This window comes from Rattus norvegicus, chromosome 8 (assembly GCF_036323735.1).
Source record: "Rattus norvegicus strain BN/NHsdMcwi chromosome 8, GRCr8, whole genome shotgun sequence".
Taxonomy (NCBI): Eukaryota; Metazoa; Chordata; class Mammalia; order Rodentia; family Muridae; genus Rattus; species Rattus norvegicus.
The window spans coordinates 3,124,650-3,196,738 of NC_086026.1; positions in this window are offsets into that span (position 1 = coordinate 3,124,650).

Below are 72,089 nucleotides of genomic sequence, written 5' to 3' on the forward strand. Positions count from 1 at the left end.
GATAGTTCCCAGTAGCAGGCTCTTGTAATATGTGAACTTTTAAAGATTTATCAAATTATCCTGAGCCGAATCTAAGTAAGTTGGTGAATTCAGTTAGTTCCCAATAGGCAGCAGTAGTAATAAGTGGACTGTTCGGGATATAGAAAAATTTTCACAAATGGAATCAAAATTTCTAGGCGAATTCAGTGAGTTCCCAAAGGGACACGCTTGCATGAGTGTGCTTTTAAATATAGAGCAACATTTTAAGCAAAGGAATCTAAGTATCATGGTGAAATCAGTAGGTTCTCACTAGGATTCCCCTGTAATAAGCTTGTTTTTCAAGATAGAGAAACGTTTTAATGAACTGAAACACTGTTTCTCTGTGAATTCAGTTAGATCCCAGTAGCAGGCTCTTGTAGTATGTGGACTCTAAAGATTTATCAAAATTTCCTCAGCCGAATCTCAGTAACATGGTGAATATGGTTAGCTCCCAATAGGCCGCAGTAGTAATAAGTGGACAGTTAGGGATATACTAAAATTTTCATGAATGGTTTCAAAATTTCTAGGCGAATTCAGTGAGTTCCCAATGGGACATGCTTGTATGAGTGTGCAGTTCAATATAAAGCAACATTTTCAGGAACGGAATCAAATTATCATGGTGAATTCAGTATGTTCCCAATAGGATTCGCAAGTAATAAGCATGTTATTAAAGATAGAGGAACGTTTTAACGAACTGAATCACTGTTTCTTTGTGAATTAGTTAGTTCCCAGTAGCAGGCTCTTGTAATATGTGTACTTCTAAAGATTTATAAAAATTTGGAGAGCCGAATCTCAGTAAGATGGTGAATATGTTTAGCTCCCAATAGGCCGCAGTAGTAATAAGTGGAGTATTCGTGATATAGAAAAATTTTCACAATGGAATCAAAATTTCTAGGCGATTTCAGTGAGTTCCCAATGGGACATGCTTGTTTGAGTGTGCTTTTCAATATATAGCAACATTTTAAGGAACGGAATCAAAGTATCATGGTGAATTCAGTAGGTTCCCAATAGGATTCGCATGTAATAAGATTGTTATTCAAGATACAGCAACGATTTAACGAACTGAAACACTGTTTCTTTGTGAATTCAGTTAGTTCCCAGTAGTAGGGTCTTGTAATATGTGTACTTTTAAAGATTTATCAAAATTTGTTGAGTCGAATCTCAGAAACTTGGTGAATTCGGTTAGTTCCCAAAGGGCCGGAGTAGTAATAAGTGGATTGTTCGGGATATAGAAAATTATTAAGAATGGAATCAAAATTTCTAGGCGAATTCAGTGAGTCCCATGGGACATGCTTGTATGAGTGTGCTTTTCAATATATAGCAATATTTTAAGGAACGGAATCTAAGTATCATGGTGAATTCAGTAGGTTCCCAATAGGATTCTCATGTAATAAGCTTGTTATACAAGAATGAGCAACGTTTCAATGAAGTGAAACACGTTTTCTTTGTGAATTCAGTTAGTTCCCAATAGCAGGCTCTTGTGATATGTGTACTTTTAAAGATTATCAAAATTTGGTGAGCCGAATCTCAGTAACTTGTTGAATTCTGTTAGTTTCCATAGACCGCAGAGGTAATAAGTGGACTGTTCGGCATATTGAAAAATTTACACGAATGGAATCAAAATTTCTAGGCGAATTGGGTGAGTTCCCAATGGAACATTCTTGTTTGAGTGTGCTTTTCAATATATAGCAACATTTTAGGAACGGAATCTAAGTATCATGGTGAATTCAGAAGGTTCCCGTAGGATTCGCATTTATAAGCTTGTTATTCACGATAGAGCAACGTTTTCACGAACTGAAACACTGTTTCTTTGTGAATTCAGTTAGTTCCCAGTACCAGGCACTTGTTATATTTGTACTTTTAAAGATTTATCAAAATTTGGTCAGCCGAATCTCAGTAACTTTGTGAAATCGATTAGTTCCCTATAGGCCGCAGTAGTAATAAGTGGACTGTTCAGGATATAGAAAAATTTGCACGAAGGGAATCAAAATTTCTAGGCGAATTCAGTGAGTTCCCAATGGGACATGCTTGTATGAGTGTGCTTTTCTGTATATAGCAACATTTGAAGGAACAGAATCTAAGTATCATTGTGAATTCAGTAGATTCCCAATAGGATTCGCATGTAATGAGCTTGTTATTCAAGATAGAGCAACGTTTTAACGAACTGAAACACTGTTTCTTTGTGAATTCCGTTAGTTCCCAGTTCCAGGCTCTTGTAATACGTGTACTTTTAAAGATTTATCAAAATTTGGTTAGCCGAATCTCAGTAACTTGGTGAAATCGGTTAGTTCCAATAGGCCACAGTAGTAATAAGTGTACTGTTCGTGATATAGAAAAATTTTCACGAATGGAATCAAAATTTCTAGGCGAATTCAGTGAGTTCCCAATGGGACATGCTTATATGAGTGTGCTTTTCCGTATATAGCAACATTTGAAGGAACAGAATCTAAGTATCATTGTGCATTCAGTAAGTTCCCAGTAGGATTCGCATGTCATAAGCTTGTTATTCAAGAATGAGCAACGTTTTAATGAACTCAAACACTGTTTCTTTGTGAATTCAGTTAGTTCCCTGTAACAAGCTCTTGTAATATGTGTACTTTTAAAGATTTATCAAAATTTGTTGAGACGAATCTCAGAAACTTCTTGAATTGGGTAGTTCCCAAAGGGCCACAGTAGTAATAAGTTTACTTTTCGGGATATAGAAAAATATTTATGAATGGAATCAAAATTTCTAGGCGAATTCAGTGAGTTCCCAATGGGACATGCTTTTATGAGTGTGCTTTTCCGTATATAGCAACATTTGAAGGAACAGAATCTAAGTATCATGGTGAATTCAGTAGATTCCCAATAGGTTCGCAAGTAATAAGCTTGTTATTCAAGATAGAGCAACGTTTTAACGAACTGAAACACTATTTCTTTGTGAATTCAGTTAGTTCCCAGTAGCAGGCTGTTGTAATATGTGTACTTTTAAAGATTTATCAAAACTTTGAGGCGAATCTAAGTAAGTTGGTGAATTCGGTTAGTTCCCTATAGGCCGCAGTAGTAATAAGTGGACTGTTCGGGATATAGAAAATTTTCAAGAATGGAATCAAAATTTCTAGGCGAATTCAGTGAGTTCCCAATGGGACATGCTTGTATGAGTGGGCTTTTCAATATATAGCAATATTTTAAGGAACGGAATCGAAGTATTATGGTGAATTTAGTAGGTTCCCAGTAGTATTCGCATGTAATAAGCTTGTTATTCAAGATAGAGCAACGTTTTAACGAACTGAAGCACTGTTCTTTGTGAATTCAGTTAGTTCCCAGTAGCAGGCTCTTTTAATATGTGTACTTAAAGATTTATCAGAATTTTGTGAGCCGATTCTGAGTAACATGGTGAAATCGGTTTAATTCCCATAAGGCCGCAGTAATAATAAGTGGACTGTTCGGGATATAGAAAAATTTTCACGAATGGAATCAAAATTTCTGGGCGAATTCAGGGAGTTCCCAATGGGAAATGATAGTATGAGTTTGCTTTTCAATATAGAGCAAAATTTGAAGGAACGGAATCTAAGTATCAAGGTGAATTTAGTAGGTTCCCACTAGGATTCGCATGCAATAAGCTTGTTATTCAAGTTTGAGCACAGTTTTAACGAACTGAAACACTATTTCTTTGTGAATTCAGATAGTTCCCAATAGCAGGCTCTTGTAATATGTGAACTTTAAAGATTTATCAAATTATCCTGAGCCGAATCTAAGTAAGTTGGTGAATTCAGTTAGTTCCCAATAGGCAGCAGTAGTAATAAGTGGACTGTTCGGGATATAGAAAAATTTTCACAAATGGAATCAAAATTTCTAGGCGAATTCAGTGAGTTCCCAAAGGGACACGCTTGTATGAGTGTGCTTTTAAATATAGAGCAACATTTTAAGCAACGGAATCTAAGTATCATGGTGAAATCAGTAGGTTCTCACTAGGATTCCCCTGTAATAAGCTTGTTTTTCAAGATAGAGCAACGTTTTAATGAACTGAAACACTGTTTCTCTGTGAATTCAGTTAGATCCTAGTAGCTGGCTCTTTTAGTATGTGGACTCTAAAGATTTATCAAAATTTCCTCAGCCGAATCTCAGTAACATGGTGAATATGGTTAGCTCCCAATAGGCCGCAGTAGTAATAAGTGGACTGTTCGGGATATACTAAAATTTTCATGAATGGTTTCAAAATTTCTAGGCGAATTCAGTGAGTTCCCAGTGGGACATGCTTGTATGAGTGTGCACTTCAATATAAAGCAACATTTTCAGGAACGGAATTAATTATCATGGTGAATTCAGTATGTTCCCAATAGGATTCGCAAGTAATAAGCATGTTATTAAAGATAGAGGAACGTTTTAACGAACTGAATCACTGTTTCTTTGTGAATTAGTTAGTTCCCAGTAGCAGGCTCTTGTAATATGTGTACTTCTAAAGATTAATAAAAATTTGGAGAGCCGAATCTCAGTAAGATGGTGAATATGTTTAGCTCCCAATAGGCCGCAGTAGTAATAAGTGGAGTATTCGTGATATAGAAAAATTTTCACGAATGGAATCAAAATTTCTAGGCGAATTCAGTGAGTTCCCAATGGGACATGCTTGTTTGAGTGTGCTTTTCAATATATAGCAACATTTTAAGGAACGGAATCAAAGTATCATGGTGAATTCAGTAGGTTCCCAATAGGATTCGCATGTAATAAGCTTGTTATTCAAGATAGAGCAACGATTTAACGAACTGAAACACTTTTTTTTGTGAATTCTGTTAGTTCCCAGTAGTAGGGTCTTGTAATATGTGTCCTTTTAAAGATTTATCAAAATTTGTTGAGTCGAATCTCAGAAACTTGGTGAATTCGGTTAGTTCCCAAAGGGCCGCAGTAGTAATAAGTGGACTGTTCGGGATATAGAAAATTTTCACGAATGGAATCAAAATTTCTAGGCGAATTCAGTGAGTTCCCAATGGGACATGCTTGTTTGAGTGTGCTTTTCAATATATAGCAACATTTTAAGGAACGGAATCAAAGTATCATGGTGAATTCAGTAGGTTCCCAATAGGATTCGCATGTAATAAGCTTGTTATTCAAGAATGAGCAACGTTTTAATGAAGTGAAACACTTTTTCTTTGTGAATTCAGTTAGTTCCCAGTAGCAGGCTCTTGTGATATGTGTACTTTTAAAGATTTTCAAAATTTGGTGAGCCAAATCTCAGTAACTTGGTGAATTCTGTTAGTTCCCATAGACCGCAGTAGTAATAAGTGGACTGTTCGGCATATCGAAAAATTTCACGAATGGAATCAAAATTTCTGGGCGAATTCAGGGAGTTCCCAATGGGAAATGATAGTATGAGTTTGCTTTTCAATATAGAGCAAAATTTGAAGGAACGGAATCAAAGTACCCAGGTGAATTAAGTAGGTTCCCACTAGGATTCGCATGTAATAAGCTTGTTATTCAAGTTTGAGCAAAGTTTTAACGAACTGAAACACTATTTCTTTGTGAATTCAGATAGTTCCCAATAGCAGGCTCTTGTAATATGTGAACTTTAAAGATTTATCAAATTATCCTGAGCCGAATCTAAGTAAGTTGGTGAATTCAGTTAGTTCCCAATAGGCAGCAGTAGTAATAAGTGGACTGTTCGGGATATAGAAAAATTTTCACAAATGGAATCAAAATTTCTAGGCGAATTCAGTGAGTTCCCAAAGGGACACGCTTGTATGAGTGTGCTTTTAAATATAGAGCAACATTTTAAGCAACGGAATCTAAGTATCATGGTGAAATCAGTAGGTTCTCACTAGGATTCCCCTGTAATAAGCTTGTTTTTCAAGATAGAGCAACGTTTTAATGAACTGAAACACTGTTTCTCTGTGAATTCAGTTAGATCCTAGTAGCAGGCTCTTGTAGTATGTGGACTCTAAAGATTTATCAAAATTTCCTCAGCCGAATCTCAGTAACATGGTGAATATGGTTAGCTCCCAATAGGCCGCAGTAGTAATATGTGGACTCTTCGGGATATACTAAAATTTTCATGAATGGTTTCAAAATTTCTAGGCGACTTCAGTGGGTTCCCAATGGGACATGCTTGTATGAGTGTGCACTTCAATATAAAGCAACATTTTCAGGTACGGAATCAAATTATCATGGTGAATTCAGTATGTTCCCAATAGGATTCGCAAGTAATAAGCATGTTATTAAAGATAGAGGAACGTTTTAACGAACTGAATCACTGTTTCTTTGTGAATTAGTTAGTTCCCAGTAGCAGGCTCTTGTAATATGTGTACTTCTAAAGATTAATAAAAATTTGGAGAGCCGAATCTCAGTAAGATGGTGAATATGTTTAGCTCCCAATAGGCCGCAGTAGTAATAAGTGGAGTATTCGTGATATAGAAAAATTTTCACGAATGGAATCAAAATTTCTAGGCGAATTCAGTGAGTTCCCAATGGGACATGCTTGTTTGAGTGTGCTTTTCAATATATAGCAACATTTTAAGGAACGGAATCAAAGTATCATGGTGAATTCAGTAGGTTCCCAATAGGATTCGCATGTAATAAGTTGTTATTCAAGAATGAGCAACTTTTTAATGAAGTGAAACACTTTTTCTTTGTGAATTCAGTTAGTTCCCAGTAGCAGGCTCTTGTGATATGTGTACTTTTAAAGATTTTCAAAATTTGGTGAGCCAAATCTCAGTAACTTGGTGAATTCTGTTAGTTCCCATAGACCGCAGTAGTAATAAGTTGACTGTTCGGCATATCGAAAAATTTCACGAATGGAATCAAAATTTCTGGGCGAATTCAGGGAGTTCCCAATGGGAAATGATAGTATGAGTTTGCTTTTCAATATAGAGCAAAATTTGAAGGAACGGAATCAAAGTATCCAGGTGAATTTAGTAGGTTCCCACTAGATTCGCATGTAATAAGCTTGTTGTTCAAGTTTGAGCAAAGTTTTAACGAACTGAAACACTATTTCTTTGTGAATTCAGATAGTTCCCAATAGCAGGCTCTTGTAATATGTGAACTTTAAAGATTTATCAAATTATCCTGAGCCGAATCTAAGTAAGTTGGTGAATTCAGTTAGTTCCCAATAGGCAGCAGTAGTAATAAGTGGACTGTTCGGGATATAGAAAAATTTTCACAAATGGAATCAAAATTTCTAGGCGAATTCAGTGAGTTCCCAAAGGGACACGCTTGTATGAGTGTGCTTTTAAATATAGAGCAACATTTTAAGCAACGGAATCTAAGTATCATGGTGAAATCAGTAGGTTCTCACTAGGATTCCCCTGTAATAAGCTTGTTTTTCAAGATAGAGCAACGTTTTAATGAACTGAAACACTGTTTCTCTGTGAATTCAGTTAGATCCTAGTAGCAGGCTCTTGTAGTATGTGGACTCTAAAGATTTATCAAAATTTCCTCAGCCGAATCTCAGTAACATGGTGAATATGGTTAGCTCCCAATAGGCCGCAGTAGTAATATGTGGACTCTTCGGGATATACTAAAATTTTCATGAATGGTTTCAAAATTTCTAGGCGACTTCAGTGGGTTCCCAATGGGACATGCTTGTATGAGTGTGCACTTCAATATAAAGCAACATTTTCAGGAACGGAATCAAATTATCATGGTGAATTCAGTATGTTCCCAATAGGATTCGCAAGTAATAAGCATGTTATTAAAGATAGAGGAACGTTTTAACGAACTGAATCACTGTTTCTTTGTGAATTAGTTAGTTCCCAGTAGCAGGCTCTTGTAATATGTGTACTTCTAAAGATTAATAAAAATTTGGAGAGCCGAATCTCAGTAAGATGGTGAATATGTTTAGCTCCCAATAGGCCGCAGTAGTAATAAGTGGAGTATTCGTGATATAGAAAAATTTTCACGAATGGAATCAAAATTTCTAGGCGAATTCAGTGAGTTCCCAATGGGACATGCTTGTTTGAGTGTGCTTTTCAATATATAGCAACATTTTAAGGAACGGAATCAAAGTATCATGGTGAATTCAGTAGGTTCCCAATAGGATTCGCATGTAATAAGCTTGTTATTCAAGATAGAGCAACGATTTAACGAACTGAAACACTTTTTTTTGTGAATTCTGTTAGTTCCCAGTAGTAGGGTCTTGTAATATGTGTCCTTTTAAAGATTTATCAAAATTTGTTGAGTCGAATCTCAGAAACTTGGTGAATTCGGTTAGTTCCCAAAGGGCCGCAGTAGTAATAAGTGGACTGTTCGGGATATAGAAAATTTTCACGAATGGAATCAAAATTTCTAGGCGAATTCAGTGAGTTCCCAATGGGACATGCTTGTTTGAGTGTGCTTTTCAATATATAGCAACATTTTAAGGAACGGAATCAAAGTATCATGGTGAATTCAGTAGGTTCCCAATAGGATTCGCATGTAATAAGCTTGTTATTCAAGAATGAGCAACGTTTTAATGAGGTGAAACACTTTTTCTTTGTGAATTCAGTTAGTTCCCAGTAGCAGGCTCTTGTGATATGTGTACTTTTAAAGATTTTCAAAATTTGGTGAGCCAAATCTCAGTAACTTGGTGAATTCTGTTAGTTCCCATAGACCGCAGTAGTAATAAGTGGACTGTTCGGCATATCGAAAAATTTCACGAATGGAATCAAAATTTCTGGGCGAATTCAGGGAGTTCCCAATGGGAAATGATAGTATGAGTTTGCTTTTCAATATAGAGCAAAATTTGAAGGAACGGAATCAAAGTACCCAGGTGAATTAAGTAGGTTCCCACTAGGATTCGCATGTAATAAGCTTGTTATTCAAGTTTGAGCAAAGTTTTAACGAACTGAAACACTATTTCTTTGTGAATTCAGATAGTTCCCAATAGCAGGCTCTTGTAATATGTGAACTTTAAAGATTTATCAAATTATCCTGAGCCGAATCTAAGTAAGTTGGTGAATTCAGTTAGTTCCCAATAGGCAGCAGTAGTAATAAGTGGACTGTTCGGGATATAGAAAAATTTTCACAAATGGAATCAAAATTTCTAGGCGAATTCAGTGAGTTCCCAAAGGGACACGCTTGTATGAGTGTGCTTTTAAATATAGAGCAACATTTTAAGCAACGGAATCTAAGTATCATGGTGAAATCAGTAGGTTCTCACTAGGATTCCCCTGTAATAAGCTTGTTTTTCAAGATAGAGCAACGTTTTAATGAACTGAAACACTGTTTCTCTGTGAATTCAGTTAGATCCTAGTAGCAGGCTCTTGTAGTATGTGGACTCTAAAGATTTATCAAAATTTCCTCAGCCGAATCTCAGTAACATGGTGAATATGGTTAGCTCCCAATAGGCCGCAGTAGTAATATGTGGACTCTTCGGGATATACTAAAATTTTCATGAATGGTTTCAAAATTTCTAGGCGACTTCAGTGGGTTCCCAATGGGACATGCTTGTATGAGTGTGCACTTCAATATAAAGCAACATTTTCAGGTACGGAATCAAATTATCATGGTGAATTCAGTATGTTCCCAATAGGATTCGCAAGTAATAAGCATGTTATTAAAGATAGAGGAACGTTTTAACGAACTGAATCACTGTTTCTTTGTGAATTAGTTAGTTCCCAGTAGCAGGCTCTTGTAATATGTGTACTTCTAAAGATTAATAAAAATTTGGAGAGCCGAATCTCAGTAAGATGGTGAATATGTTTAGCTCCCAATAGGCCGCAGTAGTAATAAGTGGACTGTTCGGGACATACTAAAATTTTCATGAATGGTTTCAAAATTTCTAGGCGACTTCAGTGAGTTCCCAATGGGACATGCTTGTATGAGTGTGCACTTCAATATAAAGCAACATTTTCAGGAACGGAATCAAATTATCATGGTGAATTCAGTATGTTCCCAATAGGATTCGCAAGTAATAAGCATGTTATTAAAGATAGAGGAACGTTTTAACGAACTGAATCACTGTTTCTTTGTGAATTAGTTAGTTCCCAGTAGCAGGCTCTTGTAATATGTGTACTTCTAAAGATTAATAAAAATTTGGAGAGCCGAATCTCAGTAAGATTGTGAATATGTTTAGCTCCCAATAGGCCGCAGTAGTAATAAGTGGAGTATTCGTGATATAGAAAAATTTTCACGAATGGAATCAAAATTTCTAGGCGAATTCAGTGAGTTCCCAATGGGACATGCTTGTTTGAGTGTGCTTTTCAATATATAGCAACATTTTAAGGAACGGAATCAAAGTATCATGGTGAATTCAGTAGGTTCCCAATAGGATTCGCATGTAATAAGCTTGTTATTCAAGAATGAGCAACGTTTTAATGAAGTGAAACACTTTTTCTTTGTGAATTCAGTTAGTTCCCAGTAGCAGGCTCTTGTGATATGTGTACTTTTAAAGATTTTCAAAATTTGGTGAGCCAAATCTCAGTAACTTGGTGAATTCTGTTAGTTCCCATAGACCGCAGTAGTAATAAGTGGACTGTTCGGCATATCGAAAAATTTCACGAATGGAATCAAAATTTCTGGGCGAATTCAGGGAGTTCCCAATGGGAAATGATAGTATGAGTTTGCTTTTCAATATAGAGCAAAATTTGAAGGAACGGAATCAAAGTATCCAGGTGAATTTAGTAGGTTCCCACTAGGATTCGCATGTAATAAGCTTGTTATTCAAGTTTGAGCAAAGTTTTAACGAACTGAAACACTATTTCTTTGTGAATTCAGATAGTTCCCAATAGCAGGCTCTTGTAATATGTGAACTTTAAAGATTTATCAAATTATCCTGAGCCGAATCTAAGTAAGTTGGTGAATTCAGTTAGTTCCCAATAGGCAGCAGTAGTAATAAGTGGACTGTTCGGGATATAGAAAAATTTTCACAAATGGAATCAAAATTTCTAGGCGAATTCAGTGAGTTCCCAAAGGGACACGCTTGTATGAGTGTGCTTTTAAATATAGAGCAACATTTTAAGCAACGGAATCTAAGTATCATGGTGAAATCAGTAGGTTCTCACTAGGATTCCCCTGTAATAAGCTTGTTTTTCAAGATAGAGCAACGTTTTAATGAACTGAAACACTGTTTCTCTGTGAATTCAGTTAGATCCTAGTAGCAGGCTCTTGTAGTATGTGGACTCTAAAGATTTATCAAAATTTCCTCAGCCGAATCTCAGTAACATGGTGAATATGGTTAGCTCCCAATAGGCCGCAGTAGTAATATGTGGACTCTTCGGGACATACTAAAATTTTCATGAATGGTTTCAAAATTTCTAGGCGACTTCAGTGAGTTCCCAATGGGACATGCTTGTATGAGTGTGCACTTCAATATAAAGCAACATTTTCAGGAACGGAATCAAATTATCATGGTGAATTCAGTATGTTCCCAATAGGATTCGCAAGTAATAAGCATGTTATTAAAGATAGAGGACCGTTTTAACGAACTGAATCACTGTTTCTTTGTGAATTAGTTAGTTCCCAGTAGCAGGCTCTTGTAATATGTGTACTTCTAAAGATTAATAAAAATTTGGAGAGCCGAATCTCAGTAAGATGGTGAATATGTTTAGCTCCCAATAGGCCGCAGTAGTAATAAGTGGAGTATTCGTGATATAGAAAAATTTTCACGAATGGAATCAAAATTTCTAGGCGAATTCAGTGAGTTCCCAATGGGACATGCTTGTTTGAGTGTGCTTTTCAATATATAGCAACATTTTAAGGAACGGAATCAAAGTATCATGGTGAATTCAGTAGGTTCCCAATAGGATTCGCATGTAATAAGCTTGTTATTCAAGATAGAGCAACGATTTAACGAACTGAAACACTTTTTTTTGTGAATTCAGTTAGTTCCCCGTAGTAGGGTCTTGTAATATGTGTCCTTTTAAAGATTTAACAAAATTTGTTGAGTCGAATCTCAGAAACTTGGTGAATTCGGTTAGTTCCCAAAGGGCCGCAGTAGTAATAAGTGGACTGTTCAGGATATAGAAAATTTTTAAGAATGGAATCAAAATTTCTAGGCGAATTCAGTGAGTTCCCATGGGACATGCTTGTATGAGTGTGCTTTTCAATATATAGCAATATTTTAAGGAACGGAATCAAAGTATCATGGTGAATTTAGTAGGTTCCCAATAGGATTCGCATGTAATAAGCTTGTTATTCAAGAATGAGCAACGTTTTAATGAAGTGAAACACTTTTTCTTTGTGAATTCAGGTAGTTCCCAGTAGCAGGCTCTTGTGATATGTGTATTTTAAAGATTTTCAAAATTTGGTGAGCCAAATCTCAGTAACTTGGTGAATTCTGTTAGTTCCCATAGACCGCAGTAGTAATAAGTGGACTGTTCGGCATATCGAAAAATTTCACGAATGGAATCAAAATTTCTGGGCGAATTCAGGGAGTTCCCAATGGGAAATGATAGTATGAGTTTGCTTTTCAATATAGAGCAAAATTTGAAGGAACGGAATCAAAGTATCCAGGTGAATTAAGTAGGTTCCCACTAGGATTCGCATGTAATAAGCTTGTTATTCAAGTTTGAGCAAAGTTTTAACGAACTGAAACACTATTTCTTTGTGAATTCAGATAGTTCCCAATAGCAGGCTCTTGTAATATGTGAACTTTAAAGATTTATCAAATTATCCTGAGCCGAATCTAAGTAAGTTGGTGAATTCAGTTAGTTCCCAATAGGCAGCAGTAGTAATAAGTGGACTGTTCGGCATATCGAAAAATTTCACGAATGGAATCAAAATTTCTAGGCAAATAGGGTGAGTTCCCAAAGGAACATTCTTGGTTGAGTGTGCTTTTCAATATATAGCAACATTTTAGGAACGGAATCTAAGTATCATGGTGAATTCAGTAGGTTCCCGTAGGATTCGCATTTATAAGCTTGTTATTCAAGATAGAGCAACGTTTTCAGGAACTGAAACACTGTTTCTTTGTGAATTCAGTTAGTTCCCAGTACCAGGCTCTTGTAATATTTGTACTTTTAAAGATTTATCAAAATTTGGTCAGCCGAATCTCAGTAACTTTGTGAAATCAGTTAGTTCCCTATAGGCCACAGTAGTAATAAGTGGACTGTTCAGGATATAGAAAAATTTGCACGAAGGGAATCAAAATTTCTAGGCGAATTCAGTGAGTTCCCTATGGGAAATGCTTCTATGAGTGTGCTTTTCCGTATATAGCAACATTAAGGATCGGAATCTAAGTATCATGATGAATTCAGTAGGTTCCCAATAGGATTCGCATGTTATAAGCTTGTTATTCAAGATAGAGCAACGTTTTAACGAACGGAAACACTGTTTCTTTGTGAATTCAGTTAGTTCCCAAGCAGGCTCTTGTAATATGTGTACTTTTAAAGATTTATCAAAATTTCCAGGGCCGAATCTGAGTAACATGGTGAATTTGGTTAGTTCCCAATAGGCCGCAGTAGTAATAAGTGGACTGTTCGAGATATAGAAAAATTTTCACGAATGGAATCAAAATTTCTACGCGAATTCAGTGAGTTGCCAATGGGACACGCTTGTATGAGTTTGCTTTTCAATATAGAGCATCATTTTAAGGTACGGAAATTAAGAATCATGGTGAATTCAGTAGGTTCCCAATAGGATTCGCATGTAATAAGCTTTTTATTCACGAATGAGCAACGTTTTATAGAACTGAAACACTGTTTCTTTGTGAATTCAGTTAGGTCCTAGTAGCAGGCTCTTGTAATATGTGTACTTTTAAAGATTTATCAAAATTTCTTGAGCCGAATCTGAGTAACATGGTTAATTCTGTTAGTTCCAAATAGGCCGCAGTAGTAATAAGTGGACTGTTCGGGATATAGAAAAATTTTCACGAACGGAATCAAAATTTCTAGGCGAATTTAGTGAGTTCCCAATGGGACATGCTTGTATGAGTCTGCTTTTCAATAAAGAGCATCATTTTAAGGAACGGAATCTAAGTATCATGGTGAATTCAGTAGGTTCCCAATAGGATTCGCATGTAATAAGTTTGTTATTCATGATAGAGCAACGTTTTAACGAACGGAAACACTGTTTCTTTGTGAATTCAGTTAGTTCCCAGTAGCAGGCTCTTGTAATATGTGCAATTTTAAAGATTTATCAAAATTTGGTCAGCCGAATCTCAGTAACTTGGTGAATTCGGTTAGTTCCCAATAGGCCGCAGTAGTAATAAGTGGACTGTTCGGGATATCGAAAAATTTTCACGAATGGAATCAAAATTTCTAGGCGAATTCAGTGAGTTCCCAATGAGACATGCTTGTATGAGTGTGCTTTTCCGTATATAGCAACATTTGAAGGAACCGAATCTAAGTATCATGTTGAATTCAGTAGGTTCCCAATAGGATTCCTCTGTAATAAGTTTGTTATTCAAGATAGAGCAACGTTTTAACGAACTGAAAACTGTTTCTTTGTGAATTCAGTTAGTTCCCAGTAGCAGGCTTTTGTAATATGTGTACTTTTAAAGATTTATCAAAATTTCCTGAGCCGAATCTGAGTAACATGGTGAATTTGGTTAGTTCCAAATAGGCCGCAGTAGTAATAAGTGGACTGTTCGGGATATAGAAAAATTTTCATGAATGTAATCAAGATTTCCAGGCGAATTCAGTGAGTGTCCAATGGGACATGCTTGTATGAGCGTGTTTTTCAATATAGTCAACATTTTTAAGAACGGAATCTAAGTATCATGGTGAATTCAGTAGGTTCCCAATAGGATTCGCTTGTAATAAGCTTGTTATTCAAGATAGAGCAACGTTTTAACGAACTGAAACACTGTTTCTTTGTGAAATAGTTAGTTCCCAGTAGCAGGTTCTTGTAATATGTATACTTTTAAAGATTTATCAAAATTTGGTGAGCCGAATCAGAGTAACATGGTGCATTCGGTTAGTTCCCAATAGGCCGCAGTACTAATAAGTGGACTTCTCAGGATATAGAAAAAATTTCACGAATGGAATCAAAATTTCTAGACGAATTCATATAGTTCCCAATGGGACATGCTTGTATGAGTGTGTTTTTCAATATATATCAACATTTTAAAGAAAGGAATCTAAGTATCATGGTGAATTCAGTATGGTCCCAATAGGATTCACATGTAATAAGCTTGTTATTCAAGATAGAGCAACGTTTTAACGAACTGAAACACTGTTTCTTTGTGAATTAGTTAGTTCCCTGTAGCAGGCTCTAGTAATATGTGTACTTTTAAAGATTTATCAAAATTTCCTGAGCCGAATCTGAGTAACATGGTGAATTCGGTTAGTTCCCAATGGGCCACAGTAGTAAGAAGTGGACTGTTCGGGATATAGAAAAATTTTCAAGAATGGAATCCAAATTTCTAGGCGAATTCAGTGATATCCCAATGGGACATGCTTGTATGAGTTTGCTTTTCAATATAGAGGAACACTTTATGGAACGGACCTAAGTATCATGGTGAATTCAGTAGGTTCCCAATAGGATTCGCATGTAATAAGCTTGTTATTCAAGATAGAGCAACGTTTTAACGAACTGAACCACTGTTTCTTTGTGAATTCAGTTAGTTCCCAGTAGCCTGCTCTTGTAATATGTGTACTTTTAACGATTTATCAAAATATGTTGAGCCGAATCTGAATAAATTGTGAATTCGGTTAGTTCCCAATGGGCCGCAGTAGTAATAAGAGGACTGTTCCGGATATAGAAAAATTTTCACGAATGGAATCAAAATTTCTAGGCGAATTCAGTTAGTTCCGAATGGGACATGCTTGTATGAGTTTGCTTTTCAATATAGAACAACATTTTAAGGAACGGAATCTAAGTATCATCGTGAATTCAGTAGTTTCCCATTAGGATTCCCATGTTATAAGCTTGTTTTTCAAGATTGAGCAACGTTTTCACAAACTGAAACACTGTTTCTTTGTGAATTCAGTTAGTTCCCAGTAGCAGGCTCTTGTAATATGTGTAATTTAAAGATTTATCAAAATTTGGTGAGCCGATTCTGAGTAACATGGTGCATTCGGTTAGTTCCCAATAGGCCATAGTACTAATAAGTGGGCTGTACGGGTATAAAAATATTTCACGAATGGAATCAAAATTTCTATGCGAATTCAGATAGTACCCAATGGGATATGCTTGTATGAGTGTACTTTTCAATATAGAGCAACATTTTAAGTAACGGAATCTAAGTATCATGGTGAATTTTGTAGGCTCCCAATAGGAATCCCCTGTAATAAGCTTGTTATTCAAGATAGAGCAACGTTTTAACGAACTGAAACACTGTTTCTTTGTGAATTCAGTTAGTTCCCAGTAACAGGCTCTTGTAATATGTGTACTTTAAAGATTAATCAGAATTTAGTGAGCCGAATCTGAGTAACATGGTGAAATCGGTTACTAACCATAAATCCGCAGTAGTAATAAGAGGACTGTTCGGGATATAGAAAAATTTTCACGAATGGAATCAAAATTTCTAGGCGAATTCAGTGGGTTCCCAGTGGGAAATGCTTGTATGAGTGTGCTTTACAATATTTAGCAACATTAAGGATCGGAATCTAAGTACCATGATGAATTCAGTAGGTTCCCAATAGGATTCGCATGTTATAAGCTTGTTATTCAAGATAGAGCAACGTTTTAACGAACTGAAACACTGTTTCTTTGTGAATTCAGTTAGTTCCCAAGCAGGCTCTTGTAATATGTGTACTTTTAAAGATTTATCAAAATTTCCAGGGCCGAATCTGAGTAACATGGTGAATTCGGTTAGTTCCCAATAGGCCGCAGTAGTAATAAGTGGACTGTTCGGGATATAGAAAAATTTTCACGAATGGAATCAAAATTTCTACGCGAATTCAGTGAGTTGCCAATGGGACATGCTTGTATGAGTTTGCTTTTCAATATAGAGCATCATTTTAAGGTACGGAAATTAAGTATCATGGTGAATTCAGTAGGTTCCCAATAGGATTCGCATGTAATAAGCTTTTTATTCACGAATGAGCAACGTTTTATAGAACTGAAACACTGTTTCTTTGTGAATTCAGTTAGGTCCCAGTAGCAGGCTCTTGTAATATGTGTACTTTTAAAGATTTATCAAAATTTCTTGAGCCGAATCTGAGTAACATGGTTAATTCGGTTAGTTCCAAATAGGCCGCAGTAGTAATAAGTGGACTGTTCGGGATATAGAAAAATTTTCACGAACGGAATCAAAATTTTTTAGGCGAATTTAGTGAGTTCCCAATGGGACATGCTTGTATGAGTCTGCTTTTCAATAAAGAGCATCATTTTAAGGAACGGAATCTAAGTATCATGGTGAATTCAGTAGGTTCCCAATAGGATTCGCATGTAATAAGTTTGTTATTCATGATAGAGCAACGTTTTAACGAACGGAAACACTGTTTATTTGTGAATACAGTTTGTTCCCAGTAGCAGGCTCTTGTAATATGTGTACTTCTAAAGATTTATAAAAATTTGGAGAGCCGAATCTCAGTAACTTGGTGAATTCGGTTAGTTCCCAATAGGCCGCAGTACTAATAAGTGGACTGTTCGGGATATAGAAAAATTTTCACGAATGGTTTCAAAATTTCTAGGCGAATTCAGTGAGTTGCCAATGGGACATGCTTGTATGAGTGTGCTTTTCAATATAGAGCAACATTTTAAGGAACGAATCTAAGTATCATGGTGAATTCAGTAGGTTCCCAATAGGATTCGCATGTAATAAGCATGTTATTCAAGATAGAGCAACGTTATAACGAACTGAAACACTATTTCTTTGTGAATTCAGTTAGTTCCCAGTAGTAGGCTCTTGTAATATGTGTACTTTTAAAGATTTATCAAGACTTTGAGGCGAATCTCAGTAACTTGCTGAATTCGGTTAGTTCCCTATAGGCCGCAGTAGTAATAAGTGGACTGTTCGGGATATAGAAAATTTTCACAAATGGAATCAAAATTTCTAGGCGAATTCAGTGATTTCCCAATGGGACATGCTTGTATGAGTGTGCTTTTCAATATATAGCAACATTTTAAGGAACGGAATCGAAGTATCATGGTGAATTTAGTAGGTTCCCAATAGTATTCGCATGTAATAAGCTTGTTATTCAAGATAGAGCAACGTTTTAACGAACTGAAACAATGTTTCTCTGTGAATTCAGTTAGATCCCAGTAGCAGGCTCTTGTAGTATGTGGACTCTAAAGATTTATCAAAATTTCCTCAGCCGAATCTCAGTAACATGGTGAATATGGTAAGCTCCCAATAGGCCGCAGTAGTAATAAGTGGACTGTTCGGGATATACTAAAATTTTCATGAATGGTTTCAAAATTTCTAGGCGAATTCTGTGAGTTCCCAATGGGACATGCTTGTATGAGTGTGCATTTCAATGTAAAGCAACATTTTCAGGAACGGAATCAAATTATCATGGTGAATTCAGTATGTTCCCAAGAGGATTCGCAAGTAATAAGCATGTTATTCAAGATAGAGGAACGTTTTAACGAACTGAAACACTGTTTCTTTGTGAATTAGTTAGTTCCCAGTAGCAGGCTCTTGTAATATGTGTACTTTTAAAGATTTATCAAAATTTGGAGAGCCGAATCTCAGTAAGATGGTGAATATGTTTAGCTCCCAATAGGCCGCAGTAGTAATAAGTGGACTATCGGGATATAGAAAAATTTTCACGAATGGAATCAAAATTTCGAGGCGAATTCAGTGAGTACCCAATAGGACAAGCTTGTATGAGTGTGCTTTTCAATATATAGCAACATTTTAAGGAACAGAATCTACGTATAATGGTGAATTTAGTACGTTCCCAATAGGATTCGCATGTAATAAGCTTGTTTTTCAAGATAGAGAAACGTTCTAACGAACTGAAATACTGTTTCTTTGTGAATGCAGTTAGTTCCCAGTAGCAGGCTATTTTAATATGAGGATTTTAAAGGTTATTCCAAATATGGTGAGTCGAATCTCAGTAACTTGGTAATTCACTTAATTCCCAATAGACCACAGTATTAATAAGGGACAGTTCGGTATATAGAAAAATTTTCACGATGGAATCAAAAATTCTAGGCGAAATCAGTGAGTCCCCATGGGACAAGCTTGTATGAGTGTGCTTTTCAATATATAGCAATATTTTAAGGAACGGAATCTCAGTATCATGGTGAATTCAGTAGGTCCCCAATAGGATTCGCATGTAATAAGCTTGTTGTTCAAGATAGAGCAACGTTTTAATGAACTGAAACACTGTTTGCTTGTCAATTCAGTTACTTCCCAGTAGCAGGCTCTTGTAATATGTGTACTTTTAAAGATTTATCAAAATTTGGTCAGCCGAATCTCAGTAACTTGGTGAATTCGGTTAGTTCCCAAGGGCCTGCAGTAGTAATAAGTGGACTGTTTGGATATTGAAAACTTTTCACGAATGTAATCAAAATGTCTAGGCGAATTCAGTGAGTTTCCAATGGGACATGCTTGTATGAGTGTGCTTTTCACTATATACCAACATTTTAAGGAACAGAATCTAAGTATCATGGTGAATTCATTAGGTTCCCAATAGGATTCGCATGTAACAAGCTTGTTATTCAAGACCGAGAAACGTTTTAACGATTTGAAACACTGTTTCTTTGTGAATTCAGTTAGTTCCCAGTATCAGGCTCTTGTAATATGTGTACTTTGATAGATTGATCAAAATTTGGTGTGCCGAATCTCAGTAACTTTGTAAATTCCGTTATATCCCATAGGCAGCAGTAGTAATAGGTGGACTGTTCGGGATATAGAAAAAATTTTACCAAATGAATAAAAATTTCTAGGCGAATTCAGTGAGTTCACAATGGACATGCTTGTACGAGTGTGCTTTTCAATATATAGCAACATTTTAAGGAACGGAATCTAAGTATCATGGTGAACTCAGTAGGTTCCCAATAGGATTCGCATGTAATAAGCATGTTGTTCAAGATAGAGCAACGTTTTAACGAACTGAAACACTGTTTCTTTGTGAATTCAGTGAGTTCCCAGTAGCAGGCTCTTGTAATATGTGTACTTTTAAAGATTTATCAAAATTTGGTGAGCCGAATCTCAGTAACTTGTTGAATTTGGTTAGTTCCCAATAGGCCACAGAATTAATAATTGGACTGATCCGGATTTAGAAAATTTTTCACGAATGGAATCAATATTTCTAGGCGATTTCAGTGAGTTCCCAATGGTACTTGTTCGTTTGAGTGAGCTTTTCAGTATATAGCAACATTTTAAGGAACGGAATCTAAGTATCATGGTGAATTCAGTAGGTTCCCAATAGGAATCGCATGTAATGAGAATGTTGTTCAAGATAGAGCAACGTTTTAACGAACTGAAACACTGTTTCTTTGTGAATTCAGTGAGTTCCCAGTAGCAGGATCTTGTAATATGAGTACCCTTAAAGATTTATCAACATTTCGAGAGCCGAATCTCTGTACTTGGTGAATTATGTTAGTTCCCAATAGGCCGAGTAGTTATAAGTAGACTGTTTGGGATATCGAAAAATTTTCACGAATGGAATCAAAAATTCTAGGTGAAATCAGTGAGTTCCCATGGGACATGCTTGTATGAGTGTGCTTTTCAAAATATAGCAATATTTTAAGGAACTGAATCTAAGTATCATGGTGAATTCAGTATGTCCCCAATAGGATTCGCATGTAACAAGCTTGTTATTGAAGACAGAGCAACGTTTTAACGAACTGAAATACTGTTTCTTTGTGAATTCAGTTAGTTCCCAGTAGCAGGCTCTTGTAATATGTGTACTTTTATAGATTGATCAGAATTTGGTGAGCCGAATCTCAGTAACTTTGTGAATTCGGTTATTTCCTAATTGGCAGCAGTAGTAATAAGTGGACTGTTCGGGATATAGAAAAATTTTCACGAATGGAATCAAAATTTCGAGGCGATTGTGCTTAATTCCCAATGGAAAATGCTTGTATGAGTGTGCTTTTCAATATATAGCAACAATTTAAGGATCGGAATCTAAGTATCATGGTGAATTCAGTAGGTTCCCAATAGGATTCGCATGTAATAAGCTTGTTATTCAAGACAGAGAAACGTTTTAACGAACTGAAACACTGTTTCTTTGTGAATTCAGTTAGTTCCCAGTATCAGGCTCTTGTAATATGTGTACTTTTATAGATTGATCAAAGTTTGGTGTGCCGAATCTCAGTAACGTGGTGAATTCGGTTAGTTCCCAAGAGCCCGAAGTAGTAATAGGTGGACTGTTTGGATATTGAAAACTTTTCACGAATGTAATCAAAATGTCTAGGCGAATTCAGTGAGTTTCCAATGGGACATGCTTGTATGAGTGTGCTTTTCAATATATAGCAACATTTTAAGGAACAGAATCTAAGTATCATGGTGAATTCATTAGGTTCCCAATAGGATTCGCATGTAACAAGCTTGTTATTCAAGACAGAGAAACGTTTTAACGAACTGAAACACTGTTTCTTTGTGAATTCAGTTAGTTCCCAGTATCAGGCTCTTGTAATATGTGTACTTTTATAGATTGATCAAAGTTTGGTGTGCCGAATCTCAGTAACTTTGTGAATTCTGTTATTTCCAAATAGGCAGCAGTAGTAATAGGTGGACTGTTCGGGATATAGAAAAAATTTTACGAAATGAATAAAAATTTCTAGGCGTATTCAGTGAGTTCCCAATGGACATGCTTGGACGAGTGTGCTTTTCAAAATATAGCAACATTTTAAGGAACGGAATCTAAGTATCATGGTGAAATCAGTAGGTTCCCAATAGGAATCGCATGTAATAAGCATGTTGTTCAAGATTGAACAACGTTTTAACGAACTGAAACACTGTTTCTTTGTGAATTCAGTGAGTTCCCAGTAGCAGGCTCTTGTAGTATGTGTACTTTTAAAGATTTATCAATATTTGGTGAGCCGAATCTCAGTAACTTGCTGAATTCAGTTAGTTCCCAATAGGCAGCAGTAGTAATAAGTGGACTGTTCGGGATATAGAAAAATTTTCACGAATGGAATCAAAATTTCTAGGCGAATTTGCTTAATTCCCAATGGGAAATGCTTGTATGAGTGCGCTTTTCAATACAGAGCAACATTTTAAGGAACGGAATCTAAGTATAATGGTGAATTCAGAAGGTTCCCAATAGGATTCGCATGTAATAAGCTTGTATTTCAAGACAGAGCAACGTTTTAACGAAATGACACAGTTTCTCTGTGAATTCAGCTAGTTCATAGTAGCAGGCATTGTAATATGTGTACTTTTAAAGATTGATCAAAATTTGGTGAGCCGAATCTCAGTAACTTGGTGAATTCGGTTAGTTCCCAATAGGCTGCAGTAGTAATAATTTGACTGTTCTGGATATAGAAAAATTTTCACGAATGGTATCAAAATTTCTAGGCGAATTCGGTGAGTTCCCAAAGGGTCATGCTTGTATGAGTGTGATTTTCAATATAGAGCAACAGTTTATGGAACGGAAAATAAGTATCATGGTGAATTCAGAAGGTTCCCAATAGGATTCTCATGTAATAAGCATGTTATTCAAGATAGAGCAAAGTTTTAACGAACTGAAACACTGTTTCTTTGTGAATTAAGTTAGTTCCTAATACCAGGCTCTTGTAATATGTGTACTTTTAAAGATTTGTCAAAATTTGGTGAACCGAATCTGAGTAACATGGTGAATTCGGTTAGTCCAAGTAGGCCGCAGTAGTAATAAGTGGACTGTACGGTGTATAGAAAAATTTTAACGAATGGAATCAAAATTTCTACGCGAATTCAGTCAGTTCCCATTTGGACATGCTTGTATGAGTGAGCTTTTCAATATATAGCAACATTTTAAGGAACGGAATCTAAGTATCATGGTGAATTCAGTAGGTTCCCTATAGGATTCGCATGTAATAAGCTTGTTATTCAAGATAGAGCAACGTTTTAACGAAATGAAACCCTGTTTCTTTGTGAATTCAGTTAGTTCCCAGTAGCAGGCTCTTGTAATATGCGTACTTTTAAAGATTTATCAAAATTTGGTGAGGCGAATCTCAGTAACTTGTTGAATTCGGTTAGGTCCCAATAGGCCACAGAAGTAATAAGTGGACTGTTCCGGATATAGAAAAATTTTCACGAATGGAATCAAAATTTCTAGGCGAATTCAGTGAGTTCCCAATGGGACTTGTTTCTTTGAGTGTGCTTTTCAATATATAGCAACATTATATAGAACGGAATCTAACTATCATGGTGAATTCAGTAGGTTCCCAATAGGATTCGCATGTAATAATCATATTTTTCAAGATAGAGCAACGTTTTAACGATCTGAAACACTGTTTCTTTGTGAATTCAGCGAGTTCACAGTAGCAGGCTCTTGTAATATGTGTACTTTTAAAGATTGATCAAAATTTTGTGTGCCGAATCTCAGTAACTATGTGAATTCTTTTATTTCCCAATAAGTTGCAGTAGTAATAAGTGGACAGTTCGGGATATAGAAAATTTTTCACGAAATGAATAAAAATTTCTAGGCGAATTCAGTGAGTTCCCAATGGGACATGCTTGGACAAGTGTGCTTTTCAATATATTGCAACATTTTAAGGAACAGAATCTAAGTATCATGGTGAATTCAGTAGGTTCCCAATAGGATTCACATGTAATAAGCATGTTGTTCAAGATAGAGCAACGTTTTCACGAACTGAAACACTGTTTCTTTGTGAATTCAGTTAGTTCCCAGTAGCAGGCTCTTGTAATATGTGTACTTTTAAAGACTTATAAAAATTTTGTGAGCCGAATCTCAGTAACTTGGTGAATTCGGTTAGTTCCCAATAGGCCGCAGTAGTAATAAGGGGACTGTTCGTGATATAGAAAAATTTTCACGAATGGAAACAAAATTTCTAGGCTAATTCAGTGAGATCCCAATGGGACATGCTTGTATGAGTGTGCTTTTCAATATATAGCAACATTGTAAGAAACGGAATTTAAGTATCATGGTGATTTCAGTAGGATCCCAAAAGTATTTGCATGTAATAAGCTTGAATTCAAGATAGAGCAAAGTTTTAACGAACTGAAACACTGTTTCTTTGTGAATTAAGTTAGTTCCTAATATCAGGCTCTTGTAATATGTGTACTTTTAAAGATTTGTCAAAATTTGGTGAACCGAATCTGAGTAACATGGTGAATTCGGTTAGTCCAAATAGGCCGCAGTAGTAATAAGTGGACTGTACGGTGTATAGAAAAATTTTAACGAATGGAATCAAAATTTCAGGCGAATTCAGTCAGTTCCCATTTGGACATGCTTGTATGAGTGTGCTTTTCAATATATAGCAACATTTTAAGGAACGGAATCTAAGTATCATGGTGAAATCAGTAGGTTCCCTATAGGATTCGCATGTAATAAGCTTGTTATTCTAAACAGAGCAACGTTTAAAAGAACTGAAACACTGTCTTAGTGAATTCAGTGAGTTCCCAATAGCACGCTCTTGTAATATGTGTACTTTTAAAGATTTATCAAAATTTGGTGAGCCGAATCTCTGTAACGTGGTGAATTCGGTTAATTCCAAATAGGCCACAGAATTAATAAATGGACTTTTCCGGATATAGAAAAATTTTCACGAATGGAATCAAAATTTCTAGGCGATTTCAGTGAGTTCCCAATGGGACTTGTTTGTTTGAGTGTGCTTTTCAGTATATAGCAACATTTTAAGGAACGGAATCTAAGTATCATGGTGAAATCAGTAGGTTCCCAATAGGAATCGCATGTAATAAGAATGTTGTTCAAGATAGAGCAACGATTTAACGAACTGAAACACTGTTTCTTTGTGAATTCAGTTAGTTCCCAGTAGCAGGATCTTGTAATATGAGTACTTTTAAAGATTTATCAAAATTTGGTGAGCCGAATCTCAGTAACTTGGTGAATTCGGTTAGTTCCCAATAGGCCGAGCAGTTATAAGTAGACTGTTTGGGATATCTAAAAATTTTCACGAATGGAATCAAAAATTCTAGGCGAAATCAGTGAGTTCCCATGGGACATGCTTGTATGAGTGTGCTTTTCAATATATAGCAATATTTTAAGGAACTGAATCTAAGTATCATGGTGAATTCAGTAGGTCCCCAATAGAATTCGCATGTAATAAGCATGTTATTCAAGATAGAGCAACGTTTAACGAACTGAAACACTGTTTCTTTGTGAATTCAGTTAGTTCCCAGTAGCAGGCTCTCGTAATATGTGTACTTTTAAAGATTTATCAAAATTTGGTGAACAGAATCTCAGTAACTTGGTGAATTCGGTTAGTTACCAATAGGCCACAGTAGTAATAAGTGGACTTTTCGGATATAGAAACATTTTCACGAATGGAATCAAAATTTCTAGGCATATTCAGTGAGTTTCCAATGGGACATGCTTGTATGAGTGTGCTTTTCATTATATAGCAACATTTTAAGGAACAGAATCTAAGGATCATGGTGAATTCATTAAGTTCCCAATAGGATTCACATGTAACAAGCTTGTTATTCAAGACAGAGCAACGTTTTAACGAACTGAAACACTGTTTCTTTGTGAATTCAGTGAGTTCCCAGTAGCAAGGTCTTGTAATATGAGTACTTTTAAAGATTTTTCAAAATTTGGTGAGCCCAATTTCAGTTAGTTGGTGAATTCGGTTAGTTCCCAACAGGCCGCAGTAGTAATAAGTGGACTGTACGGGATATAGAAAAATTTTCACGAAAGGAATCAAAATTTCTAGGGGAATTCAGTGAGTTCCCAATGGGACATGCTTGTATGAGTGTGCTTTTCAATATATAGCAACATTATACGGAACAGACTCTAAGTATCATGGTGAATACAGTAGGTTCCCAATAGGATTCACATGTAATAAGCTTGTTATTTAAGATAGAGCAACGTTTTAACGAACTGAAACACTGTTTCTTTGTGAATTCAGTTAGTTCCCAGTAGCAGGCAATTGTAATATGTGTACTTTTAAAGTTTTATCAAAATTTGGTGAGCCGAATCTCAGTACCTTGGTGAATTCAGGTAGTTCCCAATGGGCCTCAGTAGTAATAAGTGGACTGTTCGGCATATAGAAAAATTTTCACGAATGTAATCAAAATTTCTAGGCGAATTCAGTGAGTTCCGAATGGGACATGCTTGTATGAGTCTGCTTTTCAAAATAGAGCAACATTTTAAGGAACGGAAGCTAAGTAAAATGGTGAATTCATTAGGTTCCCAATAGGATTCGCATGTAATAAGCTTATTATTCAAGATACAGCAACGTTTAAACGAACTGAAACACTGTTTCTTTGTGAATTCAGTTAGTTCCCAGTAGCAAGCACTTTTAATATGTGTACTTTTAAGGATTTATCAAAATTTGTTGAGCCGAATCTGAGTAACTTGGTGAATTCGGTTAGTTCCCAATAGGCCGCAGTAGTAAAAAGTGGACTGTTCGGGATATCGAAAATTTTTCACGAATGGAATCAAAATTTCTAGGCGAATTCAGTGAGGTCCCAATGGAACATGCTTGTATGAGTGTGCTTTTCAATATATAGCAACATTTTTAAGAACGGAATCTAAGTATCATGGTGAATTTAGTAGGTTCCCAATATGATTCACATGTAATAAGCTTGTTATTGAAGAGAGAGCAACGTTTTAATGAACGGAAACACTGTTTCTATGTGAATTAAGTTAGTTCCCAGTAGCAGGCTCTTGTAATATGTGTACTTTTAAAGATTTATCAAAATTTGGTGAGCCGAATCTCAGTAACTTGGTGAATTCAGTTAGTTCCCAATAGGCCGCAGTAGTAATAAGTGGACTGTTCGGGATATAGAACACTTTTCACGAATGGAATCAAAATTTCTAGGTGAATTCAGTGAGTTCCCAATGGGATATGCTTGTATGAGTGTGCTTTTCAATATATAGCAACATTTTAAAGAATGGAATCTAAGTATCATGGTGAATTCAGTAGGTTCCCAATTGGACTCGCATGAAATAAGATGTTATTCAAGGTAGAGCAACGTTTTAACGAACTGAAACACTGTTTCTTTGTGAATTCAGTCAGTTCCCAGTAGCAGGCTCTTGTAATATGTGTACCTTTAAAGATTTATCAAAATTTGGTGAGCCGAATCTCAGTAACTTGGTGAATTCAGTTAGTTCCCAATAGGCTGCAGTAGTAATAAGTGGACTGTTCGGGATATAGAAAAATTTTCACTAATTGAATCAGAATTTCTAGGCAAATTCAGTGAGTTCCCAATGGGACATGCTTGTATGAGTGTGCATTTCTATATATAACAACATTTTAAGGAACGGAATCTAAGTATCATGTTGAATTCAGTAGGTTCCCAGTAGGATTCGCATGTAATAAGCTTTTTATTCAAGATAGAGCAACGTTTTAACAAACTGAAACCCTGTCTCTTTGTTGATTCAGTTAGTTCCCAGTAGCAGGCTCTTGTAATTGTGTACTTTAAAGATTTATCAAAATTTGGTTAGCCGAATCTCGGTAACTTGGTGACTTCTGTTAGTTCCCACTAGGCCGCAGTAGTAATAAGAGGACCGTTCGGGATATAGAAAAATTTTCACGAATGTATTCAAAATTTCTAGGTGAATTCAGTGAGTTCCCAATGGGACATGCTTGTATGAGGGTGCTTTTCAATATATACAGCATTTTTCGGAACAGAGTCTAAGTATCATTGTGAATTCAGTAGGTTCCCAATAGGATTCGCATGTAATAAGCTTGTTATTCAAGGTAGAGCAACGTTTTAACGAACTGAAACTCTGTTTCTTTGTGACTTCAGTCAGTTCCCAGTAGCAGGCTCTTGTAATATGTGTACTTTTAAAGATTTATCAAAATTTGGGGAGCCGAATCTCAGTAACTTGGTGAATTCGCTTAATTCCCAAAGGGCCGCAGTAGTAATAAGTTGTCTGTTCCGGATATAGAAAAAATTTCACGAATTGAAACAAAATTTCTAGGCGAATACAGTGAATTCCCAATGGGACATGCTTGTATGAGTGTGCTTTTCAATATATACCAACATTTTAAGGAACGGAATTTAAGTATCATGGTGAATTCAGTAAGTTCCCAAAAGGATTTGCATGTAATAAGCTTGTTATTCAAGATAGAGCAACGTTTAAACGAACTGAAACACTGTTTCTTTGTGAATTCAGTGAGTTCCCAATAGCAGGCTCTTGTAATATGTGTACTTTTAAAGATTGATCAAAATTTGGTGAGCCGAATCTCAGTAAGTTGTTGAATTCGGTTAATTCCAAATAGGCCACAGGATTAATAAGTGGACTTTTCCGGATATAGAAAAATTTTCACGAATGGAATCAAAATTTCTAGGCGATTTCAGTGAGTTCCCAATGGGACTTGTTTGTTTGAGTGTGCTTTTCAGTATATAGCAACATTTTAAGGAACGGAATCTAAGTATCATGGTGAAATCAGTAGGTTCCCAATAGGAATCGCATGTAATAAGAATGTTGTTCAAGATAGAGCAACGTTTTAACGAACTGAAACACTGTTACTTTGTGAATTCAGTTAGTTCCCAGTAGCAGGATCTTGTAATATGAGTACTTTTAAAGATTTATCAAAATTTGGTGAGCCGAATCTCAGTAACTTGGTGAATTCGGTTAGTTCCCAATAGGCCGAGCAGTTATAAGTAGACTGTTTGGGATATCTAAAAATTTTCACGAATGGAATCAAAAATTCTAGGCGAAATCAGTGAGTTCCCATGGGACATGCTTCTATGAGTGTGCTTTTCAATATATAGCAATATTTTAAGGAACTGAATCTAAGTATCATGGTGAATTCAGTAGGTCCCCAATAGGATTCGCATGTAATAAGCATGTTATTCAAGATAGAGCAACGTTTAACGAACTGAAACACTGTTTCTTTGTGAATTCAGTTAGTTCCAAGTAGCAGGCTCTCGTAATATGTGTACTTTTAAAGATTTATCAAAATTTGGTGAACAGAATCTCAGTAACTTGGCGAATTCGGTTAGTTACCAATAGGCCGCAGTAGTAATAAGTGGACTTTTCGGATATAGAAACATTTTCACGAATGGAATCAAAATTTCTAGGCATATTCAGTGAGTTTCCAATGGGACATGCTTGTATGAGTGTGCTTTTCATTATATAGCAACATTTTAAGGAACAGAATCTAAGGATCATGGTGAATTCATTAAGTTCCCAATAGGATTCGCATGTAACAAGCTTGTTATTCAAGACAGAGCAACGTTTTAACGAACTGAAACACTGTTTCTTTGTGAATTCAGTGAGTTCCCAGTAGCAAGGTCTTGTAATATGAGTACTTTTAAAGATTTTTCAAAATTTGGTGAGCCCAATTTCAGTTAGTTGGTGAATTCGGTTAGTTCCCAACAGGCCGCAGTAGTAATAAGTGGACTGTTCGGGATATAGAAAAATTTTCACGAAAGGAATCAAAATTTCTAGGGGAATTCAGTGAGTTCCCAATGGGACATGCTTGTATGAGTGTGCTTTTCAATATATAGCAACATTATACGGAACAGACTCTAAGTATCATGGTGAATACAGTAGGTTCCCAATAGGATTCACATGTAATAAGCTTGTTATTTAAGATAGAGCAACGTTTTAACGAACTGAAACACTGTTTCTTTGTGAATTCAGTTAGTTCCCAGTAGCAGGCAATTGTAATATGTGTACTTTTAAAGATTTATCAAAATTTGGTGAGCCGAATCTCAGTACCTTGGTGAATTCAGGTAGTTCCCAATGGGCCTCAGTAGTAATAAGTGGACTGTTCGGCATATAGAAAAATTTTCACGAATGTAATCAAAATTTCTAGGCGAATTCAGTGAGTTCCGAATGGGACATGCTTGTATGAGTCTGCTTTTCAATATAGAGCAACATTTTAAGGAACGGAAGCTAAGTAAAATGGTGAATTCATTAGGTTCCCAATAGGATTCGCATGTAATAAGCTTATTATTCAAGATACAGCAACGTTTAAACGAACTGAAACACTGTTTCTTGGTGAATTCAGTTAGTTCCCAGGAGTAGGCTCTTTTAATATGTGTACTTTTAAAGATTTATCAAAATTTGTTGAGCTGAATCTGAGTAACTTGGTGAATTCAGTTAGTTCCCAATAGCCCGCAGTAGTAATAAGTGGAATGTTCGAGATATTGAAAAATTTTCACGAATGGAATCAAAATTTCTAGGCGAATTCAGTGAGGTCCCAATGGGACATGCTTGTATGAGTGGGCTTTTCAATATATAGCAACATTTTTAAGGAACGGAATCTAAGTATCATGGTGAATTCAGTAGGTACCCATTAGGATTCACATGTAATAAGCTTGTTATTGAAGAGAGAGCAACGTTTTAATGAACTGAAACACTGTTTCTTTGTGAATTCAGCTAGTTCACAGTAGCAGGCTCTTGTAATATGTGTACTTTTAAAGATTTATCAAAATTTGGTGAGCCGAATCTCAGTACCTTGGTGAATACTGTTAGTTCCCAATAGGCCGCAGGAGTAATAAGTGGACTGTTCCACATATAGAAAAATTTTCACGAATGGAAACAAAATTTCTAGGCGAATTCAGTGAGTTCCCAATGGGACATGCTTGTATGAGTGTTCTTTTCAATATATAGCAACATTGTAAGGAACGGAATCTAAGTATCATGGTGAATTCAGTAGGTTCCCTATTGGACTCGCATGAAATAAGATGTTATTCAAGGTAGAGCAACTTTTTAACGAACTGAAACACTGTTTCTTTGTGAATTCAGTCAGTTCCCAGTAGCAGGCTCTTGTAATATGTGTACCTTTAAAGATTTATCAAAATTTGGTGAGCCGAATCTCAGTAACTTGGTGAATTCAGTTAGTTCCAAATAGGCTGCAGTAGTAATAAGTGGACTGTTCGGGATATAGAAATATTTTCACGAATGGAATCAGAATTTCTAGGCAAATTCAGTGAGTTCCCAATGGGACATGCTTGTATGAGTGTGCATTTCTATATATAACAACATTTTAAGGAACGGAATCTAAGTATCATGTTGAATTCAGTAGGTTCCCAGTAGGATTCGCATGTAATAAGCTTTTTATTCAAGATAGAGCAACGTTTTAACAAACTGAAACCCTGTCTCTTTGTTGATTCAGTTAGTTCCCAGTAGCAGGCTCTTGTAATTGTGTACTTTAAAGATTTATCAAAATTTGGTTAGCCGAATCTCGGTAACTTGGTGACTTCTGTTAGTTCCCACTAGGCCGCAGTAGTAATAAGAGGACCGTTCGGGATATAGAAAAATTTTCACGAATGCATTCAAAATTTCTAGGTGAATTCAGTGAGTTCCCAATGGGACATGCTTGTATGAGGGTGCTTTTCAATATATACAGCATTTTTCGGAACAGAGTCTAAGTATCATTGTGAATTCAGTAGGTTCCCAATAGGATTCGCATGTAATAAGCTTGTTATTCAAGGTAGAGCAACGTTTTAACGAACTGAAACTCTGTTTCTTTGTGACTTCAGTCAGTTCCCAGTAGCAGGCTCTTGTAATATGTGTACTTTTAAAGATTTATCAAAATTTGGGGAGCCGAATCTCAGTAACTTGGTGAATTCGCTTAGTTCCCAAAGGCCGCAGTAGTAATAAGTTGTCTGTTCCGGATATAGAAAAAATTTCACGAATTGAAACAAAATTTCTAGGCGAATACAGTGAATTCCCAATGGGACAAGCTTGTATGAGTGTGCTTTTCAATATATACCAACATTTTAAGGAACGGAATTTAAGTATCATGGTGAATTCAGTAAGTTCCCAAAAGGATTTGCATGTAATAAGCTTGTTATTCAAGATAGAGCAACGTTTAAACGAACTGAAACACTGTTTCTTTGTGAATTCAGTGAGTTCCCAATAGCAGGCTCTTGTAATATGTGTACTTTTAAAGATTGATCAAAATTTGGTGAGCCGAATCTCAGTAAGTTGTTGAATTCGGTTAGTTCCCAATAGGCCGAGCAGTTATAAGTAGACTGTTTGGGATATCTAAAAATTTTCACGAATGGAATCAAAAATTCTAGGCGAAATCAGTGAGTTCCCATGGGACATACTTGTATGAGTGTGCTTTTCAATATATAGCAATATTTTAAGGAACTGAATCTAAGTATCATGGTGAATTCATTAGGTCCCCAATAGGATTCGCATGTAATAAGCATGTTATTCAAGATAGAGCAACGTTTAACGAACTGAAACACTGTTTCTTTGTGAATTCAGTTAGTTCCCAGTACCAGGCTCTCGTAATATGTGTACTTTTAAAGATTTATCAAAATTTGGTGAACAGAATCTCAGTAACTTGGCGAATTCGGTTAGTTACCAATAGGCCGCAGTAGTAATAAGTGGACTTTTCGGATATAGAAACATTTTCACGAATGGAATCAAAATTTCTAGGCATATTCAGTGAGTTTCCAATGGGACATGCTTGTATGAGTGTGCTTTTCATTATATAGCAACATTTTAAGGAACAGAATCTAAGGATCATGGTGAATTCATTAAGTTCCCAATAGGATTCGCATGTAACAAGCTTGTTATTCAAGACAGAGCAACGTTTTAACGAACTGAAACACTGTTTCTTTGTGAATTCAGTGAGTTCCCAGTAGCAAGGTCTTGTAATATGAGTACTTTTAAAGATTTTTCAAGATTTGGTGAGCCCAATTTCAGTTAGTTGGTGAATTCGGTTAGTTCCCAACAGGCCGCAGTAGTAATAAGTGGACTGTTCGGGATATAGAAAAATATTCACGAATGGAATCAAAATTTCTAGGGGAATTCAGTGAGTTCCCAATGGGACATGCTTGTATGAGTGTGCTTTTCAATATATAGCAACATTATACGGAACAGACTCTAAGTATCATGGTGAATACAGTAGGTTCCCAATAGGATTCACATGTAATAAGCTTGTTATTTAAGATAGAGCAACGTTTAAACGAACTGAAACACTGTTTCTTTGTGAATTCAGTTAGTTCCCAGTAGCAAGCAATTGTAATATGTGTACTTTTAAAGATTTATCAAAATTTGTTGAGCCGAATCTCAGTACCTTAGTGAATTCAGGTAGTTCCCAATGGGCCTCAGTAGTAATAAGTGGACTGTTCGGCATATAGAAAAATTTTCACGAATGTAATCAAAATTTCTAGGCGAATTCAGTGAGTTCCGAATGGGACATGCTTGTATGAGTCTGCTTTTCAATATAGAGCAACATTTTAAGGAACGGAATCTAAGTAAAATGGTGAATTCATTAGGTTCCCAATAGGATTCGCATGTAATAAGCTTATTATTCAAGATACAGCAACGTTTAAACGAACTGAAACACTGTTTCTTTGTGAATTCAGTTAGTTCCCAGGAGCAGGCACTTTTAATATGTGTACTTTTAAAGATTTATCAAAATTTGGTGATCCGAATCTCAGTAACTTGGTGAATTCAGTTAGTTCCCAATAGCCCGCAGTAGTAATAAGTGGAATGTTCGAGATATTGAAAAATTTTCACGAATGGAATCAAAATTTCTAGGCGAATTCAGTGAGGTCCCAATGGGACATGCTTGTATGAGTGGGCTTTTCAATATATAGCAACATTTTTAAGGAACGGAATCTAAGTATCATGGTGAATTCAGTAGGTACCCATTAGGATTCACATGTAATAAGCTTGTTATTGAATAGGGAGCAACGTTTTTATGAACTGAAACACTGTTTCTTTGTGAATTCAGCTAGTTCACAGTAGCAGGCTCTTGTAATATAGGTACTTTTAAAGATTTATCAAAATTTGGTGAGCCGAATCTCAGTACCTTGGTGAATACTGTTAGTTCCCAATAGGCGGCAGGAGTAATAAGTGGACTGTTCCACATATAGAAAAATTTTCACGAATGGAAACAAAATTTCTAGGCGAATTCAGTGAGTTCCCAATGGGACATGCTTGTATGAGTGTTCTTTACAATATATAGCAACATTGTAAGGAACGGAATTTAAGAATCATGGTGATTTCAGTAGGTTCCCAAAAGGATTTGCATGTAATAAGCTTGTTATTCAAGATAGAGCAAAGTTTTAACGAACTGAAATACTGTTTCTTTGTGTATTCAGTGAGTTCCCAGTAGCAGGCTCTTCTAATATGTGTACTTTTAATGATTTATCAAAACTTGGTGAATTGAATCTCAGTAACTTGGTGAATTCATTTAGTTCCCAATAGGCCGCAGTAGTAATAAGTGGACTGTTCGGGATATAGAAAAATTTTCACGAATGGAATCAAAATTTCTAGGCGAATTCAGTGAGTTCCCATTGGACATGCTTCTATGAGTGTGCTTTTCCGTATATAGAAACATTTGAAGGAACGGAATCTAAGTATCATGGTGAATTCAGTACGTTCCCAATAGGAATCGCATGTAATAAGCTTGTTATTCAAGATAGAGCAACGTTTTAACGACTGAAACACTGTTTCTTTGTGAATTCAGCTAGTTCCTAATATCAGGCTCTTGTAATATAGGTACTTTTAAAGATTTGTCAAAATTTGGTGAGCCGAATCTGAGTAACATGGTGAATTCGGTTAGTTCCAAATAGGCCGCAGTAGTAATAAGTGGACTGTACGGTGTATAGAAAAATTTTAACGAATGGAATCAAAATTTCTAGGCGAATTCAGTCAGTTCCCAATTGGACATGCTTGTATGAGTGTGCTTTTCATTATATAGCAACATTTTAAGGAACAGAATCTAAGTATCATGGTGAATTCATTAAGTTCCCAATAGGAATCGCATGTAATAAGCTTGTTATTCAAGACAGAGCAACGTTTTTACGAACTGAAACACTCTTTCTTTGTGAATTCAGTTAGTTCCCAGTAGCAGGCTCTTGTAATATGTGTACTTTTAAAGATTGATCAAAATTTGGTGTGCCGAATCTCAGTAACTTTGTGAATTCGGTTATTTCCCAATAGGCAGCAGTAGTAATAAGTGGACTGTTCAGGAAATAGAAAAATTTTCACGAATGGAATCAAAATTTCTAGGCGATTTGCTTAATTCAAAATGGGACATGCTTGTATGAGTGTGCTTTCAATATATAGCAACATTTTAAGGAACGGAATCTAAGTACCATGGTGAATTCAGTAGGTTCCCAATAGGATTCGCATGTAATAAGCTTGTTATTGAATAGGGAGCAACGTTGTAATGAACTGAAACACTGTTTCTTTGTGAATTCAGTTAGTATCCAGTAGCAAGCTCTTGTAATATGTGTACTTTTAAAGATTTATCAAAATTTGCTGAGCCGTATCTCAGTAACTTGGTGAATTCAGTTAGTTCCCAATAGGCAGCAGTAGTAATAAGTGGACTGTTCGGGATATAGAAAAATTTTCACGAATGGAATCAAAATTTCTAGGCGAATTTGCTTAATTCCCAATGGGACATGCTTGTATGAGTGTGCTTTTCAATACAGAGCAACATTTTAAGGAACGGAATCTAAGTATAATGGTGAATTCAGAAGGTTCCCAATAGGATTTGCATGTAATAAGTTTGTATTTGAAGACAGAGCAACGTTTTAACGAACTGAAACACTGTTACTTTGTGAATTCAGCTAGTTCATAGTAGCAGGCATTTTAATATGTGTACTTTTAAAGATTGATCAAAATTTGGTGAGCCGAATCTCAGTAACTTGGTGAATTCGGTTAGTTCCCAATAGGCCGCAGTAGTAATAATTTGACTGTTCCGGATATAGAAAAATTTTCACGAATGGTATCAAAATTTCTAGGCGAATTTGGTGAGTTCCCAATGGGTCATGCTTGTATGAGTGTGATTTTCAATATAGAGCAACAGTTTATGGAACGGAAAATAAGTATCATGGTGAATTCAGAAGGTTCCCAATAGGATTCTCATGTAATAAGCATGTTATTCAAGATAGAGCAAAGTTTTAACGAACTGAAACAATGTTTCTTTGTGAATTCAGCCAGTTCAGAGTAGTAGGCTCTTGTAATATGTGTACTTTTAAAGACTTATAAAAATTTTGTGAGCCGAATCTCAGTAACTTGGAGAATTCGGTTAGTTCCCAATAGGCCGCAGTAGTAATGAGGGGACTGTTCATGATATAGAAAAATTTTCACGAATGGAAACAAAATTTCTAGGCTAATTCAGTGAGTTCCCAATGGGACATGCTTGTATGAGTGTGCTTTTCAATATATAGCAACATTGTAAGAAACGGAATTTAAGTATCATGGTGATTTCAGTAGATTCCCAAAAGTATTTGCATGTAATAAGCTTGTTATTCAAGATAGAGCAAAGTTTTAACGAACTGAAACACTGTTTCTTTGTGAATTAAGTTAGTTCCTAATATCAGGCTCTTGTAATATGTGTACTTTTAAAGATTTGTCAAAATTTGGTGAACCGAATCTGAGTAACATGGTGAATTCGGTTAGTCCAAATAGGCCGCAGTAGTAATAAGTGGACTGTACGGTGTATAGAAAAATTTTAACGAATGGAATCAAAATTTCTAGGCGAATTCAGTCAGTTCCCATTTGGACATGCTAGTATGAGTGTGCTTTTCAATATATAGCAACATTTTAAGGAACAGAATCTAAGGATCATGGTGAAATCAGTAGGTTCCCTATAGGATTCGCATGTAATAAGCTTGTTATTCAAGATAGAGCAACGTTTTAACGAAATGAAACCCTGTTTCTTTGTGAATTCAGTTAGTTCCCAGTAGCAGGCTCTTGTAATATGTGTACTTTTAAAGATTTATCAAAATTTGGTGAGGCGAAACTCAGTAACTTGTTGAATTCGGTTAGGTCCCAATAGGCCACAAAAGTAATAAGTGGACTGTTCCGGATATAGAAAAATTTTCACGAATGGAATCAAAATTTCTAGGCGAATTCAGTGAGTTCCCAATGGGACTTGTTTCTTTGAGTGTGCTTTTCAATATATAGCAACATTATATAGAACGGAATCTAACTATCATGGTGAATTCAGTAGGTTCCCAATAGGATTCTCATGTAATAAACTTATTTTTCAAGATAGAGCAACGTTTTAACGAACTGAAACACTGTTTCCTTGTGAATTCAGCGAGTTCACAGTAGCAGGCTCTTGTAATATGTGTACTTTTAAAGATTGATCAAAATTTTGTGTGCCGAATCTCAGTAACTATGTGAATTCTTTTATTTCCCAATAGGTAGCAGTAGTAATAAGTGGACAGTTCGGGATATAGAAAATTTTTCACGAAATGAATAAAAATTTCTAGGCGATTTCAGTGAGTTCCCAATGGACATGCTTGGACAAGTGTGCTTTTCAATATATAGCAACATTTAAAGGAACGGAATCTAAGTATCATGGTGAATTCAGTAGGTTCCCAATAGGATTCGCATGTAATAAGCATGTTGTTCACGATAGAGCAACGTTTTCACGAAACTGAAACACTGTTTCTTTGTGAATTCAGTTAGTTCCCAGTAGCAGGCTCTTGTAATATGTGTACTTTTAAAGACTTATAAAAATTTTGTGAGCCGAATCTCAGTAACTTGGTAAATTCGGTTAGTTCCCAATTGGCCGCAGTAGTAATAAGGGGACTGTTCGTGATATAGAAAAATTTTCACGAATGGAAACAAAATTTCTAGGCTAATTCAGTGAGATCCCAATGGGACATGCTTGTATGAGTGTGCTTTTCAATATATAGCAACATTGTAAGAAACGGAATTTAAATATCATGGTGATTTCAGTAGGTTCCCAAAAGTATTTGCATGTAATAAGCTTGTTATTCAAGATAGAGCAAAGTTTTAACGAACTGAAACACTGTTTCTTTGTGAATTAAGTTAGTTCCTAATATCAGGCTCTTGTAATATGTGTACTTTTAAAGATTTGTCAAAATTTGGTGAACCGAATCTGAGTACCATGGTGAATTCGGTTAGTCCAAATAGGCCGCAGTAGTAATGAGTGGACTGTACGGTGTATAGAAAAATTTTAACCAATGGAATCAAAATTTCTCGGCGAATTCAGTCAGTTCCCATTTGGACATACTTGTATGAGTGTGCTTTTCAATATATAGCAACACTTTAAGGAACGGAATCTAAGTATCATGGTGAATTCAGTAGGTTCCCTATAGGATTCCAATGTAATAAGCTTGTTATTCAAGATAGAGCAACGTTTTAACGAAATGAAACCCTGTTTCTTTGTGAATTCAGTTAGTTCCCAGTAGCAGGCTCTTGTAATATGTGTACTTTTAAAGATTTATCAAAATTTGGTGAGGCGAATCTCAGTAACTTGTTGAATTCGGTTAGGTCCCAATAGGCCACAGAAGTAATAAGTGGACTGTTCCGGATATAGAAAAATTTTCACGAATGGAATCAAAATTTCTAGGCGAATTCAGTGAGTTCCCAATGGGACTTGTTTCTTTGAGTGTGCTTTTCAATATATAGCAACATTATATAGAACGGAATCTAACTATCATGGTGAATTCAGTAGGTTCCCAATAGGATTCGCATGTAATAATCTTATTTTTCAAGATAGAGCAACGTTTTAACGAACTGAAACACTGTTTCTTTGTGAATTCAGCGAGTTCACAGTAGCAGGCTCTTGTAATATGTGTACTTTTAAAGATTGACCAAAATTTTGTGTGCCGAATTTCAGTAACTATGTGAATTCTTTTATTTCCCAATAGGTAGCAGTAGTAATAAGTGGACAGTTCGGGATATAGAAAATTTTTCACGAAATGAATAAAAATTTCTAGGCGAATTCAGTGAGTTCCCAATGGGACATGCTTGGACAAGTGTGCTTTTCAATATATAGCAATATTTAAAGGAACGGAATCTAAGTATCATGGTGAATTCAGTAGGTTCCCAATAGGATTCGCATGTAATAAGCATGTTGTTCACGATAGAGCAACGTTTTCACGAAACTGAAACACTGTTTCTTTGTGAATTCAGTTAGTTCCCAGTAGCAGGCTCTTGTAATATGTGTACTTTTAAAGACTTATAAAAATTTTGTGAGCCGAATCTCAGTAACTTGGTGAATTCGGTTAGTTCCCAATTGGCCGCAGTAGTAATAAGGGGACTGTTCGTGATATAGAAAAATTTTCACGAATGGAAACAAAATTTCTAGGCTAATTCAGTGAGATCCCAATGGGACATGCTTGTATGAGTGTGCTTTTCAATATAAAGCAACATTGTAAGAAACGGAATTTAAATATCATGGTGATTTCAGTAGGTTCCCAAAAGTATTTGCATGTAATAAGCTTGTTATTCAAGATAGAGCAAAGTTTTAACAAACTGAAACACTGTTTCTTTGTGAATTAAGTTAGTTCCTAATATCAGGCTCTTGTAATATGTGTACTTTTAAAGATTTGTCAAAATTTGGTGAGCCGAATCTGAGTAACATGGTGAATTCGGTTAGTCCAAATAGGCCGCAGTAGTAATGAGTGGACTGTACGGTGTATAGAAAAATTTTAACCAATGGAATCAAAATTTCTCGGCGAATTCAGTCAGTTCCCATTTGGACATACTTGTATGAGTGTGCTTTTCAATATATAGCAACACTTTAAGGAACGGAATCTAAGTATCATGGTGAATTCAGTAGGTTCCCTATAGGATTCGCATGTAATAAGCTTGTTATTCAAGATAGAGCAACGTTTTAACGAAATGAAACCCTGTTTCTTTGTGAATTCAGTTAGTTCCCAGTAGCAGGCTCTTGTAATATGTGTACTTTTAAAGATTTATCAAAATTTGGTGAGGCGAATCTCAGTAACTTGTTGAATTCGGTTAGGTCCCAATAGGCCACAGAAGTAATAAGTGGACTGTTCCGGATATAGAAAAATTTTCACGAATGGAATCAAAATTTCTAGGCGAATTCAGTGAGTTCCCAATGGGACTTGTTTCTTTGAGTGTGCTTTTCAATATATAGCAACATTATATAGAACGGAATCTAACTATCATGGTGAATTCAGTAGGTTCCCAATAGGATTCGCATGTAATAATCTTATTTTTCAAGATAGAGCAACGTTTTAACGAACTGAAACACTGTTTCTTTGTGAATTCAGCGAGTTCACAGTAGCAGGCTCTTGTAATATGTGTACTTTTAATGATTGATCAATATTTTGTGTGCCGAATCTCAGTAACTATGTGAATTCTTTTATTTCCCAATAGGTATCAGTAGTAATAAGTGGACAGTTCGGGATAAAGAAAAATTTTCACGAAATGAATAAAAATTTCTAGGCGAATTCAGTGAGTTCCCAATGGGACATGCTTGGACAAGTGTGCTTTTCAATATGTAGCAACATTTTAAGGAACAGGATCTAAGTATCATGGTGAATTCAGTAGGTTCCCAATAGGATTCGCATTTAATAAGCTTTTTACTCAAGATAGAGCAACGTTCTAACGAACTGAAACACTGTTTCTTTGTGAATTCAGTTAGTTCTCAGTAGCAGGCTCTTGTAATATGTGTACTTTTAAATATTTATCAAATTTTGGATAGTCGAATTTCAGTAACTTGGTAATTTCCGAGAGTTCCCAATAGGCCTCGGTAGTAATAAGTGTAGTGTTCAGGATATATAAAAATTTTCACGAATGGAATCAAAATTTCTAGGCGAATTCAGTGAGTTCCCAATGGGACATGCTTGTATGAGTGTGCTTTTCAATATATAGCAATATTTTAAGGAACGTAATCTAAGTATCATGGTGAATTCAACAGGTTCCCATTAGGATTCGCACGTATAAGCTTGTTATTCAAGGTAGAGCAACGTTTTAACGAACTGAAACACTGTTTCTTTGTGAATTCAGTTACTTCCCAATAGCAGGCTCTTGTAATATGTGTACTATTAACGATTTATCAAAATTAGGTAAGCCGAATCTCAGTACCTTGGTGAATTCAGTTAGTTCCCAATAGGCCGCAGTAGTAATAAGTGGAATGTTCGGGATATAGAAAAATTTTCAAAAATGGAAACAAAATTTCTATGCGAATTCAGTGAGTTCCCAATGGGAAATGCTTGTATGAGTGTGCTTTTCAATACATAGCAACATTTTCAGGAACAGAAACTATGTATCATGGTGAATTCAGTTGGTTACCAATAGGATTCGCATGTAATAAGTTTGTTATTCAAGATAGAGCAACGTTTTAAAGAACTGAAACACTGTTTCTTTGTGAATTCAGTTAGTTGCCAGTAGCAGGCTCTTGTAATATGTGTATTTTTAAAGATTTATCAAAATTTGGTGAGCCGATTCTCAGTAACTTGGTGAATTCGGTTAGTTCCCAATAGGCCGCAGTAGTAATAAGTGGACTGTTCGGGATATAGAAAAATTTTCATGAATGGAATCAAAATTTCTAGGCGAATTCAGTGAGTTCCCAATGGGACATGCTTGTATGAGTGTGCTTTTCAATATATAGCAACATTTTAAGGAACGGAATCTAAGTATCGTGGTGAATTCAGTATGTTCCCAATAGGATTCGCATGTAATAAGCTTGTTATTCAAGATAGAGCAAAGTTTTAACGAACTGAAACACTGTTTCTTTGTGAATTCAGCGAGTTCACAGTAGCAGGCCTTTGTAATATGTGTACTTTTAAAGATTTATCAAATTTTGGTAAGCTGAATCTCAGTACCTTGGTGAATTCATTTAGTTCCCAAAGGGCCTCAGTAGTAATAAGTGGACTGTTCGGGATATAGAAAAATTTTGACAAATGGAATCAAAATTTCTACGCGAATTCAGTGAGTTCCCAATGGGACATGCTTGTAAGAGAGTGCTTTCCTATATATAACAATATTTTAAGGAACGGAATCTAAGTATCATGGTGAATTCAGTAGGTTCCCAATAGGATTCCCATGTAATAAGCTTTTTACTCAAGATAGAGCAACGTTTTAACAAACTGAAACCCTGTCTCTTTGTTGATTCAGTTAGTTCCCAGTAGCAGGCTCTTGTAATTGTGTACTTTAAAGATTTATCAAAATTTGGTTAGCCGAATCTCGGTAACTTGGTGAATTCTGTTAGTTCCCACTAGGCCGCAGTTGTAATAAGAGGACCGTTCGGGATATAGAAAAATTTTCACGAATGTATTCAAAATTTCTAGGTGAATTCAGTGAGTTCCCAATGGGACATGCTTGTATGAGGGTGCTTTTCAATATATACAGCATTTTTCGGAACAGAGTCTAAGTATCATTGTGAATTCAGTAGGTTCCCAATAGGATTCGCATGTAATAAGCTTGTTATTCAAGGTAGAGCAACGTTTTAACGAACTGAAACTCTGTTTCTTTGTGACTTCAGTCAGTTCCCAGTAGCAGGCTCTTGTAATATGTGTACTTTTAAAGATTTATCAAAATTTGGGGAGCCGAATCTCAGTAACTTGGTGAATTCGCTTAGTTCCCAAAGGGCCGCAGTAGTAATAAGTTGTCTGTTCCGGATATAGAAAAAATTTCACGAATTGAAACAAAATTTCTAGGCGAATACAGTGAATTCCCAATGGGACATGCTTGTATGAGTGTGCTTTTCAATATATACCAACATTTTAAGGAACGGAATGTAAGTATCATGGTGAATTCAGTAGGTTCCCAATAGGATTCGCATGGAATAAGCTTGTTATTCAAGATAGAGCAATGTTTTAACGACCTGAAACACTGTTTCTTTGTGAATTCAGCTAGTTCACAGTAGCAGGCTCTTGTAATATATGTACTATTACAGATTAATCAAAATTTGGTAAGCCGAATCCCAGTAACTTGGTGAATTCAGTTAGTTCCCTATGGGCCTCAGTAGTAATAAGTGGACTGTTCGGCATATAGAAATATTTTCACGAATCGAATCAAAATTTCTAGGCGAAATCAGTGAGTTCCCAATGGGACATGCTTGTATGAGTGTGCTTTTCAATATATAGCAACATTTTAAGGAACGGAATATAAGTATCATGGTGAATTCAGTAGGTTCCCAATAGGATTCGCATGTATTATACTATTTATTCAAGATAGAGCAACGTTCTAACGAACTGAAACACTGTTTCTTTGTGAATTCAGTTAGTTCTCAGTAGCAGGCTCTTGTAATATGTGTACTTTTAAATATTTATCAAATTTTGGATAGTCGAATTTCAGTAACTTGGTAATTTCCGTTAGTTCCCAATAGGCCTCGGTAGTAATAAGTGGAGTGTTCGGGATATATAAAAATTTTCACGAATGGAATCAAAATTTCTAGGCGAATTCAGTGAGTTCCCAATGGGACATGCTTGTATGAGTGTGCTTTTCAATATATAGCAATATTTTAAGGAACGTAATCTAAGTATCATGGTGATTTCAGTAGGTTCCCATTAGGATTCGCACGTATAAGCATGTTATTCAAGTTAGAGCAACGTTTTAACGAACTGAAACACTGTTTCTTTGTGAATTCTGTTACTTCCCAGTAGCAGGCTCTTGTAATATGTGTACTTTTAACGATTTATCAAAATTAGGTAAGCCGAATCTCTGTACCTTGGTGAATTCAGTTAGTTCCCAATAGGCTGCAGTAGTAATAAGTGGAATGTTCGGGATATAGAAAAATTTTCAAAAATGGAAACAAAATTTCTATGCGAATTCAGTGAGTTCCCAATGGGAAATGCTTGTATGAGTGTGCTTTTCAATATATAGCAACATTTTCAGGAACGGAAACTAAGTATCATGGTGAATTCAGTTGGTTACCAATAGGATTCGCATGTAATAAGTTTGTTATTCAAGATAGAGCAACGTTTTAAGGAACTGAAACACTGTTTCTTTGTGAATTCAGTTAGTTGCCAGTAGCAGGCTCTTGTAATATGTGTATTTTTAAAGATTTATCAAAATTTGGTGCGCCGATTCTCAGTAACTTGGTGAATTCGGTTAGTTCCCAATAGGCCGCAGTAGTAATAAGTGGACTGTTCGGGATATAGAAAAATTTTCATGAATGGAATCAAAATTTCTAGGCGAATTCAGTGAGTTCCCAATGGGACATGCTTGTATGAGTGTGCTTTTCAATATATAGCAACATTTTAAGGAACGGAATCTAAATATCGTGGTGAATTCAGTATGTTCCCAATAGGATTCGCATGTAATAAGCTTGTTATTCAAGATAGAGCAAAGTTTTAACGAACTGAAACACTGTTTCTTTGTGAATTCAGCGAGTTCACAGTAGCAGGCCTTTGTAATATGTGTACTTTTAAAGATTTATCAAATTTTGGTAAGCTGAATCTCAGTACCTTGGTGAATTCATTTAGTTCCCAAAGGGCCTCAGTAGTAATAAGTGGACTGTTCGGGATATAGAAAAATTTTGACTAATGGAATCAAAATTTCTAGGCGAATTCAGTGAGTTCCCAATGGGACATGCTTGTATGAGTTTGCTTTTCAATACAGAGCAACATTTTAAGGAACGGAATTTAAGTATCATGGTGAATTCAGTAGGTTCCCAATAGGATTTGCATGTAATAAGCTTGTTATTCCGGATAGAGCAACGTTTTAACGAACTGAAACACTGTGTCTTTGTGAATTCGGCCAGTTCCCAGTAGCAGGCTCTTGTTATATGTGTACTTTTAAAGATTTATCAAAATTTGGTGAGCCAAATCTCAGTAACTTGGTGAATTCAGTTAGTTCCCAATAGGCCGCAGTAGTGATAAGTGGACTGTTCGGGATACAGAACATTTTCACGATTGGAATCAAAATTTCTAGTCGAATTCAGGGAGTTCCCAATGGGACATGCTTGTATGAGTGTGCTTTTCAATATATAGCAACATTTTAAGGAACGGAATCTAAGTATCATGGTGAATTCAGTAGGTTCCCAATAGGATTCGCATTTAATAAGCTTTTTACTCAAGATAGAGCAACGTTCTAACGAACTGAAACACTGTTTCTTTGTGAATTCAGTTAGTTCTCAGTAGCAGGCTCTTGTAATATGTGTACTTTTAAATATTTATCAAATTTTGGATAGTCGAATTTCAGTAACTTGGTAATTTCCGAGAGTTCCCAATAGGCCTCGGTAGTAATAAGTGTAGTGTTCAGGATATATAAAAATTTTCACGAATGGAATCAAAATTTATAGGCGAATTCAGTGAGTTCCCAATGGGACATGCTTGTATGAGTGTGCTTTTCAATATATAGCAATATTTTAAGGAACGTAATCTAAGTATCATGGTGAATTCAATAGGTTCCCATTAGGATTCGCACGTATAAGCTTGTTATTCAAGGTAGAGCAACGTTTTAACGAACTGAAACACTGTTTCTTTGTGAATTCAGTTACTTCCCAATAGCAGGCTCTTGTAATATGTGTACTTTTAACGATTTATCAAAATTAGGTAAGCCGAATCTCAGTACCTTGGTGAATTCAGTTAGTTCCCAATAGGCCGCAGTAGTAATAAGTGGAATGTTCGGGATATAGAAAAATTTTCAAAAATGGAAACAAAATTTCTATGCGAATTCAGTGAGTTCCCAATGGGAAATGCTTGTATGAGTGTGCTTTTCAATACATAGCAACATTTTCAGGAACAGAAACTATGTATCATGGTGAATTCAGTTGGTTACCAATAGGATTCGCATGTAATAAGTTTGTTATTCAAGATAGAGCAACGTTTTAAAGAACTGAAACACTGTTTCTTTGTGAATTCAGTTAGTTGCCAGTAGCAGGCTCTTGTAATATGTGTATTTTTAAAGATTTATCAAAATTTGGTGAGCCGATTCTCAGTAACTTGGTGAATTCGGTTAGTTCCCAATAGGCCGCAGTAGTAATAAGTGGACTGTTCGGGATATAGAAAAATTTTCATGAATGGAATCAAAATTTCTAGGCGAATTCAGTGAGTTCCCAATGGGACATGCTTGTATGAGTGTGCTTTTCAATATATAGCAACATTTTAAGGAACGGAATCTAAGTATCGTGGTGAATTCAGTATGTTCCCAATAGGATTCGCATGTAATAAGCTTGTTATTCAAGATAGAGCAAAGTTTTAACGAACTGAAACACTGTTTCTTTGTGAATTCAGCGAGTTCACAGTAGCAGGCCTTTGTAATATGTGTACTTTTAAAGATTTATCAAATTTTGGTAAGCTGAATCTCAGTACCTTGGTGAATTCATTTAGTTCCCAAAGGGCCTCAGTAGTAATAAGTGGACTGTTCGGGATATAGAAAAATTTTGACAAATGGAATCAAAATTTCTACGCGAATTCAGTGAGTTCCCAATGGGACATGCTTGTAAGAGAGTGCTTTCCTATATATAACAATATTTTAAGGAACGGAATCTAAGTATCATGGTGAATTCAGTAGGTTCCCAATAGGATTCGCATGTAATAAGCTTTTTACTCAAGATAGAGCAACGTTTTAACAAACTGAAACCCTGTCTCTTTGTTGATTCAGTTAGTTCCCAGTAGCAGGCTCTTGTAATTGTGTACTTTAAAGATTTATCAAAATTTGGTTAGCCGAATCTCGGTAACTTGGTGAATTCTGTTAGTTCCCACTAGGCCGCAGTAGTAATAAGAGGACCGTTCGGGATATAGAAAAATTTTCACGAATGTATTCAAAATTTCTAGGTGAATTCAGTGAGTTCCCAATGGGACATGCTTGTATGAGGGTGCTTTTCAATATATACAGCATTTTTCGGAACAGAGTCTAAGTATCATTGTGAATTCAGTAGGTTCCCAATAGGATTCGCATGTAATAAGCTTGTTATTCAAGGTAGAGCAACGTTTTAACGAACTGAAACTCTGTTTCTTTGTGACTTCAGTCAGTTCCCAGTAGCAGGCTCTTGTAATATGTGTACTTTTAAAGATTTATCAAAATTTGGGGAGCCGAATCTCAGTAACTTGGTGAATTCGCTTAGTTCCCAAAGGGCCGCAGTAGTAATAAGTTGTCTGTTCCGGATATAGAAAAAATTTCACGAATTGAAACAAAATTTCTAGGCGAATACAGTGAATTCCCAATGGGACATGCTTGTATGAGTGTGCTTTTCAATATATACCAACATTTTAAGGAACGGAATGTAAGTATCATGGTGAATTCAGTAGGTTCCCAATAGGATTCGCATGGAATAAGCTTGTTATTCAAGATAGAGCAAAGTTTTAACGACCTGAAACACTGTTTCTTTGTGAATTCAGCTAGTTCACAGTAGCAGGCTCTTGTAATATATGTACTATTACAGATTAATCAAAATTTGGTAAGCCGAATCCCAGTAACTTGGTGAATTCAGTTAGTTCCCTATGGGCCTCAGTAGTAATAAGTGGACTGTTCGGCATATAGAAATATTTTCACGAATCGAATCAAAATTTCTAGGCGAAATCAGTGAGTTCCCAATGGGACATGCTTGTATGAGTGTGCTTTTCAATATATAGCAACATTTTAAGGAACGGAATATAAGTATCATGGTGAATTCAGTAGGTTCCCAATAGGATTCGCATGTATTATACTATTTATTCAAGATAGAGCAACGTTCTAACGAACTGAAACACTGTTTCTTTGTGAATTCAGTTAGTTCTCAGTAGCAGGCTCTTGTAATATGTGTACTTTTAAATATTTATCAAATTTTGGATAGTCGAATTTCAGTAACTTGGTAATTTCCGTTAGTTCCCAATAGGCCTCGGTAGTAATAAGTGGAGTGTTCGGGATATATAAAAATTTTCACGAATGGAATCAAAATTTCTAGGCGAATTCAGTGAGTTCCCAATGGGACATGCTTGTATGAGTGTGCTTTTCAATATATAGCAATATTTTAAGGAACGTAATCTAAGTATCATGGTGATTTCAGTAGGTTCCCATTAGGATTCGCACGTATAAGCATGTTATTCAAGTTAGAGCAACGTTTTAACGAACTGAAACACTGTTTCTTTGTGAATTCTGTTACTTCCCAGTAGCAGGCTCTTGTAATATGTGTACTTTTAACGATTTATCAAAATTAGGTAAGCCGAATCTCTGTACCTTGGTGAATTCAGTTAGTTCCCAATAGGCTGCAGTAGTAATAAGTGGAATGTTCGGGATATAGAAAAATTTTCAAAAATGGAAACAAAATTTCTATGCGAATTCAGTGAGTTCCCAATGGGAAATGCTTGTATGAGTGTGCTTTTCAATATATAGCAACATTTTCAGGAACGGAAACTAAGTATCATGGTGAATTCAGTTGGTTACCAATAGGATTCGCATGTAATAAGTTTGTTATTCAAGATAGAGCAACGTTTTAAGGAACTGAAACACTGTTTCTTTGTGAATTCAGTTAGTTGCCAGTAGCAGGCTCTTGTAATATGTGTATTTTTAAAGATTTATCAAAATTTGGTGCGCCGATTCTCAGTAACTTGGTGAATTCGGTTAGTTCCCAATAGGCCGCAGTAGTAATAAGTGGACTGTTCGGGATATAGAAAAATTTTCATGAATGGAATCAAAATTTCTAGGCGAATTCAGTGAGTTCCCAATGGGACATGCTTGTATGAGTGTGCTTTTCAATATATAGCAACATTTTAAGGAACGGAATCTAAATATCGTGGTGAATTCAGTATGTTCCCAATAGGATTCGCATGTAATAAGCTTGTTATTCAAGATAGAGCAAAGTTTTAACGAACTGAAACACTGTTTCTTTGTGAATTCAGCGAGTTCACAGTAGCAGGCCTTTGTAATATGTGTACTTTTAAAGATTTATCAAATTTTGGTAAGCTGAATCTCAGTACCTTGGTGAATTCATTTAGTTCCCAAAGGGCCTCAGTAGTAATAAGTGGACTGTTCGGGATATAGAAAAATTTTGACTAATGGAATCAAAATTTCTACGCGAATTCAGTGAGTTCCCAATGGGACATGCTTGTAAGAGAGTGCTTTCCTATATATAACAATATTTTAAGGAACGGAATCTAAGTATCATGGTGAATTCAGTAGGTTCCCAATAGGATTCCCATGTAATAAGCTTTTTACTCAAGATAGAGCAACGTTTTAACAAACTGAAACCCTGTCTCTTTGTTGATTCAGTTAGTTCCCAGTAGCAGGCTCTTGTAATTGTGTACTTTAAAGATTTATCAAAATTTGGTTAGCCGAATCTCGGTAACTTGGTGAATTCTGTTAGTTCCCACTAGGCCGCAGTTGTAATAAGAGGACCGTTCGGGATATAGAAAAATTTTCACGAATGTATTCAAAATTTCTAGGTGAATTCAGTGAGTTCCCAATGGGACATGCTTGTATGAGGGTGCTTTTCAATATATACAGCATTTTTCGGAACAGAGTCTAAGTATCATTGTGAATTCAGTAGGTTCCCAATAGGATTCGCATGTAATAAGCTTGTTATTCAAGGTAGAGCAACGTTTTAACGAACTGAAACTCTGTTTCTTTGTGACTTCAGTCAGTTCCCAGTAGCAGGCTCTTGTAATATGTGTACTTTTAAAGATTTATCAAAATTTGGGGAGCCGAATCTCAGTAACTTGGTGAATTCGCTTAGTTCCCAAAGGGCCGCAGTAGTAATAAGTTGTCTGTTCCGGATATAGAAAAAATTTCACGAATTGAAACAAAATTTCTAGGCGAATACAGTGAATTCCCAATGGGACATGCTTGTATGAGTGTGCTTTTCAATATATACCAACATTTTAAGGAACGGAATGTAAGTATCATGGTGAATTCAGTAGGTTCCCAATAGGATTCGCATGTATTATACTATTTATTCAAGATAGAGCAACGTTCTAACGAACTGAAACACTGTTTCTTTGTGAATTCAGTTAGTTCTCAGTAGCAGGCTCTTGTAATATGTGTACTTTTAAATATTTATCAAATTTTGGATAGTCGAATTTCAGTAACTTGGTAATTTCCGTTAGTTCCCAATAGGCCTCGGTAGTAATAAGTGGAGTGTTCGGGATATATAAAAATTTTCACGAATGGAATCAAAATTTCTAGGCGAATTCAGTGAGTTCCCAATGGGACATGCTTGTATGAGTGTGCTTTTCAATATATAGCAATATTTTAAGGAACGTAATCTAAGTATCATGGTGATTTCAGTAGGTTCCCATTAGGATTCGCACGTATAAGCATGTTATTCAAGTTAGAGCAACGTTTTAACGAACTGAAACACTGTTTCTTTGTGAATTCTGTTACTTCCCAGTAGCAGGCTCTTGTAATATGTGTACTTTTAACGATTTATCAAAATTAGGTAAGCCGAATCTCTGTACCTTGGTGAATTCAGTTAGTTCCCAATAGGCTGCAGTAGTAATAAGTGGAATGTTCGGGATATAGAAAAATTTTCAAAAATGGAAACAAAATTTCTATGCGAATTCAGTGAGTTCCCAATGGGAAATGCTTGTATGAGTGTGCTTTTCAATATATAGCAACATTTTCAGGAACGGAAACTAAGTATCATGGTGAATTCAGTTGGTTACCAATAGGATTCGCATGTAATAAGTTTGTTATTCAAGATAGAGCAACGTTTTAAGGAACTGAAACACTGTTTCTTTGTGAATTCAGTTAGTTGCCAGTAGCAGGCTCTTGTAATATGTGTATTTTTAAAGATTTATCAAAATTTTGTGAGCCGATTCTCAGTAACTTGGTGAATTCGGTTAGTTCCCAATAGGCCGCAGTAGTAATAAGTGGACTGTTCGGGATATAGAAAAATTTTCATGAATGGAATCAAAATTTCTAGGCGAATTCAGTGAGTTCCCAATGGGACATGCTTGTATGAGTGTGCTTTTCAATATATAGCAACATTTTAAGGAACGGAATCTAAATATCGTGGTGAATTCAGTATGTTCCCAATAGGATTCGCATGTAATAAGCTTGTTATTCAAGATAGAGCAAAGTTTTAACGAACTGAAACACTGTTTCTTTGTGAATTCAGCGAGTTCACAGTAGCAGGCCTTTGTAATATGTGTACTTTTAAAGATTTATCAAATTTTGGTAAGCTGAATCTCAGTACCTTGGTGAATTCATTTAGTTCCCAAAGGGCCTCAGTAGTAATAAGTGGACTGTTCGGGATATAGAAAAATTTTGACTAATGGAATCAAAATTTCTAGGCGAATTCAGTGAGTTCCCAATGGGACATGCTTGTATGAGTTTGCTTTTCAATACAGAGCAACATTTTAAGGAACGGAATTTAAGTATCATGGTGAATTCAGTAGGTTCCCAATAGGATTTGCATGTAATAAGCTTGTTATTCCGGATAGAGCAACGTTTTAACGAACTGAAACACTGTTTCTTTGTGAATTCGGCCAGTTCCCAGTAGCAGGCTCTTGTTATATGTGTACTTTTAAAGATTTATCAAAATTTGGTGAGCCAAATCTCAGTAACTTGGTGAATTCAGTTAGTTCCCAATAGGCCGCAGTAGTGATAAGTGGACTGTTCGGGATACAGAACATTTTCACGATTGGAATCAAAATTTCTAGTCGAATTCAGGGAGTTCCCAATGGGACATGCTTGTATGAGTGTGCTTTTCAATATATAGCAACATTTTAAGGAACGGAATCTAAGTATCATGGTGAATTCAGTAGGTTCCCATTAGGATTCGCATTTAATAAGCTTTTTACTCAAGATAGAGCAACGTTCTAACGAACTGAAACACTGTTTCTTTGTGAATTCTGTTACTTCCCAGTAGCAGGCTCTTGTAATATGTGTACTTTTAACGATTTATCAAAATTAGGTAAGCCGAATCTCTGTACCTTGGTGAATTCAGTTAGTTCCCAATAGGCTGCAGTAGTAATAAGTGGAATGTTCGGGATATAGAAAAATTTTCAAAAATGGAAACAAAATTTCTATGCGAATTCAGTGAGTTCCCAATGGGAAATGCTTGTATGAGTGTGCTTTTCAATATATAGCAACATTTTCAGGAACGGAAACTAAGTATCATGGTGAATTCAGTTGGTTACCAATAGGATTCGCATGTAATAAGTTTGTTATTCAAGATAGAGCAACGTTTTAAGGAACTGAAACACTGTTTCTTTGTGAATTCAGTTAGTTGCCAGTAGCAGGCTCTTGTAATATGTGTATTTTTAAAGATTTATCAAAATTTGGTGCGCCGATTCTCAGTAACTTGGTGAATTCGGTTAGTTCCCAATAGGCCGCAGTAGTAATAAGTGGACTGTTCGGGATATAGAAAAATTTTCATGAATGGAATCAAAATTTCTAGGCGAATTCAGTGAGTTCCCAATGGGACATGCTTGTATGAGTGTGCTTTTCAATATATAGCAACATTTTAAGGAACGGAATCTAAATATCGTGGTGAATTCAGTATGTTCCCAATAGGATTCGCATGTAATAAGCTTGTTATTCAAGATAGAGCAAAGTTTTAACGAACTGAAACACTGTTTCTTTGTGAATTCAGCGAGTTCACAGTAGCAGGCCTTTGTAATATGTGTACTTTTAAAGATTTATCAAATTTTGGTAAGCTGAATCTCAGTACCTTGGTGAATTCATTTAGTTCCCAAAGGGCCTCAGTAGTAATAAGTGGACTGTTCGGGATATAGAAAAATTTTGACAAATGGAATCAAAATTTCTAGGCGAATTCAGTGAGTTCCCAATGGGACATGCTTGTATGAGTTTGCTTTTCAATACAGAGCAACATTTTAAGGAACGGAATTTAAGTATCATGGTGAATTCAGTAGGTTCCCAATAGGATTTGCATGTAATAAGCTTGTTATTCCAGATAGAGCAACGTTTTAACGAACTGAAACACTGTGTCTTTGTGAATTCGGTCAGTTCCCAGTAGCAGGCTCTTGTTATATGTGTACTTTTAAAGATTTATCAAAATTTGGTGAGCCAAATCTCAGTAACCTGGTGAATTCAGTTAGTTCCCAATAGGCCGCAGTAGTGATAAGTGGACTGTTCGGGATACAGAACATTTTCACGAATGGAATCAAAATTTCTAGGCGAATTCAGGGAGTTCCCAATGGGACATGCTTGTATGAGTGTGCTTTTCAATATATAGCAACATTTTAAGGAACGGAATCTAAGTATCATGGTGAATTCAGTAGGTTCCCAATAGGATTCGAATGTAACAAGCTTCTTATTCAAGATAGAGCAACGTTTTAACGAACTGAAACACTGTTTCTTTGTGAATTCAGCGAGTTCACAGTAGCAGGCTCTTGTAATTGTGTACTTTTAAAGATTTATCAAAATTTGGTAAGCTGACTCTGTACCTTGGTGAATTCATTTAGTTCCCAAAGGGCCTCAGTAGTAATAAGTGGACTGTTCGGGATATAGAAAAATTTTCAAAAATGGAAACAAAATTTCTAGGCGAATTCATTGAGTTCCCAATATGACATGCTTGTATGAGTGTGCTTTTCAATATATAGCAACATTTTAAGGAACGGAATCTAAGTATCATGGTGAATTCAGTAGATTCCCAATAGGATTCGCATGTAATAAGCTTGTTCTTCAAGATAGAGCAACGTTTTAACGAACTGAAACACTGTTTCTTTGTGAATTCAGTTAGTTCCCTGTAGCACGCTCTTGTAATATGTTTACTTTTAAAGATTTATCAAATTTAGTTTGCCGATTCTCTGTAACTTGGTAATTCGGTTAGTTCCCAATAGGCCGTAGTAGTAATAAGTGGACTGTTCGGTATATAGAAAAGTTTTCATCAATGGAATCAAAATTTCTAGGCGAATTCTGTGAGTTCCCAATGGGACATGCTTGTATGAGTGTGCTTTTCAATATAGAGCAACATTTTAAGAACGGAATCTAAGTATCATTGTGAATTCAGTAGGTTCCCAATAGGATTCGAATGTAATAAGCTTGTTATTCAAGATAGAGCAAGGTTTTAACGAACTGAAACACTGTTTCTTTGTGAATTCAGTTAGTTGCCAGTAGTAGGCTCTTGTAATATGTGTATTTTTAAAGATGTATCAAAATTTGGTGAGCCCAATCTCAGGAACTTGGTGAATTCACTTAGTTCGCAATAGGCCGCATTAGTAATAAGTGGACTCTTTGGGATATAGAAAAATTTTCACGAATGGAATCAAAATTTCTAGGCGATTTCAGGGAGTTCCCAATGGGACATGCTTGTATGAGTGTGCTTTTCAATATATAGCAAAAATTTAAGGAACAAAATCTCAGTATCATGGGGAATTCAGTAGTTTCCCAATAGGATTCGCATATAATAAGCTTGTTATTCAAGATGGAGCAACGTTTTAAGGAACTGAAACACAGTTTCTTTGTTAATTCAGTTAGTGTCCATTAGCAGGCCCTTATAATATGTGTACTTTTAAAGATTTATCAAAATTTGGTGCCCCGAATCTCAGTAACTTTGTGAATGCAATTACATCCCAATAAGCCCCAGTACTAATTAGTGGACTATTCGGGTATAGAAAAATTTTCACGAATGGAATCAAAATTTCTAGGAGAATTCAGTAAGTTTCCAATGGGACATGAATGTATGAGTGTGCTTTCCAATATATAGCAAAATTTTAAGGAACGGAATCTAAGTATCATGGTGAATTCAGTAGGTTCCCAATAGGATTCGCATGTAATAAGCTTGTTATTCAATATAGAGCAACGTTCTAACGAACTGAAACACTGTTTCTTTGTGAATTCAGTTAGTTCCCAGTAGCAGGCTCTTGTAATATGTGTACTTTTAATGATTTATCAAAATTTCATGAGCCGAATCTCAGTAAATTGGTGAATTCAGTTAGTTCCCAATAGGCCTCATTAGTAATAAGTGGACTGTTCTGGATATAGAAATATTTTCACAAATGGAATCAAAATTTCTAGGCGAATTTAGTGAGTTCCCAATGGGACATGCTTGTATGAGTGTGCTTTTCAATATATAGAGACATTTTAAGGAATGGAATTTAAGTATCATGGTGAATTCAGTAGGTTCCCAATAGGATTTGCATGTAATAAGGTTGTTATCAAGATAGAGCAACTTTTTAACGAACTGAAACACTGTTTCTTTGTGAATTCGGTATGTTCCAAGTAGCAGGCTCTTGTAATATGTGTACTTTTAAAGATTTATCAAAATTTGTTTAGCCCAATAACAGTAACTTGGTAAATTCAGTTAATTCCCAATAGGCCGCAATAGTAATAAGTGGACTGTTCGGGATATAGAAAAAATTTCACGAAATGAATCAAAATTTCTAGACGAATTCAGTGCGTTCCCAATGGGCCATGCTTGTATGAGTGTGTTTTTCAATATATAGCAACATTTTAAGGAACGGATTCTAAGTATCATGGTGAAATAAGTAGGTTCCCAATAGGATTCGGATATAATAAGCTTGTTATTCAAGATAGAGCAACGTTTTAACGAACTGAAACAGTGTTTCTTTGTGAATTCAGTTAGTTCCCAGTAGCAGGCTCTTGTAATATGTGTACTTTTAAAGATTTATCAAAATTTGGTGCCCCGAAACCCAGTAACTTTTTGAATGCAATTACATCCCAATAAGCCGCAGTACTAATTAGTGGACTGTTCGGGATATAGAAAAATTTTCACGAATGGGATCAAAATTTCTAGGCGAATTCAATGAGTTCCCAATGGAACATGCTTGTGTGAGTGTGCTTTTCAATATATAGCAACATATTAAGGAACGGAATCTAAGTATCATGGTGAATTCAGTAGGTTCCCATTAGGATTCGCATATAATTAGCTTGTTTTTCAAGATAGAGCAACGTTTTCACGAACTGAAACACTGTTTCTTTGTGAATTCAGCGAGTTCACAGTAGCAGGCTTTTGTAATATGTGTACTTTTAAATATTTATCAAAATTTGGTAAGTCGAATCTCAGTAACTTGGTGAATTCAGTTAGTTCCAAATAGGCCGCAGTAGTAATACGTGGAGTGTTCGGGATATAGAAAAATTTTAAAAAATGGAAACAAAATTTCTAGGTGAATTCAGTGAGTTCCCAATGGGACATGCTTGTATGAGTGTGCTTTTCAATATATAGCAACATTTTAAGGAACGGAATCTAAGTACCATGGTGAATTCAGTCGTTTCCCAATAGGATTCGCATGTAATAAGCTTGTTATTCAAGATAGAGCAACGTTTTAACGAACTGAAACACTGGTTCTTCGTGAATTCAGTTAGTTCCCAGTAGCAGGCTCTTGTAATATGTGTACTTTTAATGATTTATCAAAATTTGGTGATGAGAATCTCAGTAACTTGTTGAATTCAGTTAATTCCCAATAGGCCTCATCAGTAATAAGTGGACTGTTCTGGATATATAACATTTTCACAAATGGAATCAAAATTTCTAGGCGAATTTAGTGAGTTCCCAATGGGACATGGTTGTATGAGTGTGCTTTTCAATATATAGAGACATTTTAAGGAACGGAATTTAAGTATCATGGTGATTTCAGTAGGTTCCCAATAGGATTCGGATGTAATAAGCTTGTTATTCAAGATAGAGCAACGTTTTAACGAACTGAAACCATATTTCTTTATGAATTCGGTCAGTTCCAAGTAGCAGGATCTTGTAATATGTGTACTTTTAAAGTTTTATCAAAATTTGGTGAGCCCAGTCTCAGTAACTTGGTGAATTCTGTTAATTGCCAATAGGCCGCGGTAGTAATAAGTGGACTGTTCGGGATATAGAAAAATTATCACGAATTGAATCAAAATGTCTAGGCGAATTCTGTGCGTTCCCAACGGGACATGCTTGTATGAGTGTGCTTTTCAATATATAGCAACATTTATGGAACGGAATTTAAGTAACATGGTGAATTCAGTAGGTTCCTAATAGGATTTGCATGTAATAAGCTTGTTATTCAAGATAGAGCAAGGTTTTCACGAACTGAAACACTGTTTCTTTGTGAATTCAGTCAGTTCCCAGTAGCAGGCTCTAGTAAATTGTGTACTTTTAAAGATTTATCAAAATTTGGTGAGCCCAATCTCAGTAACATGGTGAATTCAGTTAATTCCCATTAGGCCACAGAGGTAATAAGTGGACTCTTCGGGATATAGAAAAATTTTCACGAATTGAATCAAAATTTCTAGGCGAGTTCAGTGAGTTCCCAATGGGACATGCTTGTATGAGTGTGCTTTTCAATATATAGCAACATTTATGGAACGGATTCTAAGTATCATGGTGAATTCAGGAGGTTCCCAATAGGATTCGCATATAATAAGCTTGTTATTCTAGATAGAGCAACGTTTTAACGAACTGAAACACAGTTTCTTTGTGAATTCAGTTAGTTCCCAGTAGGAAGCTCTAGTAATATGTATACTTTTAAAGATTTATCAAAATTTGTTGAGACGAAACTCAGTAACTAAGTGAATTCGGTTAGTTCCCAATAGGCCTCAGTAGTAATAAGTGGACTGATCTGGATATAGAAAAATTTTCACAAATGGAGTCAAAATTTCTAGGCGAATTTAGTGAGTTCCCAATGGGACATGCTTGTATGAGGGTGCTTTTCAATATATAGCAACATTTTAAGGAACGGAATTTAAGTATCATGGTGAATTCAGTAGGATCTCAGTAGGATTTGCATGTAATAAGTTTGTTATTCAAGATAGAGCGACGTTTTAACGAACTGAAAGACTGCTTCTTTGTGAATTCGGTCAGTTCCAAGTAGCAGGCTCTTGTAATATGTGTACTTTTAAAGATTTATCAAAATTTGGAAAGCCAAATCTCAGTAACTTGGTGAATTCAGTTAATTCCCAATAGGCCACAGTAGTAATAAGTGGCCTGTTCGGGATATAGAAAAATTTTCATGAATGGAATCAAAATTTCTAGGCGAATTCAGTGCGTTTCCAATGGGCCATGCCTGTATGAGTGTGCTTTTCAATATATAGCAACATTTTAAGGAACGGAATCTAAGTATCATGGTGAATTAAGTAGGTTCCCAATAGGATTCGCATGTAATAAGCTTGTTATTCAGATAGAGCAACGTTTTAACGAACTGAAACACAGTTTCTTTGTGAATTCAGTTAGTTCTCAGTAGCAGGCTCTTGTAATATGTGTACTTTTAATGATTCATCAAAATTTGGTGCCCCGAATACCAGTAACTTTGTGAATGCAATTACATCCCAATAAGCCGCAGTAGTAATTAGTGGACTATTCGGGATATAGAAAAATTTTCACGAATGGAATCAAAATTTCTAGGCGAATTCAGTGAGTTACCAATGGGACATGCTTGTAAGAGAGTGCTTTTCAATGTATAGCAAAATTTTAAGGAACGGAATCTAAGTATCATGGTGAATTCAGTAGGTTCCCATTAGGATTCACGTGTAATAAGCTTGTTATTCAAGATAGAGCAACGTTCTAACGAACTGAAACACTGTTTCTTTGTGAATTCAGTTAGTTCCCAGTAGCAGGCTCTTGTAATATGTGTACTTTTAAGGATTTATCAAAATTGGTTGAACCGAATCTCAGTAACTTGGTGAATTCTGTTAGTTCCCAATATGCCTCATTAGTAATTTGTGGACTGTTCTGGATATAGAAAAATTTACTAGAATGGAATCAAAATTTCTAGGAGAATTCAGTGAGTTCCCAATGGGAGATGCTTGTATGAGTGTGCTTTTCAATATATATAGCAACATTTTAAGGAACGGAATCTAAGTATCATGTTGAATTCGTTAGGTACCCAATAGGATTCGCATGTAATAAGCTTGTTATTCAAGATGGAGCAAAGTTTTAAGGAACTGAAACACTGTTTCTTTGTGAATTCAGTTAGACCCCAGTAGCAGGCTCTTATAATATGTGTACTTTTAAAGATTATCAAAATTTGGTGCGCCGAATCCCAGTAAATTTGTGAATGCAATTACATCCCAATAATCCGCTTTAGTAATTAGTGGAGTGTTCGGGATATAGAAAAATTTTCACGAATGGAATCAAAATTCCAAGGCGAATTCAGTGAGTTCCCAATGGGACATGCTTGTATGAGTGTGCTTTTCAATATATAGCAACATTTTAAGGAACGGATTCTAAGTATCATGGTGAATTCAGTAGGTTCCCAATAGGATTCACATGTAATAAGCTTGTTATTCAAGATAGAGCAACGTTTTCACGAACTGAAACACTGTTTCTTTGTGACTTCAGTTAGTTCCCAGTAGCAGGCTCTTGTAATATGTATACTTTTAAATATTTATCAAAATTTGGTGAGCCCAATCTCAGATACTTGGTGAATTCAGTTAGCTCCCAACAGGACGCAGTAGTAATAAGTGGACTGTTCGGGATATAGAAAAATTTTCACGAATGGAATCAAAATTTCTAGGCGAATTCAGTGAGTTCCCAATGGGACATGCTTGTATGAGTGTGCTTTTCAATATATAGCAACATTATACGGAACGGAATGTAAGTATCATGGTGAATTAAGTAGGTGCCCAATAGGATTCGCATATAATAAGCTTGTTATTCAAGATAGAGCAACGTTTTAACGAACGAAACACAGTTTCTTTGTGAATTCAGTTAGTTCTCAGTAGCAGGCTCTTGTAATATGTGTACTTTTAATGATTTATCAAAATTTGGTGCCCCGAATCCCAGTAACTTTGTGAATGCAATTACATCCCAATAAGCCGCAGTAGTAATTAGTGGACTGTTCGGGATATAGAAAAATTTTCACGAATGGAATCAAAATTTCTAGGCGAATTCAGTGAGTTACCAATGGGACATGCTTGTAAGAGAGTGCTTTTCAATGTATAGCAAAATTTTAAGGAACGGAATCTAAGTATCATGGTGAATTCAGTAGGTTCCCATTAGGATTCACGTTTAATAAGCTTGTTATTCAAGATAGAGCAACGTTCTAACGAACTGAAACACTGTTTCTTTGTGAATTCAGTTAGTTCCCAGTAGCAGGCTCTTGTAATATGTGTACTTTTAAGGATTTATCAAAATTGGTTGAACTGAATCTCAGTAACTTGGTGAATTCAGTTAGTTCCCAATAAGCCTCATTAGTAATTTGTGGACTGTTCTGGATATAGAAAAATTTACTAGAATGGAATCATAATTTCTAGGCGAATTCAGTGAGTTCCCAATGGGAGATGCTTGTATGAGTGTGCTTTTCAATATATATAGCAACATATTAAGGAACGGAATCTAAGTATCATGGTGAATTCGTTAGGTACCCAATAGGATTCGCATGTAATAAGCTTGTTATTCAAGATGGAGCAAAGTTTTAAGGAACTGAGACACTGTTTCTTTGTGAATTCAGTTAGATCCCAGTAGCAGGCTCTTATTATATGTGTACTTTTAAAGATCATCAAAATTTGGTGCCCGGAATCTCAGTAAATTTGTGAATGCAATTACATCCCTATAAGCCGCTTTAGTAATTAGTGGAGTGTTCGGGATATAGAAAAATTTTCACGAATGGAATCAAAATATCAAGGCGAATTCAGTGAGTTCCCAATGGGACATGCTTGTATGAGTGTGCTTTTCAATATATAGCAACATTTTAAGGAACGGATTCTAAGTATCATGGTGAATTCAGTAGGTTCCCAATAGGATTCACATGTAATAAGCTTGTTATTCAAGATAGAGCAACGTTTTCACGAACTGAAACACTGTTTCTTTGTGACTTCAGTTAGTTCCCAGTAGCAGGCTCTTGTAATATGTGTACTTTTAAAGATTTATCAAATTTTGGAGAGTCGAATCTCAGTAACTTGGTAATTTCAGTTAGTTCCAATAGGCCTCGGTAGTAATAAGTGGAGTGTTCGGGCTATAGAAAAATGTTCACGAATGGAATCAAAATTTCGAGGCGAATTCCGTGAGTTCCCAATGGGACATGCTTGTATGAGTGTTCTTTTCAATATATACCAACATTTTAAGAACGGAATCTAAGTATCATGGTGAATTCAGTAGTTTCCCAATAGGATTCGCATGTATAAGCTTGATATTCAAGGTAGAACAACGTTTTAACGAACTGAAACACTGTTTCTTTGTGAATTCAGTTAGTTCCCAGTAGCAGGCTCTTGTAATATGTGTACTTTTAATGTTTTATCAAAATTTCATGAGCCGAATCTCAGTAAATTGGTGAATTCAGTTAGTTCCCAATAGGCCTCATTAGTAATAAGTGGACTGTTCTGGATATAGAAAAATTTTCACAAATGGAATCAAAATTTCTAGGCGAATTTAGTGAGTTCCCAGTGTGACATGCTTGTATGAGTGTGCTTTTCAATATATAGAGACATTTTAAGGAACGGAATTTAAGTATCATGGTGAATTCAGTAGGTTCACAATAGGATTTGCATGTAATAAGCTTGTTATGAAGATAGAGCAACGATTTAACGAACTGAAACACTGTTTCTTTGTGAATTCGGTAAGTTCCAAGTAGCAGGCTCTTGTAATATGTGTACTTTTAAAGATTTATCAAAATTTGGTGAGCCCAGTCTCAGTAACTTGGTAAATTCAGTTAATTCCCAATAGGCCGCAATAGTAATAAGTGGACTATTCGGGATAGAAAAATTTTCACGAATGGAATCAAAATTTCTAGGCGAGTTCAGTGAGTTCCCACTGGGACATGCTTGTATGAGTGTGCTTTTCAATATATAGCAACATTATATGGAACGGAATCTAAGTATCATGGTGAATTCAGTAGGTTCTCAATAGGATTCGCATATAATAAGTTTGTTATTCAAGATAGAGCAACGTTCTAACGAACTGAAACACTGTTTCTTTGTGAATTCAGTTAGTTCCCAGTAGCATGCTCTTGTAATATGTGTACTTTTAAGGATTTATCAAAATTGGTTGAACTGAATCTCAGTAACTTGGTGAATTCAGTTAGTTCCCAATATGCCTCATTAGTAATTTGTGGACTGTTCTGGATATAGAAAAATTTACTAGAATGGAATCAAAATTTCTAGGCGAATTCAGTGAGTTCCCAATGGGAGATGCTTGTATGAGTGTGCTTTTCAATATATAGCAACATTTTAAGGAACGGATTCTAAGTATCATGGTGAATTCAGTAGGTTCCCAATAGGATTCGCATGTAATAAGCTTGTTATTTAAGATAGAGCAACGTTTTAACAAACTGAAACATAGTTTCTTTGTGAATTCAGTTAGTTCCCAGTAGGAAGCTCTAGTAATACGTATACTTTTAAAGATTGATCTAATTTTGTTCAGCCGAAAGTCAGTAACTAAGTGAATTCGGTTAGTTCCCAATAGGCCTCAGTAGCAATAAGTGGACTGTTCGGGATATAGAAAAATTTTCACGAATGGAATCAAAATTTCTAGGGGAATTCAGGGACTTCCCAATGGGAAAAGCTTGTATGAGTGTGATTTTCAATACATAGCAACATTTAAGGAACGGAATCTAAGTATCATGGTGAATTCAGTAGGTTCCCAATAGGATTCGCATGTAATAAGCTTGTTATTCAAGATAGAGCAACGTTTTAACGAACTGAAACACTGTTTCTTTGTGATTTCATTTAGTTCCCAGTAGCAGGCTCTTGTAATATGTGTACTTTTAAAGATTTATCAAAATTTGGTGAGCCGAATCTCAGTAACTTGGTGAATACAGTTAGTTCCAATAGGCCGCAGTAGTAATAAGTGGACTGTTCGGGATATAGAAAAATTTTCACGAATGGAATCAAAATTTCTAGGCGAATTCAGTGAGTTCCCAATGGGACATGCTTGTATGAGTGTGCTTTTCAATACATAGCAACATTAAAGAACGGATTTTAAGTATCATATTAAAATCAGTAGTTTCCCATTAGGATTCGCATGTAATAACTTGTTATTCAAGCAAGAGCAATGTTTTAACGAACTGAAACACTGTTTCCTTGTGAATTCAGTTAGTTCCCAGTTGCAGACTCTTGTAATTGTGTGCTTTTAATGATTTATCAAAATTTGCTCAACCGAATCTTAGTAACTTAGTGAATTCGGTCAGTTCCCAATAGGCCGCAGTAGTAATAAGTGGACTGTTCGGTATATAGAAAAATTTTCACGAATGGAATCAAAATTTGTAGGCGAATTCAGTGAGTTCCCAATGGGACATGCTTGTATGAGTGTGCTTTTCAATATGCAGCAACATTTTTAGGAACGGAATTTAAGTATCATGGTGAATTCATTAGGTTCCCAATAGGATTTGCATGTAATAAGCTTGTTATTCAAGATAGAGCAACGTTTTAACGACCTGAAACACTGTTTCTTTGTGAATTCAGTCAGTTTCTAGTAGCAGGCTCTTGTAATTGTATACTTTTAAAGATTTATCAATATTGGTGAGCCCAATCTCAGTAACTTGGTGAATTCAGTTAATTCCCAATAGGCCGCAGTAGTAATAAGTGGACTGTTCGGGATATAGAATAATTTTCACGAATTGAATCAAAATTTTTAGGCGAATTCAGTGAGTTCCCAATGGGCCATGCTTGTATGAGTGTGCTTTTCAATATACAGCAACATTTTAAGGAACGGATCTAGGTATCATGGTGAATTCAGTAGTTTCCCAATAGGATTCACAAATAATAAGCTTGTTAATCAAGATAGAGCAACGTTTTAACGAACTGAAACACAGTTTCTTTTTGAATTCAGGTAGTTCCCAGTAGGAAGTTCTAGTAATATGTATACTTTTAAAGTTTTATCAAAATTTGGTGAGCCGAATCTCAGTAACTAAGTGAATTCGGTTAGTTCCCCATAGGCCTCAGTATCAATAAGTGGACTCTTCGGGATATAGAAAAGTTTTCACGAATGGAATCAAAATTTCTAGGCAAATTCAGTGAGTTCCCAATGGGACATGCTTGTATGAGTGTGCTTTTCAATATATAGCAACATTTTAAGGAACGGAATTTAAGTACCATGGTGAATTCAGTAGGTTCCCAATAGGATTTGCATGTAATAAGCTTGTTATTCAAGATAGAGCAACGTTTTAACGAACTGAAACACTGTTTCTTTGTGAATTCAGTCAGTTCCCAGTAGAAGGCTCTTGTAATATATGTACTTTTAAAGACTGATCAATATTTCCTGAGCCGAATCTGAGTAACATGGTGAATTCAGTTAATTCCCAATAGGCCGCAATAGTAACAAGTGGATTGTTCGGAATATAGAAAAATTTTCACGAATGGAATCAAAATTTCTAAGCGAATTCAGTGAGTTTCCAATGGGACATGCTTGTATGAGTGTGCTTTTCAATATATAGCTACATTTAAGGAACGGAATCTAAGTATCATGGTGAATTCAATAGGTTCCCAGTAGGATTCACAAGTAATAAGCTTGTTATTCAAGATAGAGCAACGTTTTAACGAACTGAAACACTGTTTCTTTGTGAATTCAGTTAGTTTCCAGTAGCAGGCTCTTGTAATATGTGTACTTTTAAAGATTTATCAAATTTTGGTGAGCTGAATCTCAGTAAATTGTTGAATTCATTTAGTTCCAAAAGGCCGCAGTAGTAATAAGTGGACTGTTCGGGATATAGAAAAATTTTCACGAATGGATCAAAATTTCTAGGCGAATTCAGTGAGTTCCCAATGGGACATGCTTGTATGAGTGTGCTTTTAAATATATAGCAAAATTTTAAGGGACGGAATTTAAGTACCATTTTGAATTCAGTAGGTTCCCAATAGGATTTGCATGTAATAAGCTTGTTATTCAAAATAGAGCAACGTTTTAACGAACTGAAACACTGTTTCTTTGTGAATTCAGTCAGTTCCCTGTAGAAGGCTCTTGTAATATGTGTACTTTTAAAGATTGATCAATATTTCCTGAGCCAAATCTGAGTAACATGGTGAATTCAGTTAATTCCCAATAGGCCACAGTAGTAACAAGTAGACTGTTCGGAATATAGAAAAATTTTCAAGAATGGAATCAAAATTTCTAAGCGAATTCAGTGAGTTTCCAATGGGACATGCTTGTATGAGTGTGCTTTTCAATATATAGCTACATTTTAAGGAAAGGAATCTAAGTATCATGGTGATTTCAATAGGTTCCCAATAGGATTCACAAGTAATAAGCTTGTTATTCAAGATAGAGCAACGTTTTAACGAACTGAAACACTGTTTCTTTGTGAATTCCGTTAGTTCCCAGTAGCAGGCTCTTGTAATATGTGTACTTTTTAAGATTTATTAAAATTGGTGAGCCTAATCTCAGTAACTTTGTGAATTCACTTAGTTCCCAATAGGCCGCAGTAGTAATACGTGGACTCTTCGGGATATAGAAAAATTTTCACAAATGGAAACAAAATTTCTAGGCGAATTCAGTGAGTTCCCAATGGGACATGCTTGTATGAGTGTTCTTTTCAATATATAGCAATATTTTATGGAACGGAATCTAAGTATCATGGTGATTTCAGTAGGTTCCCAATAGGATTCGCATGTAATAATCTTGTTATTCAAGATGGAGCAACGTTTTAAGGAACTGAAACCCTGTTTCTTTGTGAATTCAGTTAGTTCCCAGTAACAGGCTCTTATACTATGTGTACTTTTAAAGATTTATCAAAATTTAGTAACCCGTATCTCAGTAACTTTGTGAATGCAATTAGATCCCAATAAGACACAGTAGTAATTAATGGACTGTTCGGGATATAGAAAATTTTTCACTAATGGAATCAAAATTTCTAGGTGAATTCAGTGAGTTTCCAATGGGTCATGCTTGTATGAGTCTGCTTTTCAATACATAGCAACATTTTCAGGAACGGAATCTAAGTATCATGGTGAATTCAGTAGGTTCCAAATAGGATTCACATGTAATAAGCTTGTTGTCAATATTGAGCAACGTTTTAACGAACTGAAACACGGTTTCTTTGTGATTTCAATTAGTTCCCAGTAGCAGGCTCTTGTAATATGTGTACTTTTAAAGATTTATCAAAATTTGGTGACCCAAATCCCATAACTTCGTGAATTCAGTTAGTTCCCAATAGACCGCAGTAGTAATAAGTGGACTGTTCAGGGTATAGAAAAATTGTCATGAATGGAATCAAAATTTCTAGGCGAATTCAGTGAGTTCCCAATGGGACATGCTTGCATGAGTGTGCTTTTCAATATATAGCAACATTTTAAGGAACGGAATCTAAGTATCATTGTGAATTCAGTAGGTTCCCAATAGGATTCGCATGTAATAAGCTTGTTATTAAAGATAGAGCAACGTTTTAACGACTGAAACACTGTATCCTTGTGAATTCAGTTAGTTCCCAGTAGCAGGATCTTGTATTATGTGTATGTTTAAAGATTTATCAAAATTTGGTGAGCCGCATCTGAGTAACTTTGTGAATTCGGTTAGTTCCCAATAGGCGGCAGTAGTAATAAGTGGACTTTTCAGAATATAGAAAATTTTCATGAATGGAATCAGAATTTCTAGGCGAATTCAGTGAGTTCCCAATGGGACATGCTTGTATGAGTGTGCTTTTCAATATATAGCAACATTTTAAAGAACGGAATCTAAGTATCTTGGTGAATTCAGTAGGTTCCCAGTAGGATTCGCATGTATTATACTTGTTATTCAAGATAGAGCAATGTTTTAACGAACTGAAACACTGTTTCTTTGTGAATTCCATTAGTTCCCAGTAGCAGGCTCTTGTAATAAGTGTACTTTTAAAGATTAATCAAAATTTGGTGATCCGAATCTCAGTAATTGTTGAATTTGGTTAGTTCCCAATAGGCCGCAGTAGTAATAAGTGGACTGTTCGGGATATAGAAAAATTTTCACGAACGGAATCAAAATTTCTAGGCGAATTCAGTGAGTTCCCAATGGGACATGCTTGTATGAGTGTGATTTTAAATATAAAGCAACATTTTAAGGAACGGAATCTAAGTACCATTGTGAATTCAATAGGTTCCAAATAGGATTTGCATGTAATAAGCATGTTATTCAAGATAGAGCAACGTTTTAACGAAGTTAAACACGGTTTCTTTGTGAATTCAGTTAGTTCCCAGTAGCAGGCTCTTGTAATATGTGTACTTTTAAAGATTTATCAAAATTTGGTGAGCCAATCTCAGTAATTGTTGAATTCGGTTAGTTCCCAATATGCCGCCGTAGTAATAAGTGGACTGTTCGGGATATAGAAAAATTGTCACGAATGGAATCAAAATTTCTAGCCCAATTCAGTGAGTTCCAAATGGGACATGCTTGAATGAGTGTGCTTTTCAATATATAGCAACATTTTAAGGAACGGAATCTAAGTATCATTGTGAATTCAATAGGTTCCAAACAGGATTTGCATGTAATAAGCTTGTTATTCAAGATAGAGCAACGTTTTAACGAAGTGAAACACGGATTCTTTGTGAATTCAGTTAGTTCCCAGTAGCAGGCTCTTGTAATGTGTGTACTTTTAAACATTTATCAAAATTTGGTGAGCCGAATCTCAGTAACTTGGTGAATTCGGTAGGTTCCCAATAGGCCGCAGTAGTAATAAGAGGACTGTTCGGGATATAGAAAAATTTTCGAGAATGGAATCAAAATTTCTAGGCGAATTCATTGAGTTCCCGATGGGACATGCTTGTATGAGTGTGCTTTACAGTATATATCAACATTTTAAGGAATGGAATCTAAGTATCATGGTGAATTCAGTAGGTTCCCAATAGGATTCGCATGTAATAAGCTTGTTATTCAAGATTGAGCAACGTTTTAACGAACTGAAACACTGTTTCTTTGTGAATACAATTAGTTCCCAGTAGCAGGCTCTTGTAATATGTGTACTTTTAAAGATTTATCAAAATTTCCTGAGCCGAATCTGGGTAACTTGGTGTATTCGGTTAGTTCCCAGTAGGCCGCAGTAGTAATAAGTGGACTGTTCGGGATATAGAAAAATTTTCACGAATGGAATCAGTATTTCTAGGCGAATTAAGTGAGTTCCCAATGGGACATGCTAGTATGAGTCTGCTTTTCAATATATAGCAACACTTTAAGGAACGGAATCTAAGTATCATGGTGAATTCAGTAGGTACCCAATAGGATTCACATGTAATAAGCTTTTTGTCAATATTGAGCAACGTTTTAACGAACTGAAACCCGGTTTCTTTGAAAATTCAATTAGTTCACAGTAGCAGGCTCTTGTAATATGTGTACTTTTAAAGATTTATCAAAATTTGGTGACCCAAATCTCAGTAACTTGGTGAAATCAGTTAGTTCCCAATAGACCGCAGTAGTAATAAGTGGAGTTTTCGGGGTATAGAAAAATTTTCACGAATGGAATCAAAATTTCTAGGCGAATTCAGTGAGTTCCCAATGGGACATGCTTGTATGAGTGTGCTTTTCTATATATAGCAACATTTTAAGGAACGGAATCTAAGTATCATTGTGAATTCAGTAGGATCCCAATAGGATTCTCATGTAATAAGCTTGTTATTAAAGATAGAGCAACGTTTTAACGACTGAAACACTGTATCCTTGTGAATTCAGTTAGTTCCCAGTAGCAGGATCTTTTAATATGTGTACTTTTAAAGATTTATCAAAATTTCCTTAACCCAGTCACTGAAAGACATACATGGTATGCACTCATTGATAAGTGGCTTTTAGCCCAAATGCTTGAATTACCCTAGATCCCTAGAACAAACTAAACTCAAGACGAATGATCAAAATGTGAATGCTTCACTCCTTCTTTAAATGAGGAAAAAGAGTACCCTTGGCCGGGAAAGGAGAGGCAAAGATTAAAACAGAGACTGAAAGAACACCCATTCAGAACCTACCCCACATGTGACCCATACATATACAGCCACCCAATTAGACAAGATGGATGAAGCAATGAAGTGCAGACCGACAGGAGCCGGATGTAGATCGCTCCTGAGAGACACAGCCAGAATACAGCAAATACAGAGGCGAATGCCAGCAGCAAACCACTGAACTGAGAATAAGTCCCCCGTTGAAGGAATCAGAGAAAGAACTGGAAGAGCTTGAAGGGGCTCGAGACCCCAAAAGTACAACAATGTCAAGCAACCAGAGCTTCAAGGGACTAAGTCACTACCTAAATACTATACATGGACTGACCCTGGACTCTGACCCCATAGGAAGCAATGAATATCCTAGTAAGAGCACCAGTGGAAGGGGAAGACCTGGGTCCTGCTAAGTCTGAACCCCCAGTGAACTAGACTATGAGGGGAGGGCGGCAATGGGGGGAGGGTTTGGGGGGAACACCCATAAGGAAGGGGAGGGGGGAGGGGCATGTTTGCCCAGAAACCGGGAAAGGGAATAACACTTGAAATATATATAAGAAATACTCAATTTAATAAAAAAAAATTTCCTGAGCCAAATCTCAATTACGTGGAGAATTCGGTTAGTGCCCAATAGGCCGCAGTAGTAATAAATAGACTATTCGGGATATAGAAAAATTTGCACGAATGGAAACAAAATTTCTTGGCGAATTCAGTGCGTTCCCAATGGGACATGCTTGTATGAGTGTGCTTTTCAATATATAGCACCATTTTAAGGAACGGAATCTAAGTATCATGGTGAATTCAGTATGTTCCCAATAGGATTCGCATGTATTATACTTGTTATTCAAGATAGAGCAATGTTTTAACGAATTGAAACACTGTTTCTTTGTGAATTCCGTTAGTTCCCAGACCAGGATCTTGTAATATGTGTACTTTTAAAGACTTAACAAAATTTGGTGAGACGATCTCAGTAACTTAATGTATTCAGTTAGTTCCCAATAGGCCGCAGTAGTAATAAGTGGACTGTTCGGGATATAGAAAAATTTTCACGAATGCAATCAAAATTTCTAGGCGAATTCAGTGAGTTCCCAATGGGACATGCTTGTATGAGTGTGCTTTTCAATATATAGCAACATTTTAAGGAAGGAAATCTAAGTATCATCGTGAACTCGATAGGTTCCAAATAGGATTCGCATGTATTAAGCTTGTTATTCAAGATAGAGCAACATTTTAACGAACTGAAACACTATTTCTTTGTGAATTCAGTTAGTTCCCACTAGCAGGCTCTTGTAATATGTGTACTTTTAAAGATTTATCAAAATTTGGTGAACCGAATCTCAGTAACTTAGTGAATTCGGTTAGTTCCCAATAGGCCACAGTAGTAATAAGTGGACTGTACGGGATATAGAAAAATTTTCACGAATGGAATCAAAATTTCTAGGGGAATTCAGTGAGTTCCCAATGGGACATGCTTGTATGAGTGTGCTTTTCAATATATAGAAACATTTTAAGGAACGGAATCTAAGTATCATGGTGAATTCAGTAGGTCCCCATAGGATTCGCATGTAATAAGCTTCTTAATCAAGATAGAGCAACGTTCTAACGAACTGAAACACTATTCCATGTGAATTCAGTTAGTTCCCAGTAGCAAGCACCAGTAATGGGTGTACTTTTAAAGATTTATCAAAATTTGTTGAGCCGAATCTCAGTAACTTGGTGGTTTCAGTTAGTTCCCAATAGGCCGCAGTTGTAATAAGTGGACTGTTCGGGATATAGAAAAATTTTCACGAATGGAATAAAAATTTCTAGGCAAAGTCAGTGAGTTTCCAATGTGACATGCTTGTATGAGTGTGCTTTTCAATAAATAGCAACATGTTAAGGAACGGAATCTAAGTAACATGGTGAATTCAGTAGGTCCCCAATAGGATTCGCATGTAATAAGCTTGTTATTCAAGAGAGAGCAACGATTTAATGAACTGAAACACTGTTTCTTTGTGAATTCAGTTAGTTCCCAGTAGCAAGCTCTTGTAATATGTGTACTTTTAAAGATTTATCAAAATTTGTTGAGCCGAATCTCAGTAACTTGGTGAATTCGGTAGGTTCCCAATAGGCCGCAGTAGTAATAAGAGGACTGTTCGGGATATAGAAAAATTTTCGAGAATGGAATCAAAATTTCTAGGCGAATTCATTGAGTTCCCGATGGGACATGCTTGTATGAGTGTGCTTTACAGTATATATCAACATTTTAAGGAATGGAATCTAAGTATCATGGTGAATTCAGTAGGTTCCCAATAGGATTCGCATGTAATAAGCTTGTTATTCAAGATAGAGCAACGTTTTAACGAACTGAAACACTCTTTCTTTGTGAATACAATTAGTTCCCAGTAGCAGGCTCTTGTAATATGTGTACTTTTAAAGATTTATCAAAATTTCCTGAGCCGAATCTGGGTAACTTGGTGTATTCGGTTAGTTCCCAGTAGGCCGCAGTAGTAATAAGTGGACTGTTCGGGATATAGAAAAATTTTCACGAATGGAATCAGTATTTCTAGGCGAATTCAGTGAGTTCCCAATGGGACATGCTAGTATGAGTCTGCTTTTCAATATATAGCAACACTTTAAGGAACGGAATCTAAGTATCATGGTGAATTCAGTACGTACCCAATAGGATTCACATGTAATAAGCTTTTTGTCAATATTGAGCAACGTTTTAACGAACTGAAACCCGGTTTCTTTGAAAATTCAATTAGTTCACAGTAGTAGGCTCTTGTAATATGTGTACTTTTAAAGATTTATCAAAATTTGGTGACCAAAATCTCAGTAACTTGGTGAAATCAGTTAGTTCCCAATAGACCGCAGTAGTAATAAGTGGACTTTTCGGGGTATAGAAAAATTTTCAGGAATGGAATCAAAATTTCTAGGCGAATTCAGTGAGTTCCCAATGGGACATGCTTGTATGAGTGTGCTTTTCTATATATAGCAACATTTTAAGGAACGGAATCTAAGTATCATTGTGAATTCAGTAGGATCCCAATAGGATTCCCATGTAATAAGCTTGTTATTAAAGATAGAGCAACATTTTAACGACTGAAACACTGTATCCTTGTGAATTCAGTTAGTTCCCAGTAGCAGGATCTTTTAATATGTGTACTTTTAAAGATTTATCAAAATTTCCTTAACCCAGTCACTGAAAGACATACATGGTATGCACTCATTGATAAGTGGCTTTTAGCCCAAATGCTTGAATTACCCTAGATCCCTAGAACAAACTAAACTCAAGACGAATGATCAAAATGTGAATGCTTCACTCCTTCTTTAAATGAGGAAAAAGAATACCCTTGGCCGGGAAGGGAGAGGCAAAGATTAAAACAGAGACTGAAAGAACACCCATTCAGAACCTACCCCACATGTGACCCATACATATACAGCCACCCAATTAGACAAGATGGATGAAGCAATGAAGTGCAGACCGACAGGAGCCGGATGTAGATCGCTCCTGAGAGACACAGCCAGAATACAGCAAATACAGAGGCGAATGCCAGCAGCAAACCACTGAACTGAGAATAAGTCCCCCGTTGAAGGAATCAGAGAAAGAACTGGAAGAGCTTGAAGGGGCTCGAGACCCCAAAAGTACAACAATGTCAAGCAACCAGAGCTTCAAGGGACTAAGTCACTACCTAAATACTATACATGGACTGACCCTGGACTCTGACCCCATAGGAAGCAATGAATATCCTAGTAAGAGCACCAGTGGAAGGGGAAGACCTGGGTCCTGCTAAGTCTGAACCCCCAGTGAACTAGACTATGGGGGGAGGGCGGCAATGGGGGGAGGGTTTGGGGGGAACACCCATAAGGAAGGGGAGGGGGGAGGGGCATGTTTGCCCAGAAACCGGGAAAGGGAATAACACTTGAAATATATATAAGAAATACTCAATTTAATAAAAAAAATTTTCC